General features: G+C 54.1%; 5 protein-coding genes and 1 long non-coding RNA gene across 7 annotated transcripts in view; 1 reads left to right on the top strand and 5 right to left on the bottom strand.

Moving 5' to 3' along the window:
• Positions 1 to 2,050: 2,050 nt before the first annotated feature.
• arid2 (AT rich interactive domain 2 (ARID, RFX-like)) lies at positions 2,051 to 20,651 on the bottom strand. The gene is given in 25 exon segments (XM_057022573.1): positions 2,051 to 3,573; positions 3,811 to 3,902; positions 4,034 to 4,157; positions 4,229 to 4,314; positions 4,402 to 4,540; positions 4,610 to 4,764; positions 5,580 to 6,599; positions 6,601 to 6,696; positions 6,699 to 6,727; positions 6,730 to 6,942; positions 6,945 to 7,916; positions 8,008 to 8,201; positions 8,558 to 8,692; positions 8,775 to 8,856; positions 9,514 to 9,678; positions 9,748 to 9,957; positions 10,023 to 10,119; positions 10,491 to 10,741; positions 10,866 to 10,935; positions 11,044 to 11,111; positions 11,201 to 11,419; positions 14,574 to 14,707; positions 18,921 to 19,018; positions 19,893 to 19,986; positions 20,110 to 20,651. Coding segments are annotated over 25 exon segments (4,947 nt in total). The 5' UTR covers positions 20,202 to 20,651; the 3' UTR covers positions 2,051 to 3,461.
• Positions 20,652 to 20,852: 201 nt separating this feature from the next.
• LOC130519556 (uncharacterized) lies at positions 20,853 to 23,853 on the bottom strand. The gene is made up of 3 exons (XM_057023098.1): positions 23,806 to 23,853; positions 23,074 to 23,625; positions 20,853 to 22,999 (listed from the first exon to the last, which is right to left on the bottom strand). The coding sequence occupies exons 1-3, from the start codon at positions 23,851 to 23,853 to the stop codon at positions 22,868 to 22,870; spliced, it is 732 nt and encodes a 243-aa protein (XP_056879078.1). The 3' UTR covers positions 20,853 to 22,867.
• A 69-nt stretch (positions 23,854 to 23,922) lies between these two features.
• On the top strand, positions 23,923 to 30,432 carry scaf11 (SR-related CTD-associated factor 11). 2 transcript variants are annotated; one of them, XM_057022601.1, is made up of 15 exons: positions 23,923 to 24,107; positions 25,372 to 25,417; positions 25,490 to 25,635; positions 25,722 to 25,799; positions 25,947 to 26,029; positions 26,119 to 26,186; positions 26,261 to 26,298; positions 26,371 to 26,438; positions 26,507 to 26,632; positions 26,716 to 26,798; positions 26,867 to 28,798; positions 28,873 to 29,189; positions 29,264 to 29,437; positions 29,510 to 29,623; positions 29,716 to 30,432. In XM_057022601.1, exons 2-15 carry the CDS (start codon positions 25,399 to 25,401, stop codon positions 29,809 to 29,811), a joined length of 3,342 nt encoding a protein of 1,113 aa, XP_056878581.1. In that variant the 5' UTR covers positions 23,923 to 24,107; positions 25,372 to 25,398; the 3' UTR covers positions 29,812 to 30,432. The 2 variants fall into 2 exon arrangements, with proteins under 2 accessions (XP_056878581.1, XP_056878580.1); XM_057022600.1 differs by having other exon boundaries at positions 29,504 to 29,623.
• A 2,045-nt stretch (positions 30,433 to 32,477) lies between these two features.
• slc38a2 (solute carrier family 38 member 2) lies at positions 32,478 to 38,889 on the bottom strand. The gene is made up of 16 exons (XM_057022020.1): positions 38,609 to 38,889; positions 37,450 to 37,575; positions 37,292 to 37,376; positions 37,099 to 37,214; positions 36,311 to 36,384; positions 36,140 to 36,232; positions 35,979 to 36,054; positions 35,766 to 35,848; positions 35,525 to 35,583; positions 35,290 to 35,445; positions 35,125 to 35,204; positions 34,949 to 35,049; positions 34,446 to 34,570; positions 34,225 to 34,369; positions 34,015 to 34,112; positions 32,478 to 33,943 (listed from the first exon to the last, which is right to left on the bottom strand). The coding sequence occupies exons 2-16, from the start codon at positions 37,572 to 37,574 to the stop codon at positions 33,866 to 33,868; spliced, it is 1,494 nt and encodes a 497-aa protein (XP_056878000.1). The 5' UTR covers position 37,575; positions 38,609 to 38,889; the 3' UTR covers positions 32,478 to 33,865.
• Positions 38,890 to 44,338: 5,449 nt separating this feature from the next.
• LOC130519006 (uncharacterized) lies at positions 44,339 to 48,997 on the bottom strand. Its single transcript, XR_008948196.1, has 4 exons — positions 46,972 to 48,997; positions 46,803 to 46,872; positions 44,570 to 46,406; positions 44,339 to 44,473 (listed from the first exon to the last, which is right to left on the bottom strand). It is a non-coding gene; the product is annotated as an uncharacterized LOC130519006 (long non-coding RNA).
• A 1,559-nt stretch (positions 48,998 to 50,556) lies between these two features.
• The window catches only part of slc38a4 (solute carrier family 38 member 4), a 15,212-nt gene continuing 4,400 nt past the window's right edge, over positions 50,557 to 61,368 (bottom strand). The window contains 16 exon segments of the mRNA XM_057022019.1: positions 50,557 to 52,650; positions 52,722 to 52,819; positions 53,412 to 53,556; positions 56,279 to 56,403; positions 56,528 to 56,628; positions 56,913 to 56,992; positions 57,118 to 57,221; positions 57,224 to 57,362; positions 57,454 to 57,512; positions 57,834 to 57,916; positions 58,015 to 58,096; positions 58,181 to 58,273; positions 58,365 to 58,438; positions 58,796 to 58,911; positions 59,022 to 59,118; positions 59,202 to 59,405. Coding sequence (XP_056877999.1) covers positions 52,546 to 52,650; positions 52,722 to 52,819; positions 53,412 to 53,556; positions 56,279 to 56,403; positions 56,528 to 56,628; positions 56,913 to 56,992; positions 57,118 to 57,221; positions 57,224 to 57,362; positions 57,454 to 57,512; positions 57,834 to 57,916; positions 58,015 to 58,096; positions 58,181 to 58,273; positions 58,365 to 58,438; positions 58,796 to 58,911; positions 59,022 to 59,118; positions 59,202 to 59,326 — 1,626 coding nt within the window. The 5' untranslated portion in view covers positions 59,327 to 59,405 and the 3' untranslated portion in view covers positions 50,557 to 52,545.

Genomic DNA, 61,368 nt, shown 5'->3' with positions numbered 1-61,368 from the left:
CTCCACCCCCCCTCACGCAGCTCATTTCCTGTTGACGTCCACGCCCCTGCGGGGCCCCCGGGGGCCCTGGACGCCGCCTCAGCACCTTTAGCCCCTCTCACCTGGCTGGGGCAACACTACACCCCCTCAGTGAGACGGGAAACGGCGCCTGATGCCTCTTTTACCCCCCCGCAACCAGAGGGACCATTCCTGGGAACAGGGATCCACCCCAGGATCCAGCGGCGAGCGACTGATCCTCTCATCTATTTATTCCCACCTGCTTGATCCCGGCTGAGGTCCCGGTGTCCGTGTGTCCCGCAGGAACACGCACGGCTCAGTTCAGCATTACGCAACAGTGAGCGTAAGCAGCTTGAAGATTCACTTTTATCTGGGCTCGGAGCCTCGGGAGCGGACCGAGCCGGAACCCACGTCCCGTAACTCTCAAAAGCGCAACAGAATTCGACTTTTATCGCGTGTCTGCGGACGCAAAACGAGGTTTTTGCTCTATTCGGGCTCCGCGAGGCGTCCTCGTGGATTTCAGGGTAAAAGCCAGAAAATCTGCGCACTTGATAAAACTTTGGCATTTTCGTCTCGAACCTCGCGGTAAAGCAGAAGAAGCCGTGCGCGCCACTCACCAGGCCCGGCGGCGTGCACAGTCGAGACGAGCCGTCACCGTGGATGTGGACGCAACTTTTCAATGGTCGCGTTTAAGCAGCGGCAGCAGCAGCAGCGCCGTTCGAACCAGCCAATCAGGACGCGCGGTCTTCAGGGGGGCGGGGCCTCGCTTCACCTGAGCCTCATCTTACAGGACGCAAATATAACTTTAAACTGTGGACGGACGGTGTCGTTTTCTGTGCTGTGAAGCGAACGTTTCAACTGATCCGGTTTTTGAAACGGTCGTTGCCACGAATGATTCGATTCAAACCGGAGTATCAGTAAAAAGACGGAGCTCATTGTCCTGGTGTGGCTGCTGGGCCCGGTCGGGCCGGTGGGTGGTGGTGTGCGTGCACCCAGGCTGTTGTGGATGAAACCATGGCAGCATCTTCAGCATTTTTGTCATGAATACTTGAGGAACCAGGCGGCCTGGTCCCGGCCCGCTGAGCCCTCAAAAGTGGCGGAAACCAGATATTCTCTTTTTTACTGCTTCTCTTTCTCATCCTGGTGACGACAAACATTCAGATGTGAGGAGGAGATTTGTTGCTTTTTTCATTCACCGATTATCCAAATGTCTGTGTTTCATAATATTGTTCAGTAAATGACCAGAACTGGACCAGTCCAAATGTGACCCTGCGAATGTCACGTCAGTGTTCTTTAGTTCTTCAATCATCTCGGGAGTCAGACAGAAGCAAATTCAGAGGTTTTACTCGTGGTTGAATAGAGGGGAGAGTGGAGAAGGAACCAGGCGGCCTGGCAGCGGCCGACCCGAGGCAGGGAACCGGCCTTCGATTCAGATCTTTACAAGCTGCATTCTCAGAAAATCACCTAAAAACTTGACGTAAATGCACAATAATACAAACGTAATGAAATCGTTTAGTCTGCACACACAAGTGTAGTGAGAATAATCTGAATGTGCAGTTTGAGGTCAGAGAAAAACAAAAAGCACCTGATTCTTCACCCTTTTACACCAGCGGGGCTACAGCGCCACCCGGTGGCCGGTGCGACGAAACACGGTCGTTTGTTAAAAGTGCCGTTGGAATCGGGTTTTTACAATAATGCGGAGTTTATAAAGGTATTTAATGATAATAATGATGGTGATAATGATGATAAACACCCACTAACTGATGTAATGAAGGGTTTGCTGAATGAAATGCCGATGAACGCCCTTTCAGACCTGCTTAAAAAGACACGTTCTTCCCAGTGGTCGGCCAACTGTCGCCCCCCAGCGGCCGCGGCCGGAACAACACCAACAACAAATATAACGAATTACACAAAATGTGGGAACTTTAAATCCAACACCTATGACATGAGAAAATATGAAAAGACGGAGTTCTGCTGCTGGGTGATGTTAAATATAAAGAAATAAACTGAACAGAATGAATGCGATCGCAGCAAAAAAGGAACAAACACAAAGCCAAATGTTCAGTGTTTTATTTAAAAACTATAAACAGTCACCAAAGTAAATAAAGCCAATCTCTAACAGACTGTTCGGTTTAGGTATAGTCACACATCCTACCGACACTGCAGAAATGAGGATGTTGGGTCGCCCCGGTCAGATGCTAATACGACAGGCAGTCAAATGTTACACAACACACGGAGGACAGTCCCAGGACGTGAGCCGGAATGTGGCATGGTATTAAGAATGAAAAAATAGTACAATAAAACTCCACACTATATTAAGATAGAAAAAAGTAGTGAAGAAAATATCATACCTGCACGTAAAGCAAAGAACACAGGAGAAAACCTGTATAAAAACTCCATGTATTTAAACCAATTTACAAATACAAAAAAACTCTGGTACGCGCGCGGTGCCCGTACATGACAAACGCATACAGTGGATATATGTTACTGGTGTGTGCGCTGTGGGGAGGGTGTGTGGGGGGGGGAGAATACCTTCAATATTTTTTTTCTTCTACAAAATGACACAATTTATATTATTCCATACTCTTTCAGCCAGCAAAATGAGTTCTACAAGGTATTATTATACAAAAAAATGTCACAGTTCCACAAAAAACTGTTTTTCCCCCGTCCCTAAGCTTTACAGCATCAGTACCTTTGCAGAATTATTTACAGGTTTTTAAGTACATTCATCCACTGCTGAGTATAGAATCACATTAGATACAAGTGACAGGGATCATAAAAAAACAAAAACATACTATTTTATTCAATCCTACCAAAGTAATGCTTCTATTACTCCACAGAGCAAGTTCTCCAGTGGCTGCATCGGCATGAAAGAGATCTTCTTTATATATATATATATTCACAACATATTTACAGGATTCTTTTCATTAACTGTAATGGTATCATTTCAATAATAAATAAGTGAAAATATATTGACTCAAGTAAGAAAACCAAGCTACCAAAATTCTAAAGAAAACAAACTAATTTCTCTGCGTCAGTCGCCGGCCGAGTTCTCCCCCGCGGCGTCCGTCTACTAGCCCCGCCCCTTTCCAGCTCACCCAGGTGCGTCGGTGGGCCGCCGCCCGCGTCCGTCGGTGGGACCGAGAGGAACAACAACCGGTCGTGAATGAAATGTGCTCGTGGCGGGGGTTCGTGGGTTGAGGCCCCCGGGGAAGCGGAGAGCTCCCCCTGGTGGCGGCTGGTGGAAGACCCCGTGGCAGTTTCTGTTTGTGAGGGAGGATTTGAACACAAGTCGCAGAGGAGGTGCTGGGGGGGGTTAAGGTGCCCGGCGCGGCTGAGGGACGATCTCCGTTCACGAGCTGGTCGCCTCTGGACCTGTGGACCTGCTACGACTCGCCGGCGGCCTCCTGCTCTCGTGCAGAGCGGGTTGAGGGGGGGGGGCAGCACAGCGTGTCCTTTGGGCATCAAGCCTGGAGCGAGCGCGTCAGTTCGTAAAGGCATTTGGCGAGCGTGGTGGAGACCTCCATGTTGCTGAGGGCGAGGACAGACAGGTGCGATTCGTGCCTCTTGACCAACCTGTGGGCAGACAGCAGCGTTAGAGACAGCCCTGCGGGGGGGCAGAGCGCCTCCCCCCTGCCCCAGGACTGACACCAGCCACCCAGGACTGACACCAGCCCCCCCCAGGACTGACACCAGCCCCCCAGGACTGACACCAGCCACCCAGGACTGACACCAGCCCCCCAGGACTGACACCAGCCCCCCAGGACTGACACCAGCCCCCCAGGACTGACGCCACCCCCCAGCTCTACTCACATGCGTCCACACTCGGAGTGCTTGGCGATGTTCTTCAACGTTAAGGCAGCAGTTAGTCTGATGTGTTTGGTCACCGGTCCCTCCTTCTCGTCCTGGCAGACGATCAAACGACAGGGGGACATGAGGGGGGGACATGAGGGGGGGTCTGAGCGCTGCGCTAACGAGCGGCTGCGCTAACGAGCCTGACGAGCCAGACGGGCCTGACGGCCGTCCCGATACTCACAGTGAAGTCCCTGAAGACCAGGTTCCGGGAGCCCCTGCGCAGGGCCATGAGAGCGGCGCTGGGGTGGTTCACGATAGCTTTGGGTTTCTGCTGTGCTGGGGTGCTGCCGCCCTCCGAGGAGGTTCTGTGGAGACAAGAGGCGCTGGTCAGACCCCCCCACAGGTGAACCACACCCTGAGAGGAGGGGGCACCTACTGGGACGCGGCCTGGCCGGGGCTGTGCGCCGCCTGCTCCTCCAGCTTCAGCGCCGCCAGCAAAGCTTCTCTGGAGCAGTGTTTATCCTAAAGGACAGAGACGTTAGCGTGTTACGTTAGCGTGCTACGTTAGCGTGCTCGGCCCCCCGCGGCCCCCCAGGAGTGAGCCTCTACCTGTAGGTGTGTGATGAAGGACAGCCTCTGCCTGGGGAAGGGTTCGCAGCCCTCCCACAGACAGTGGCCCCCGTAGGCGTCCTTGCCCCCGTGCTGCGTGGCGGCGTGGTAGAACACTTGAGACGGCGTTTCGAACCACCTGAGGAAGAAGCCAGAGCCGGTCAGCACAAGATGGCCGCCGGGCGCCGCGGCGGGCCGCGCCTCCTACCGTTTACACGACTGCCACAGACACTTGAAGTTCTGCCCCGTCTTCCTGGCCGGTTCTGGCGGCGCTGCAGGCGGCTGCTGTGCTGGGAGGTGGGGGCTGTGGTTCCCCGGGGGGGCGTGCTGCGCTACGGGGGGCGGGGACGGGGTCACGGCGGGCTGGAAGGGAGGAAAGCGTGTTCAGTGTCCTGGCCAAACGGATCCACAACTGTCAGCCGGGACAGGAAGGAGGGGGCCCCCACGCCTGGGGACCCCCCCAACATTTGTTGGCTGAGATGTAACCACGACCTGCTGCTGGGCGCGGTTGTTCCCTCAGCACCTTCCTCTGGGAGGGGGGCATCAGTGGGACCACATGGTCTGAACTGGCCTCACCTTCTTACCCTCCGCACTAAACTGGCCACACACACACACACACACACACACACACCACTTACTCACTCACTCACTCACACACACCACTCACACACACACACACTCACTCAGACACTCTCACTCACTCAGACACACACACACACACACCACTCTCACACACACCACTCTCACACACACACACACACCACTTACTCACACACACCACTCTCACACCACTCACACACACACACACACACCACTCACTCACACACACACACACACACACTCTCACACCACTCACTCACTCACTCTCACACACACCACTCACTCAGACACTCTCACTCACTCTCACACACACACACACACACCACTCCCTCTCACACACACTACTCACACACACACCACTCTCACACACACTCACTCACTCACACACACACACACACTCACACCCTCTCACACACACACACCACTTACTCACTCACTCACTCACTCTCACACACACTCACTCTCACACACACACCACTTACACACCACTCCCTCTCACACACACCACTCCCTCTCACACACACCACTCACTCACTCACTCACACACACCCCCCACTCCCTCAGACCCCCCCACTCACCGTGGCGACGGCCCCCGTGGGTGAACAGTTCCTCTGCTGGGTGGCGTTCTCTATTGCTACTTTGGCTACTGTGCTTGGGTCGGTGCCGGCCGGTACCGCCACCATGGTGGCGCTGCTCCCGGCGTTGTTGGGGTCGCTGATGGTGATGATCCGCACGCCGACCTTACTGGGGATGCCCGAGGACGCCGCCGCCCCGCGCTCCTCGCTCTCCGCCGGTCTCTTCAGCCCGCGGCTCTCGAGCATCAGCCCGTTGGTGGGGGGGGCGACGGGGAGGGTGGGGGAGGCGACGGGGAGGGTGGGGGGGAAGGTGGAATTGGGGAGCAACTGCTGTCTCAGCACGGGGGCCAGGTGCCCCGGAACCAAAGGTCCGTTCATTAATTCCGAGGGAGGCCTGTTGCCTCCTGCCTGGGGGCCGTTGGCAAGGCGCTCAGTCTGCTGGGCTTTGGCAGTGTCCGTTTGGAGGGGGGGTTCTGACCCATGACCCTTCTCAGAGGGGCCCAACTCCCCGTTCCCCAAGTACTGTTTGGAAGCGATATGATTTGGAATGTTTCTGTTACAGGGGCCTCCGTTGTCCCCCTTATCAAAGTCACACACCCCGTTGACCAGCGTCTTTTTGGAGTCGGCGGTGTCGTCCAGAGGAGCGCTCAGGTGGGGGGGGGCCTGCTTCCCATTAGCAGGCTGGACCTCTGGAGCCGGGCCGTTCAGCGCCACTTGGCTGTTCCCTGAGTGATATGGAGGTAGATTGGACTCCATGCACTTCTGACCGTTTAGCAGCTTGGCACACGTCCCGACATCACCGTTACTGGTTTTTGCTTTGGGGGCGTTTCCCTCCCCCAGGGAGGAGTTCTCCATCACCTCTATCGTTCGTTCGTGAACATGCAGCCCCGTGGCGTCCTTGGCCTCCTCCTCCTTTTGACAGATGATCTTGTCTCCTCGGAGCGGAGCTGGCAGTGGTGGTGGAGGAGCTGCGGGGGGGTGCTGGGCCATGGTTCCAGTCGAGTACGGGGGAGGGGGGCCCCCCCTGAGTCACAGTGCCCTGACTGACAGCAGCAACAGCAGCTGTGGAGGTGGTGAAGCCGGCGTTGGGCACCACAGCGAACGTCACCTGTGCGGCTGCCGCGGGCCCTGGATGATGGCCGTGGCCCCGCGCTGCTGGTGGAGATGAGCTGGCCGGGCAACAGCTGGACCGTCTGGACCCCCGGGGCCCCCACCGCAGGAAGCTGACCTGGAAGCAGCTGGACGTTGAGCTGCTGAGGCTGCGGAGAAGCGTTCTGTGTGTTGTAACTGGCCTGATAGATGACCTGGGGGCTGGGGGCTATCGTGCTGTTGGGGAGGGGCATCTGCGGGGCGGGGAGGATCAGTTGCCTCCCGGGGTGGAAGGCCCTCGCTTTGGAAGCAGTAACTGTTTGATCAAGCTGGACTCAGTGGAGGTAGGCTGAGGAGGCGTGTGGGGCAGGAGGGGCAGCTGCTGCTGCTGCTGATGCCGCTTCAGGGACAGAGTCTGGCCACCAGCCGCGTTCTGCACCTGGTTACTGGGGGGAGGGGGGCAGGAGGTGGAAGCAGCTCCGGGCTGCCCAGCGAGCTGGATGGTCTGGGCCCCAGACATGGAGGAAGGGTTGGCCAGAACGATCTGGTGAATGGCAGGGGGGTAGGCGGGGCTCTGCTGGGGGCCGGGGTTGACGATGACGACACTCTGTGCCGGGGGCTGCTGAGGCGGCTGCTGGTTGTGGGTGGCGATGGTGGCAGGGACACCCGACTGGGGGGGCGCTGGTTTGGGGGCGATGTTCTGAAAGGTGACGCGCGACACCTGGGAGTTCGATACTGTGGTGACGCTCAAGGCCGGGCCGCTTCCCTGGATGGAGGAAGACGGCGGTGATGGAACAGCAACGCACTGAGGCTGTACCTGGGGGGCGCCACCCTGAGGCCCACAAAGGGGAGGTGACTGAGGCAGAGGCGGGTTTTGGGCGATGGGGGGGCACACACCTTGGACCCTGGCGGTGAGGATGTGGCCCTGGGGTACCTGTTGAAAGACTGTGACTGGCGTCCCCGTTGAGACCATCGTGGAGGGCTGCGGGCTGTGGTTCTGGGTCACCGGTGCCGTCACAGGAATCTGGACCACCGGACCGGCTCGATGCTGCTGCTGCGGCGCTGCGCCTGAGGAACCCGGTGGCAACTGTGGAGACACCTGTTGGGGAAGCGGGTGCGGCAAAACAGTGGAGGGGCCCGTGTGGGACAGTTCCTGTGACGTCAAGACCACCGGAGACGGGGTGCAGGTGGAGCTGGGGACCAGGGCCCGGACCAGGTGGGGGCCGAGGGCGTGATGCCCAGCAGGTAAGCCTGCAGACACACACACGGAGCCTTAGTCGACTCACAAGCCCTGCCAAAGTTAGACACGGTCCACCCTCTTGTGACACAGCACCGGGTTTACCTGGAGGCGGAGCCTGCTGCTCCGAGGCATCAGGCCGCGCTGCTGCATGCTGGGACGGCTGCGGCGTCTGGTGGTAGTACAGCTGGATGGGCAGAGGCATCGACCTTCGCTTCAGACCCACCAGGAAGATTTGAATCTGACCGCTGGACTTGACCTCGTCCTGCCGTCGCATCGTGTGGTTGGGAAAGACGGTCCTGCGAGGGCGGCGAGGCAGAGGCTCCGTTACTGACGCACAGAGACACGTCGAGCAAACGCTACCGAAACAGAGCGAGACTGGAACCTTCATCAGCATCTTGATTTTAATACCAACATTTATTCACCTATATAATAATAATGGGCGTGTTTTGCTTTATTCTTAAGTGTTGCTGAGTTGAGACGAGAGGATCCACACCCATCAAACCCCATCCACACCCCTCCAGCAGGGCACCAGTCCCCATCCACACCCATCCAGCAGGGCACCAGTACCCATCAACACCCATCAACACCCATCCACACCCCTCCAGGGCACCAGTCCCCATCCACACCCCTCCAGCAGGGCACCAGTCCCCACCTCAGACACTTGAGGAAGCCAGTGGAGTTGAGGATGTTGCTGCGTCCCATTTTACTGCACGTGCTCAGGTACTCCGAGTACATCTCCGCCCGCGACACGGAGCCCTCAGAGTTGGTCTCAAAGTGTGCGTTCAGCCTGTTGGGGGAGGAGAGGGGTGACGGGGACGGTCAAACAAACAAACAAACAAACAAACGTGTTTACGGTGGTTACATCCTACCATTGCAGAGTAAACTTCTCCCCGTCAAGTTCCACAATTCCAGCCGGGGGCTGATTGGCCTGGAGTGGGGTCCTTGTGGTTGCTGGAGGAAAAGAGAGCAGGAGAATAAGTGATGCTCTCAACAGGCTCACAGCAGCACCACAACACCTGGGCAGGTAACCCGCTCCAGAGGAGACTGCGGTTCCTGGGCTGCCCACTAGATGGCAGCAAACTGGACGGTCCAGAGCCACAACACAGGAAGGAACATGCACAGGAGCAGCAGGCGTCACGTGACAAGCCACACCCCCACGGTAACGTCACCAACTAAACAGACCAACGTCGTTAACAGACCAATGTCGTTGACAGACCAACGTGGTTTACAGAGATACAGACCAACGTCGTTAACAGAGATACAGACCAACGTCGTTAACAGAGATACGGACCAACGTCGTTAACAGACCAATGTCGTTGACAGATACAGACCAACGTCGTTAACAGAGATACAGACCAACGTCGTTAACAGAGATACAGACCAACGTCGTTAACAGAGATACAGACCAATGTCGTTAACAGAGATACAGACCAACGTAGGTGACAGAGATATAGACCAACGTCGTTAACAGACCAATGTCGTTGACAGACCAACGTGGTTAACAGACCAACGTGGTTAACAGACCAACGTCGTTAACAGAGATACAGACCCACATCGTTATCCCCAGCCTCACTGTAACCCTGTAACGGTGGACAGGAGCAGACCTACCAGATGCCGGGGCTCCTTGCACAGCTGCAGGCACCTGCTCCACCAGCTGTGGTCTCACTTCAGCCGCCTGGTCAGTGTTGGTCTGGTGCTCGATGAGTCTGACTGCTGTCAGAGCGTCAGGCCCAAACGTGTGCAGGTCAACTGACACCAACCGCACCAGCAGGTCTGAGCAGACAGAGGACACGTTCAGCTACACCAACAACAAACAGGAAGCTGGGAGAGGATGGAGTCTACCTATGCTGCGGTCCACACAGGCGATCTTGCTGCAGGGAACCTCCCCGAGCTGGGCCAGGAGGTACAACACCTCCAAACAAGCCATCAGGAGCATGAGGTCGGGCAGGGTGAGGAGCATGGTCACCTCCCTGTAGGAGTCCTGGTCCACATACTCACAGATCAGCACAGCATTGTCATCCACTTTGCTCAGATTCCCCAGGATCTCCATTGCTGCAGGACGCAGATATATTTCATTCGGGCTCGGACGGACTCACACGCACGCTCAGAAAACTCACCTCTCATTTTGAGAAATCTGTCCCTGGACATCAAACATTTGGTGATTGTGTGAAAAATCAGATGAGTCGTCCGAAAGTCGACCGGATCCAGCTGGAGCTGTGAAAGAGAAGGACGTTCATCTCCTGCACGCTGCCCTTCACATACGGGCAAGAATAAACTGATCCCATGTCACAAATATAAAGAGGAAGTGAGCAGCACATCCACGTCCTCTAAGAAGCTGCTTCACGCTGGCGACTCATCACAGCGATAGAAAGGCCTCACACGTTAGCAAACAGCAGAGACAACGGCGCTGCTCCGGTTTGTCATCGTGTGACGCGTCTGTATCTGCTGGACCGGCCCCCACGCTGATGTTCCACAGCTGTTTGGCCTGACCGCTACGATCTGGGACCATGAGGTGGTCCCGGCCCAGACAGAAAGATGCCGACTGTCACTCAAATGCTGCGTGTTAGCAACAGGCCCCCACCAACCTCAGCAGCCACGTTGCCCAGCGTGTCCAGGCCGAGCTGGCGTAGTGAGATGAGGTTACAGTGGGAGCAGAGCAGAAGGAAGCGCAGGCACGTTCGGTTGGCCGCCAGCAGCTTGACGTTGGCCTCCTCGAAGGAGAGGTTTCGCAGGATGATGGCAATCTGCAGCACCCGCTGCGCCTCCATGTCGCCGATACCGTGGGTCCGTGGAGGGTGGAAGAGGCTGTGCCAGCGCTCCTCACATGACGTACCATCTGCAAGGGAAGAGCCGGAAACACGTCAGCGGCACAATCGAGGACAACAACCTCTGTTTTCGATGGTTCCACGCAGAAGCGAGGCTGTGGAACTCCAGAGGGAGCTTCATTTGAGTGCCTTTACCTTGTGCCGCATTGCTCTTGTCCCAGATCAGCTCCCTGACTTCTGAGTCCTCCACCACCTCCTTCCAGAACTGTGCAAGAGCAGCAGTTAGCGTGTACAGTACAGCTCCGGATGCTCTGCTAAATACTTTAGAAGCTATGATGCATGAGAGCAGAAAGGCCAGAAACAGAGGGTTTACCCTGACAAAGTCCCGAGAGCTTCTCTCTTTCCAGTCCGTCCCGAAAACCCTGGAGAAGCTGCCAAGAGCTGCGGAGAGAAAAGGGGAGCATGGGAGTCTGCGCTCAGCACCGCTCTTTAAAGCACGCTGCTTCGACCTGAGGTTGCACAACACTTACAGTCGTCAAACACGCCAGCGTGGGCCAGCAGCAGCGTGACCAGTTTGGGGTCCTTGTCCAGCTGCATGGAGTGTTTGCTCTCGTTGGAAAGCAGAGTGCAAACGTTAACAGCAAAATCCACCTCGTTAGGCAGGCCCGAGAGGAGAGACAGCACCAGTTTGTTGTAGTCATTTGGAGGAACAAAATCCGTAGACAGTCCATAGCTTTGGCGGAGATAGTCTGGGGGGAGAAAAGGCTCTCTGAGTCCCAGCGTGCACACAAGCAAGCCACAATTACACCTTTGACTTTCCCACAGGAAGCTCCAGTCCGATACCTGCACTGGCCGCTTCCAGCCTGCATCGCCAACAATAGCGAATTCATTAGCTGTAACCAGTAATCCACTGTAGCCTGGTAGCCCCCCCCCACACATCACCCGGCATAGAGGACACGTTGGATCGTGGGACGATCAAAGTTCCTCTGGAGCCCACAATAGCACCAAAACGTGATCCTCTCCTCCTTGTCCACCATCAACAAGTCCTGAAAAACCTCATCAGGTTGCGACTCAGATGATCCGTCAGGTGACCTCCTGGACGGAGGCGATTAGCATCATTTAAATCAAAACGGCCGTCGTCGGACACCTCCAACCGGCCGGACTCACTTATTTTCCTCCAACTCAGTTGAAGCACTCAAATGGGCCATTAAGCTATTTGGAAGTCGTCTTTTCTTCAAATGAGTCTGATGAGCTGCAGCTGATCTGCAGAACATGAATGTGCACCAACTTTTAATTGTGTTTGTCTCTGATGGGTTTTCTAATTAAAGCGCTAATCCCCATGTGTCGGGAGGAACCATGACTCCATTTACTGAGCCCCCTGAATGACAGACGATGGTCTGAGTTCCTCCATCCATCACGTCGTGTGCCGAGGTGTCATTTCCAGCCACACGCTGGGGACTTCGAGAGGGTGCAGGTCTTTGCCGTCGCCCCTGGAACCCCATCACACAGGACTCCTGCTGACTGAACCGGATTTCTGTGCTGACAACATTTTTGCAGGCAAACGTGATTGAGCTGCGTTCAGACGCCGCCTGGCTCGGCTCGCGGCGCAGGCGAGGGCAGCGGACCGGCGCTCGCCCCTCGCTTGACCCGCTGACCTTTAGAGATCAACTGCATTAAAAGCTGTCGCAGGCCTGCGAGTTCCAGACTGTCCTCATCTTGTCCATCAAGCTAACATAATCTGCCCCACTGCATTAATGATTCAAGAGAAAAAGCAGCTAATGTGCTAAGGTGGGCAGTGGAGGTTGATCTGGTCATAGACGAGGAAGCAAATCTTTCCGACTCAATAAGGAATCTTAGTCTTACGCAGCGCATCAGGAGAGAATGGATCAGGAAACTCCAAGACAGCACAGGACGCAGCACAGCTTCAGAAATGTGTGTCAAGCAGCTGAGTCGCACGTTAACTACAGGCGCGCTGCCGTCGGAGCTCCCTCCAATACGCCGTCACAGTGAACTCAGCGCCTCCCAGTGACCCTTCCAGCTGTTGCACCAGTTGTGATGCTCATGGAGCTCAGGTTCCTTCACCCCTTCATTAACTTAGACCAGCAGAATCAAATGAAGCCGTTGTTGCCTCACAGAATCAGCACGCTGCTCCTGCTGGTGGCGGCGAGCACCTCTGCACCCGGGTTTGACCGTCAAACATTAGCTATGCTCACGTGTGTTCATGCACGACGTGTTGACATGACGGCGCCCAGCTTCACAATCACACCTAGCACTTAGTCAACCTCCTCATTTTCAGCCCAGAAGTTTCACAATCAAACCACAACCACAGCCCCCCCACCACCATCCCTGCAGGAAGGAGGTCCCTCAAAGGTCAGCACAAACAGCACGTTATTGTCATCTCAAGGTTAGCGTTAGCATGAACCTGAATCCTCGGTAAAGCCATGTGTAAGCACAGGAATCTGCTGAGTCATTGATCCTGAGGGCTGCAGCCTGGAAAACATCAATTCTTTCTCAGAAAAAGAATCACTCATGCAAATCAGTCAAACGACCCGAGGGAACTTATTTCTAAAGTTTAGTAAAGATAAACGAGAGCCTCATCTGATTAGACTCAGACTCACTTGTAATTAGTGTGGTTGCTGAGATCCAAAAGATCCCAGTTAACTACTGTCCCATGAATCCAGAGGATCAACTACGAGTATGGGGAAAGGTTCCTGCTCAACTGAGACGGCGTGCACGTGGAACATGTAAAGAAGCCACAGTAATAATTAACAATGGACAGATATCCAATAAAGTGAGGGTGAAGTGAAGCGGGGCAGACCCTCCGGGTCACATCGTAGGAGCCAGACCAGCGAGACTTTAGCATCTCTCTCCTATATTAGTGTTGACTCCTCACAGCACATCTGATTCCTGATGTATTCCAGCAGAAGGCAGCAACAGATGAATGAGTGATGTGAGGAAGTGTCTGAAAACATTCCAGCCCAAGTGGAGCTGCCAGAACAGCAGATTAATCAACTGGCTTTGAAATGGGACGAGCAGAAGCTTCCAGGTAAGCAGCCCTGACCTGAATATAAGTGCTGCTAAATAAAATACAAGCCTATCAATAAATGAACTACTTAGTGTCTGGAACATACACAAGGCCTCAGGAAGCCCTCACACACTGCTGCTGGGAACCCTCACACACTCTAACACAAGCAGAGCCCACCTGCTGCTGCTAGCATCAGCGCATAGCATCAGCGCATAGCATCAGCGCATAGCGTAGCATCAGCGCTACCACGTGGGACCTCTGGTCTCTACTGGTCTCTACTGGTCTCTGACCCGTCAGGGAAGATTCCAGCCAGCAGCATCACTTTTTCATTTAGCTGATCGGGTTCCACCGCTGATTGACGCAGGTCCAACAAACCCTCCCTGAGCCCCAAACAGAACCTCAAGCATCTGATGAGAGCGTCCCGTCTTCCACGAGTAAACAGCAGAAAGGCCAACCGACGTGTCCCCTGGAGAGGTGTTCGCTCTTCCAGCTGGTGTTTCCACAGAAGCTGCACGTTTGTTGCACCTGCAGCATCAAACATACAGACAGAGCTGCCCCCACATCCTCACCCCCCCCGTCACAAACCTGAAGAAGCCGCGCTATCTTGGCTGTTTCAAGCACTATAGAGAGATTAAGTCCAGTCAGGCATGTCTTTAAACACACCACAGGGGATTTTCCAATGTTTTAGACATGGAGCACAAACAGGTGCAGACAAATTGCAGATTATCACCCATTTGGAAGCATTAAAGGTTGAATGAAACATAAAGCCCCTCGGAGTCCCTTTCTGGGGCAGATTGATCAGCTGCGCTTTAGAGCTGAGGAACCAAATAACCCAGACACAAGCAAGCATCCCTGGAACGTTAGCATGGAGACGCTACCTGATACAACGTGTTGCTGGTAGTTGTACGAGTTGGGAATTGCACCGACTGGAAGAGAGGCTTTGGGGTTCCCGGGCTGCGATTCTTCATCGTCCTCGCCGAAGTGGTGGACTTTCTCATACTTCTCCAAGTATCTGTGGAGAGAAGAAGGGCATCAGACATCAGACACACGTGCCTCTGGCTGCAGCGTCCACGCCGCGGCTACCAGAGAGCGCGGGCGACAACATTTCTGAAACAGTCCCAGGAACCGCTTCAAGATGGGGTCTCAAACGTCCCAAACCCTGACAGAGAGCTGCAGATACGAAACATCCAGGCTGAAGCCAGAGGAGCTCCTGTGGACTCGTTGTAGAGCGACCCGACCGTGCACACGTGGGAACAGTAAGTGTGCGTTTCAGACGAGCCTGGGTGGGTGGAGCCAACAGAGGTGGGCGGAGCAGTTTGGAGTTGATCAACCTGCAGCGCTCCGCGAGCTGCTGCCTGTTTGGGTAGTAACGCACTCATTATTCACTGCACATCTGGATTCTTGCACACACTCCCAGCAGTTGCTCTCATGCTGCCCCCCCCCCCCCCAGTCAGCATTTAGAGAGCAGCAGGATGAAACGAAGGTCACAACGCTGAGATTTGGCGGCGTGAAAGGGGCCCGAGGCAGCAGCGAACGTGTCCGTTCATTAGGGCGCCGCTAATCGTGCTGTTGAGTTTCTGGGGCTTGAGAACCACCTGCAGGGACAGACCTGAGAGCACCACACACGCGTGCAGCAGAAATGTGGTTGAGCTGCTCGTGTGTGTGTGAGCAAGTGTGTGTGAGTCACCAGCGGACCAGCGCCTGGTTCTCAATGAGGCCCGCCTGTTCAGCGTGGCCAAGGTAATCCCCCGTCCGCTGGCTGCCGGGTGACACGCCAGACTATAAATACTCTCCGTCTTCATTTGTACCAAGTGGGGGAGCGTGAGGAGATAAGCCCCCCCCTCCAGATACAGTCTGGATACGAGGAAGAATCGGGGCATCTGCCCTGGTCTGGGCTCCCTCCAGCATTTATCCCAGGAGAAGGATGGATCCTGAGCCCCATTCAGACCCGGGCAGCAGACACTGTTGTTGGACCCCGCTGACATCACTCACTCTCCCTTTTGGTTATGCAAATACCCTCAGCCCGTCTGCGTGAGGTTAGCGCCCCCTGCTGGGTGTGGACGGGGACATGCAAAACATGGCACCTGTGCTGGGATCCACTTCAACAAGTGGCCCGTCCGGCCCAGACTGGAAAGTCTAGGACGCAGCGCAGCACATTGTAGAACGTGCAGAACCCGTACAGAACAATCTATGGAAGGAAAGTAACATTCGCAAAAGACTCAAATATTATTAAAACCTCAGCATTGGCCCGTTTTCACACAGGAAACCAGCTTATTCTGAGACAGTTGTGTGTGTGTGTGGGTAATAAGTGTGTAATAACACCCAGTGTTCCGTCCTCATCACCGACTGCAGGTGCTCAAATTATGCTGCTCTGGTTCCCAGTCGTGGACACACAGATACTGGAGCTTTACCAGCACCGGGGGTGGGATGGTTACAGGGATCAGGACTGGGGGAGCTTCACTGGGGGGTGCCCCGGACCCGTCTGCCCGTGCTGTCAGAGCCGTCCCAAATCAGCCCCACGCAGCCGAGGCTTCGTGCACCAGCCATCGGAGTGCGTCCCAGTCTGGGCCGCAGCAGCACGACCCAATCAGCTCTAATGCAGCCAGGATCAAAGGCCACCAGATCCAGATGTGCAGACGGGCGGGAGCGTCGACAGACACGCAGGCCTGCACGGCCGCCGCGCCGGGCGCGAAGCCCAGCAGCAGAAAACAGCAGCCGAATGTGTCCCCGGCCGCACCAACATTCCTTCTGTGTCTTTAGCAGAGAGAATAGAATCGGTTCAGTTCTGCTACGGCGCCCTGCTGATCCACGTGCGGCTGCCGCCGGGGAAGCCTGAACACGCCGAAGTGTCACAACGCGGCCACAAACGCGCCAGAATACCTTCACGCCACTGTGGGGTCACAGGAATTTCAATTCCTAAAAAATGAGGTCACAATCTAGTGAGGATTACGAAAGAGGTGCCGCTGGTCTCACGCTAGCGGAGGAACGCCGAGAAGCAGGTGAATCTGCACCACGTGGGAAGGAGCACGGCCAGATGTTATCGTTGGAGGACACGTGAAGCATGTCAGAGCGCTTTATCACTGCAGATCAGCCAAGACGGAGCCAAAAACCCAACGATGCCAACACCGCAGCCCCTTAACACAGGCTGCACAACCCCATAATAAGCCAGAGGAAGGCTCCTGGATGTTCCCAGAGCCTCTCGGGGCGTTTTCATCCCTATGGGAATGCAGAGCGGAGGGCAAACAAAGGTTGAAGCAGGGGGTGTCACCTGACTTGGCTCCTGAGCTCAGCGTGCTGCTGTTTAGAAGAAGTCAGATATTTTAGCAACAACAGAGGCTCTTTCAGGACCGACGGGCTCACGTTACTACGCTGACGCGCTAACCGATGTCTCCTTGCACCTGGCGCCAACCAGCAAGTCTGAACCCATTTTGAAAACCTCAGGTCACGAGACGTGGCGGGCTGGAGCCCTAAGCCTTCCCAAGCTTCAGCAGGTGTCTGACTCCAGGAACACAGGTCACCAAAGAGACCAGCCTCAAACTGGGACGTGCACATGAGAAGATGACCACCAGCGTCTGACCTCACACAGCTTTACCCCCCCACCAAGATGCTCTGCTGATCCTTATCAAACTCTACCGGCACTCATAGCCAGAACCCTGGACCTGACCTTTAGCGCTGATCCCTGAACTTTAATTCACAGGCTTCTTCCTTCATCACATCAAATCAGCCTCATCAGCGCCGAGGAGGAAGGAAAAGGGTGTCTGGCCCGCACGGCGGCGCCGCGCCATCAAACGGCCGGAGCTCCTCGAGGAGCCCGTTACTCCCGGGGGGGGGGGGGGGCGAAGGACAGCCGCGCACACATCAGGACCATCCTGGTCGTCCAGCGGGGACCCACAGCCCAACACTCACAGGTTGGATCTCTGGAGGAAAAACTGTGGCCACTCCTCATTAAAACCTTTAAACTTCCAGTAACATTCTGTGCCGGTGGAGCTGATCTTTTGCAAAGGTCACCATCACACAGGAGAGGGAAAGAATCCTGGTAAATGCTCGTCGCCGCTGCCACGTCTGTAAACATCAGTTCTTTCAGCGCCGCTGTAAAAAGCCGCCGCTTCAGAACGGCCAGTGGTTACAGATGGTCGTCCAACTGGATCACCCAGCCCGATTAAGCGTCCTTGAACGAGACCCTGGAAGCGAACCAGCTCCTGGAGCAGGCAGCCGCTGTGTACCTGCTTACAATTACTCCCGGCTGCTGGAGAACACGGCGTGCATTTCTGCTCTAGACAATGATTACATTAGAAGCACATTTTGCAGGGGGGGGGGGCAAGAGGAGGGAAACATTATTATTGGCCTATTGGACTCTGTCTGCCAGGCGAGGATAGACCGTTATCAGCTGCCGTTGAGGCGACATCCACTATAACAGCGCCGCTGATAAACTTTGCAAAATAGCTGTAGTGGCTGTGCTGCCAGAGGGGCGATTACAGGCGCATCGTTACCCCCGGCGACGCGACGGTTCTGGCAGCGCAAGGAGGGGAAGTATGCACCAATCACCTGTGGCGTCTTTTAAATAAGGTGTTAAAGGTAAACTAGTTGGGACACATCTGGAAAAGAAGCAGATAAAGTATGTGGCCATACGCTGGTTAATCTGGTCTGTGGCTCCTCTGGTCGTCGGAGGCATCTATGAGAGAATAGCAGCCATTCCTGGTGTGTAATCGTCCCACAGAGAAACAACACTTATTTAATCATCCAGCGCCGCTGCAGCAACTCGCGGAAACCCGAAAAGAGAGACCTTGGCAACAAAGTTACCAAAAAAGGGGCAAAAATGCAGCTCCCAGCGATGCCGGGTGGCCAGGTCCGTGAGGGGATAGCAGAGCTGGTGCGATGCCCAGCTGATGGGAACGATGGTCGGCTCCGTGGAGCACAGATGCCCCGCGAGGAGCAGCAGAGCCGCTTCTCCCCCCCATCCCTGACAGCTCAGCACCAGAGCTGCTCGGCAGTGCAGGGAACCCCCCTGGAGAGATGCAACCTCCTCCTGTGGTGGAAGCTACCGCAGACAAGTGCTCAAGTTGGCTGGAGACGGTGCCCTCATGGACGGACAGCAGCCCGAACCCTCCCCACCTGTGGCCGAGCCGAGGCACAGACGACCGGCCTGTGCAGGAGCCGCGGCTCGCCGCTTGTAAACAGTCCCACATGCTGCAGGGGCAAGGCGGCCGTGCGCCCAGGCTACTTACCGAAGGTAGTACTGTTTTAAAGCAAATGCAGCGTTGGAGCAATTCCTGGGGAAATTAAACTCTTCTCCGAGTTCCATCCATTGGTTCTTCTCAGAGACCTGCAAAGCGGGAAACAAGTCGGTTACGAGAGAAACAAACGAGTGTCAACAACCCCCAAAAGCGGTTCCACCGCAACCATCTGTTCGGCTCCGGCTTCCCTCACAATCACAATCACTAATCAATAACTTTCTCAAACTCCACCGAATCGGTGAAATTCGGTCCGCGCGTCTCGGGGGAAATTCCGCATGTGCGCGTTGAAATGGATGTTTGTTAGCAGAACATATTTACATTTGACATGCGAGTAAATACAAGCCGCCTGGCTCCTCCGGGAGCCCCGGGTTACTGTTAGCACCGCAGCTAACCAGCTAGCCGCTCTTTTCGCCTTCGGTGTCCTCGTAAACCCGCCGGCTCAACTCCGACAAAGTGTCTTTATCGACGGGGAAACGGCGTCGCTTTCGGCGGCCCCTTCCATTTGGGGCTGTTGGGGCTGGCGTCGACCGTGTTCCCTCCGCGGGCCTGTGAGGCCTACAATCCGTGGAGAGCCATGAAGCCGAAGAAAGATGGCCATGGTGAGAGAACCGAGCTTCCTCCGCGGAGTCACCCGGCGGCAAAAGCCCGGGAGGCGCGCGGCGCCCGGCGCGGTGCCGCCCGCCCGCCGCCGGGCTCCGTCCCGATAATCGATGGCGAACGTGCCCGCTAATTTTGAGCGGCTCCGAGCGCACGGCGGCTCCGAGCGGTCGCACCAACAACACACCAGCCACCACATTGCATAGAGATACACGGTAAACTAGCACAAGGCCAGCAGCGACTCTCCAGCGCTCTCCGGAGGCTCCGCGCTGGTCCCGGGGAACCGAACGGAGCCGCGGAGCGCAGCAGCGGGCAGCACCGACACGGCAGAGCGGAGAAAAGCCACTTTTAGTTGCCGGTGCTCACCTTAGCGAAGCCCCCTAAAGAGACGACTCTGATGTAGAGAGCATTCAGGTCCAGCTCCTTCCCACCCACGAAAGGAATCTTTCTGAACGGCGACCTGTGGGCAAAACACAAGAAATAGCAGCTCGCACCTTTAAATTGGACTTTCGGGCAACTTGCGGCCACATGCAGCGGGGGTATAAAGTTGTATTTGTTGGGAGGAAAGCCGCCCAAATCTCACCCTCTGCTTTGGTGAAATTGCCGCAGCTCGTCCAGGAAAGCCTGTCCCTTCCTCCGCTGGTCTAGTAGATTTTTCCCCGTCGAATTTGCCATTGTTTTTGCGTGCAAAACGGTTAAATGCCACTTGAGTCTCTTCTTAAGACACCAAGGATCCCATAGTCCGCCGGCGCTCAGTCATTCGCGAAGCTGAGTGTTTAAAAAGTTAAAGAAATCGCTGATAGCAAGAAGAGCGGCAGCTCGCTAATAAAGACTGATGCACGGAGAGCAAACCCGAATCAGCCCCGCACCAAGTTCCCACCAACACTCACAAATACGAGCGATTTACCGGCAGCTGAGAAACGCCATGGCGAAAGGTGTAGAATAAATGCTTTTGGTCGCGGTTGCAGTCGTTTGGAGTGGTTTGACAGTGTGTTCCGGACGCAGCGCCGAGGCTATCGCGCACACTGTGGAGCGGCAGAGGGATCCCGTTCTCAGACAAAAAGATGTGAAGGCCGCGGAGCCCGGCCGAGCGCGGCAGCGCCCCCTGCGGCCGAGCGCGGCAGCGCAGCGCGGCGCGCGGCGCGGCGCCCGTTGGAACAATAGACTGTTTTCTTTTTTAGGGACCGTCTGACAACTCGTCTCTGTTTGGAAAACGGGCCAGGAGCTGCTCGGCGAGGTCCCCTGGGGGAGGGGTGATGCTAATTAACACGCTTTTTTTGCCCATCTCCACAGGATACTTGACGTGAAAAAAAATTTTAAAATAACTTTTCAGAGAGTAACGTCGCATTTACTCTACAATATTGATGGATGAGCGCTTACATTTGGAAATGGAGAAGCAAAATAAAATCATCCCTAGCACAAAAATGTCTGAGAAGATACCGTTTGAAACCGTAGTTACAAAACAAAACATTTACACCTAAGTTAAATGGGGTTTGCGACTCGTGGCTACTTTTGAATCCATATTTTGTCAAACGTTAACTATCTAAAACCTGTTGATCTCTGAGTATTTATCTTTCATTTCCTGGGGTCTATGTCTTTGTTCAGAGCTTTGTCCTCCATTAATGTTGCAGTTGATGTCTGCCACGATTATTTAATCACAATAAACAAGTCTGTCCAATGATTTATGTTCTTGTTACTGTGTGGTTGATATTGGATTTACAGTCTATTTTTGTCTATCTAGCCAATAGCTGTCAATACTTTCAAAGCATTATTTGTGTTAACTTTTTTTTTAACAGCTCAGAGGATAACTAAAGTAGCTTTGGTCATAAAAACCGTGGTGTGGCATCCATCATTCATTCAACCAAACTATTCAAAATTCACACTGAATGCAGCATCTGCTGTTTCTCGCCCGTGTTTGGGAATATACCGGATTCCTGCGACTGTCGCCATGTAGATTCCGGGTATTTGGTATCGTGTGCATCCTGCAGATGTTGCAGTTTGTTGTGGAGAAGACCTAAGCTTGCTGGAAAGCGCCCTCACGCCTTCCAATTAGCGCCTGCCATTTGTTGCCGGTGCCTTGCTGGCGGACGTCTCCTTGATGGGGTTACATTCAACCATTACACGCACCCCTTTGCTCAATGAAAAACCTGTCACAAAATGGCGGAGACGTGCGTTAGCAGACCCCATTTTGAAGAATTGACACAAGTTAGTGTGATAGCGCGTGTGTCCGTGGGTATTTTTTCAAAAGTGCTCTTTTCGCAAACAAGCAGGGACACACCCGAATCGGCTGTTTGGACTCCAGTCATGAACCGAATTCTGGGCGAACCAGTGCGGCGCCTGCTAGCGCGTTAGCTTAGCTGTCGTTAGCATAATTACGACGGAGGTGATCTTAATTCCACGTTTACCTCAGCTCATGCAGCTCGATCTGACATCCATCTTAAGTATTTTGTGTGGTGGGTTTTTATTACTAGAGTCGTCAGGGTGGAGAATAAAATCTGATCTTTGGAGTCTTCCTGGTCCGACACACGTTAGCTTGTCACTCAGCCCATTAACAATGCTAATTTTGCTAACTTGGTCACCCTCTAATGTCGCTTGTTTGCCACTTGACTCTTAAATCAGCTGGAATGTCGTAGACAACAACACGCAGGTCTTATAACAGATTAAATAGCATTTGCTTGTAAAACCTGAAAAGCTCGATTAGGCCGCTGGGCTCGGTTAAAGCGACCGTTTAAAGCCTCCACCGGGGGCAATGCTTTCCTCTTCGGGCGTTTTTAGCTCAGCACTTGTCATCGGTCAGAGGAAATATTTGTCATTTGGCTTCATATCGTCGTTGCTCGTGTACATTCTGTGTATTGATAACTGATATGAGGTATTTCTCCGGCAGGAAAGTTCTCATTGGAGATTCGATGGAAGCAACATTTGATGCAAAACAGAAATAAAGCTCTTTCTAATACTGCTGCCACCGTGTTGATGTCACGTTTTTCCAAGTCTTTTTGCGTGAAACTTTGAATGTTCTGAAATAAAGCGTCGCCTGGGAATTCTCTGCAGCAGGAAAACGCTCTATTTTGGGATTATTCTTTCCAGAAACATGGATTTAACCCGCTGAACGCTGAAGCAGTAAATGTAAATGTGCTGTAAATGCACGTGTGATGCCATCACACACAGGTCCTCATCTGATGTGACAGGCTGCCCCCCCATGGCGCAAAATGGGGCCAGTCGGCTGCATCTGCCCCCCAGCGCAGACAAAAGAGCCCGGCAGGAAGCTTTTAACGTCCTTCAGGTCTCCGGAGTCACGTCGAGTCAAAGGGTGGAAAATGGCTCCATCTCCTGGAAGCCAGGCATCACTGGGGTTGCTGGTGCGACTTCAGCTCCTCCCCGAGGGGACAGTTTGATGTGGGGAGGATCCTGAGTGGGAGCAGGAACTGCATCGCTTTCATGTTCTGGCTTTGATCCTCGTGTTGCTCCTCATCTGTCTGTGATGGAATAAAGGATTTTATTAATCCGTCAAACATGCAGAGATGAAGTTTAGAACGATGCACAGCATAACCTGCTGCCAGCGTCCTCCAGAGACGTCCAGCTCCAGAGACGTCCAGCTCCAGAGACGTCCTCCTCCAGAGACGTCCTCCTCCAGAGACGTCCTCCTCCAGAGACGTCCAGCTCCAGAGACGTCCAGCTCCAGAGACGTCCTCCTCCAGAGACGTCCTCCACCAGAGACGTCTTCCTCCAGAGACGTCCAGCTCCAGAGACGTCCAGCTCCAGAGACGTCCAGCTCCAGAGACGTCCTCCTCCAGAGACGTCCAGCTCCAGAGACATCCTCCTCCAGAGACGTCCAGCTCCAGACGTCCTCCTCCAGAGACGTCCAGCTCCAGAGACGTCCTCCTCCAGAGACGTCCAGCTCCAGAGACGTCCTCCTCCAGAGACGTCCAGCTCCAGAGACGTCCACCTCCAGAGAGGACCACGTCCACCTCCAGAGACATCCTCCTCCAGAGACGTCCACCTCCAGAGACGTCCACCTCCAGAGACGTCCTCCACCAGAGACGTCTTCCTCCAGAGACGTCCACCTCCAGAGACGACCACGTCCTCCTCCAGAGACGTCCACCTACAGACAGGACCAGGTCCTCGTACAGAGATGTCCACCTCCAGAGAGGACCACGTCCACCTCCAGAGACTACTACGTCCTCCTCCAGAGACGTCCACCTCCAGAAAGGACCATGTCCTCCAGAGACGTCCACGTCCGCCACCAGGTGTTTGTTCTGTTTTTAACCCATCAGAACTAAACCCTGGTCAGCTGCAGGAGTCCAGCTAAACTCTTCAGACATGCAGTCATGAAGAATCATAAATAACAGAACATGAGTGAATGGGCTGTAATGGGCTGTAACCGTCGGCGGGTCCGCCAGGGGGCGCTGCAGGCGGGACCAGGCTCCGCCAGACGCGGAGACATGTGGCTGAGACTTTCGGAAAGCTAAGCTCTGAATTCTAGCCAAAACAACAACCACCGGATAGTGCGGCTCGGCCTTGTTTTCTAGCTGGAATTTACACTGTAAAAACGGTCCAACAGCTGGGAATCCGTTACACTAACGGGTAAGTACCAGCTGACGCGGTTCGCTTAAACGAGCTATCTAGTAGCGAGCTACAAGCGACGTAAGCAGCTGTTGTTGTCTGTAGCAGCTAGTTAGCTCGGTTGAATCGCTGCGCCGCTAGCTGGTTATGTGGTGACCTTCGCTGGGGCTGTTGTCTCGTTCCAACACCGTTCAGACGCGCTTCTCTCGTCCCACCATGAACAGGCGCTTCGGCGGCGCTCGCAGCAGCTTTGTGGCGGACTTGGAGCGTGTTGTTGTCGTGTTGGCACCGCTTGACCGAGCGGATGCTAATGTTGTGCAGACGGGCCGTGTTGACAAACGCACCGAAAGCTGCACAAGAAAGGGCCGAACACGCACAACAAGTGTGCGGCTGCACGTCAGGACGAGCCGCCGTCAGCTGCATCTTTTACTTTCATTTTTACCTTAAGCAGCATCAAGTTTGTGGAAAGGCTAATTTAGCCTCAAATGTCGTGGTGCCGATGGGGTTCTGTTGAAGTGACGCTTGGAGCCCAAAGTTACCGTTCGGCTCATTTACGGTGTTAATTTAGCAGCATTTGATGGTCTGAAGCAGATTTAGTGAAGAATCCAGGAGGCGCTGGCGGATTTAATCTCTTCCTGTTAACTAGGATCGGTTTTCCTCCCGTTTCGTAGTTAAATATTATTTTCAGGTGTTAAAATCAGGAGCTGAAAGTTGGGAGAAGTTTCAGGGAAACGAACCTTTGACGTGGAGTCAACAACAACTATGACCTCATCGGTAAATAAGCACAACAAGCAGGGTAATAAAGTCAAATCAGTGCAGGGCCCAAATCTGCCCCAAGTAGGGCCCAAATCTGCCCCCAAAGGGAACCAAATCTGCCCCAAGTGGGGTCACATCTGCCCCCAAAGGGAACCAAATCTGCCCCAAGTGGGGTCACATCTGCCCCCAAAGGGAACCAAATCTGCCCCAAGTAGGGCCACATCTGCCCCCAAAGGGAACCAAATCTGCCCCAAATGGGGCCACATCTGCCCCAACATACCTGCTTCCTGTAACTTGTTTTAACTCTTTACAGTTTTATTCTGATGTGTATAAACAGGTAAATGATTCGCGTGCAGATTTCCAGCCGTCATCATCAAAGATGAAAAGAGGATGAAATATTCGACCAAACTTAGATTCTAATCAGACCTGAAGACGTTTGAAGTGTCGCCACGTTTGCTCTCCAGCTCTGGGCTGCAGCTTCTGCTGCTTCCTGCCTCCAACATTTTCCTCCTGTTCTTCTGTCCTGCAGCACCGATCCGGTGGTCCCAGCTTCACCATGACCGGAGCTGGAAGTGGTGAGTCCACACACACACACACACACACACACACACACACAGGCCTCCTGACCAGGATCCCCTCCTGTGCAGGTGGTCCGGGTCCGTCCGATGCCACCGATGGCGAGGAGGCGGAGCGGTGTCCCATATGTCTGGGCGTCCTGCCTGCCGGCGAACTCGCCTCGCCGGACAGCTGCTGTCACGTCTTCTGCCTCGGGTGCCTCCTGAGGTGGGCCGAGGTACGTTGGCATCTTGTGATGATCCTCAGCAGCAGGAGAACGTTGAGGAGCAGCTTTGATGTTGTGGGTCTGCTTGAACGTTGCAGATGTCGGCTTCCTGTCCCGTGGACAGAAGACCTTTCAGGAATGTTTACAGATGGGACGGCAGCCGGAGCTGCGTGCAGGTCTGTGGATCCTAGAGCAGACCCCCCCCAAGGGGCTTATTCCTGATTACAGGATTAAGGCTGCTTCTGTGCAGACAACATGTTTTAGAGGGTTTTGGATGAGAGTCCAGGTCCGGGGAACCCATGTTCTGTGTTCCGCTGTTGAAGGTTCCCGTGAAGAAGCTGCTGAGTCGTCCTGGAGCGTCGAGCTGCTGCTGTAGAAACCTCAAAAAACCCAAAGTCTCTGCAAAGTGAGTATTTGTGCTGGTGGAGAACCCAACATGGTGGAGAGCCCAGGGAGGTGAGTCCAGGGTGATTCGGGTGCTTGTGTTCCCCCCAGGAAACCAGCCAGGAGATCAGGAGCGGCGAGGAACCCCGAGGTCAGAAGGAAAGGACTCGTGAGGAAATGTGTGTTTGCAGCTTTCCACACGTTCGGAAGTATTTTACACCTGCGGCGTCCTGAACTGTCACGTCTGTTCCAGGTAACGAGGAGGAGCCGTGGCCCCTGAGCAGGAAGAAGGTGTGTCAGGTGTCCTCCAGGTGTCTTTGTGTGTGTCCCCCGTCCTCACGCTGTCTCTGCCCTCCTGTCCAGGTGAGGGGCTCGTCCTGCTGCTCCTGCTCTGCCCCCCCGACCCCATCGGCCACGTGGACTCAGGACATGTGAGCGAGAACCTGCTGCCTTGGCTGTTTCCTGCTGTGTCCATGCTGATGGTTTCATCCTTCTGTAGTGCAGAAGCTGCCGGGGTGACGGAGGTGGTCCGGAACCACGCGCCCTCCCGGCGCTGTAAAGCACAGGTCCGGGGTTGTCCCTGGGTTTCTGCTGCTCCTTCCGTCCTAGCGGACGCTGCAGTGAGGTAAGGACGTCACGCCGTGGCCGCAGGAGCGCCGCTCGACCCCGGAGACCCTCTGAAGGTCCCTGTCCTGTTCTGATCCACAGAGAGAATTTTCGCCCCGACGATTGGAACAGCGGCTGGTTTCCATTGGGAGGCTCCTCGTCCCTCTTTGGACCTGGACTTTTTGGTGGGTTTTGGAGCGAAACTTTCACTGGGAGCTTTAATCCTGATCCACGCTCACGTTTCTCCCTCCAGCTTGTCAAGGCGTTGGCTGCGCCATCACGTGTCCCAAAGGAGGCGAGAAGAGAAGCAGCCGAGCCTCCAGCTCCGGCGCCGCCGCCCAGGAGCTGGAGGCGGTCCAGGCCCGGCGGTCCACCCGCCACAGCAGGACACAGGAAGTGGTCTCCGGGTCCGGGTCCGAGCCCTCGCCACAGACCTCGGTCTCATCAGACTCCGACTCGTCTACCGGCAGGGCAGGAAGAGCTCCGCCAGCCAAGAGGAAGAGCAGACAGGTGACCAACCGGAAGGCCGTCGGGAAACGGAAAAGCACCGGAAGGAAAGGTTCTTCTCCGAGTGAGGAGGAGGAGGAGGAGGATGAAGGTGAGGGGAGGGACGAAGAGGAGGAGAAGAGTGATGAGGATTTGCACACGTCAGAACAGGTCGGTTCTGATGCTGATGGAAGCATCACTGAAGATCAGGACCAGCCCGACTCTGCTGACAGGACAGGACGGGGGGAGACGTTGGGGGACGTTGGGGGACAAGATGCTGAAGAGTCTCAGGGACAATCAAGTGAAGTTCCGGAGGAAGCAGGAGAGGAAGAACTCTCTTCTTCCCCAGAGGAGCACGGAACCCCAGAGAGAGAAGACAGGGAAGAACCAGCAGGCCTTAGTTCCTCGGAGGACGGCCCTTTGGGAGAGACCGGCCCGCCTGGGACGTCCCCTCGGTGTGATGAGCAGGACGATGACATGGACCTTTGTGAGGACCTGCAGCAACAGGATCCAGAAGAATCTTCAAAGGAGACCAAGCCTGAGCCCCCGGAGGAGGGTTTGGTTCTGGCAGGGTCAAACCCGTCCCAGAGCTCCAGCGCAGCAGAAGAGCCCTCATCGGTCCAGAGCCCTGAGACGGTCAGCAAGGACGCTCCGTCCCCGGATCTGTCCCAGCTCCCCCACATGGAAGAATCGAGGGAACGTTCCTCGGCTGCTGCAGAACCAGCTCCTTCAGAACCTTCTGCCTCTGAACGCCAAGTCACCAAGGAGGAGGAGCCCAAGGAGCCGGAGGCGGACCGGAGCGAGGACAGAAGGAACGGCAGACAGCGGCGCTCGCGCTTCCATTCGCCCTCCTCCACCTGGTCCCCCAAGAGGGAATCCAAACGAGATTCCTGCAGGCGCTCGCGCTCCAGAGAACGTGGCTCCAGCCCCCCCTCCAGACGCTCCTCCCGCCCTCGGAGCAGAGACCGGGACAAGGACCGAGACGGCGAGAGGGAATATTCCAGGAGGGAAAACAGCCGCGAGAGGAGGAGACGGCGCTCAAGGAGCCGCTCCAGGTCCAGGTCGCGCTCCAGGTCCAGGTCACGGTCCAGAACACGCTCGTACAGGCGGGCGGCGAGCCCAGAAAGGCCCCCGTCCAGGGAGCGCAGGGGGGGGTGGAGGTCTGGGCAGGGAGACGGCTCGAGCGGCGAGGGACGAAGGAACCACGGAGGCGCTGGACGCTCTGAAAATGGCGTTCCTTCGGAAAGTTCGCCGGACCGCCACAGCTGGACGGAGAACCCCGACTGGGTCACGGAGAAGATCCGCAGCGACGCCGACAACCGAAGCCGCGACCTCGGCAGCAGCCCGCGCTGGGAAGACCGCCGCAGCCGGGCCGGGCGCGGCCGGGGGTCGGGGAGGGGCGGCGGCCGTAGCTTCTACAGCCAGCAGGAGGAGGCCGAGGACGGCCGCTGGCAGCACAGGAACAACAGCTCGGCCACGGGCAACGACGCCTACAGCCGCTTCAACGAGCACCGGGGGGGGCGCAGGAAGGACGAGGGCGGAGAGGCCGTGGTCGACCGCTCGGGCTGGTCCTCGGCCTCCAGCTGGGCTGTGAGGAAGACGCTGCCCGCAGACGTGCAGGATTATTACTCCAAGAGGGAGCGAGGAGGTCCTGGCGTCTGGAACAGACAGGAGGAGGAGCCGGCGGCGGCGGCGGCAGGTCAGTCTCCGGGTCACGGGTCAAGTCCCGACCTTTGAACGTCCCTTAATTCTTCCTCCCTGCTTCTCTAACAGATGCTCCTAAAAGTGAGGCTCCGCCCCCGCCGTTGCCAGGCAACGCTCCGGTGCCCGTGATGAGCGTCCTTCCCGCCCAGCTGAACGTCCTCCAGCATCACTATCCGGTGCGCGGGCCTCTGCCAGTCAGTCTGCAGCCTGCGGCGCCGTACGCCCTCCCGCCACAGGTCCCCATGCACCTGCACCCCGCCCTGCCGCTCCTTCAGGTGCCCGCCGTCGGCGCCCAGGGCCTCCCGCCGCCGCCCCCGCCGCCGCCACCCATGCAGCAAGGCAGCCAGACGGCGTCTGCAGCACCGTCTGAGGGCTTCGCTGCTCAGGTACGATCCGCCACCAACGCCGGCGCCGCCCGCGACCCTCCGGTCTGTAACCCCCCCCTTCTCTCTTGGTCTAGATGGCGAGCACCGTGTTAGGGTTTGCAAAGCCCGCCCTCCTCGCCACCCCGACCAAAGCCGGCGCTGCCCCGGTGACCCAGAGCCAGCTGCCCTCCAGCCAGGCGGTGCCGTCCTCCACCACTCAGCCCGGACATCCCAGCAGAGCTCAGGCCGACAGCTCCAGGAAGGAGAAGGTTGGTCCCGCCCCCCCAGAAAGGCGGTGGTGTGAGTGCCCCCCCAACCGTGTGTTTGTGCCGCAGAAGCAGCAGATCCAGGAGAAGGCCGTCAACGAGGTGAAGACCGCCATAAAACCCTTTTACCAAAGGAAGGAAATCACCAAGGACGAATACAAGGAGATCGTCCGCAAAGCCGTGGAGAAGGTGAGCACAAGCCCCGCCCCCTTCGCCGCGCCTGAGAAGCTTCAGAACAACGTTTGGTTGAGACCTGAATTATGAACCCTTCGAATCTCCAGGTGTGTCACAGCAAGAGCGGCGAGGTCAACGCCAGTAAGGTGGCCAACCTGGTGAAGGCCTACGTGGACAAATACAAGCACGCCCGCAAGAAATGAGCCGCCATCAGCCGCCATCAGCCGCCGCCATCAGCCGCTCAAGTGCAATTTGTCTCTTGCTGGAAGGAGGCGTCCCTGGACGAGGACGGAGAGCCGCTTTCTTTTGATATTTCTACCTTTTACTGGAAGAAGCTGTTTTTTTCTATAGAATTTCGTATTTTGTTAGGAACCAGAGCGACTCTATCAGAAATTGTAATGCAAGAGCCCTTTATTACAGCTGGCGTGACTACTGTGACCCGCCCCCGCCCCCCCAGGGGCTCCTGGCTGGTACAAGTTATCCCGATCATATAGCTTATTGATTAAATATTTTCAATGTTCTTTTTTAAATATTAAGAGATTTCAGGTGAACTAAGAGTTTCTCAGCATTGCCTTGATTCCTCTGTGGTCCCCAAACGGGCCCAGATCCAGTCTGATTGTAATTAGAGCCCTGATTGGTTGACCAGAGTGACGACCGACGGGACGGGGGGCGTGCTCGCGTCCACCGCCCCCCCACATTGTTGAAGGTGGTGGACTCAAAGCTGCTTCCTGATGTGCATCATGTGTATCACGTGACCCGAGGACACAAACAGCAAGGTCCTCATAAAGGTGGAGAAAAACACTGCAATTAAAAGTCCAAATCCAGGCGTGAGTGTGTCCCATTTGTCTACCTGTAGGATAATCTGGATTAATGAGACTGGCCGGTGTTTACACCGGAGCTTTTCATGGAAATAAAGAATCCAAATACCGTATCTTCAAAATCAATCAAATCAAATCAATCTTTATTTATATGGCATCTTTTACAATCATAATTGTTTAAAGGTGCTTTCCAGAATCCCTGATGTGTGAATTATACCAGGGGGCACACCTCCTCTGAGTTACTATTGTCTTTTTCAGGGGGGCAACAGAATCAAGCGTGATTCTCAGTGAGGTTGCTGCACCTTCAGCAATAGAGTCAACCTCAGCAGGGCTCAGATTATAATGATTATCCCTGGGGAAACACACGGTGGTCCTGGGATCAGCACAGGGATCACTTCCTTAAACTTAGCTACAGCATTATCTGAGAGACATCTGCTATAGTGAGACTTTGTTCTGAGCATAGAAGAATCCTTAATCATAAATGTAAAAGTGATCAAAGAATGGTCTGACAGGACTGGGTTCTGAGGGAACACTGACACATGTTCTACCTCAACACCATAAGTCAGGACTAGATCTAGGGTGTGGTTGAAGCTATGAGTTGGTTGGTTTATCTGCTGGAGGAAACCAGCTGACTCCAGTAATGAAATGAAGCCATTTCTAAAGCTGTCATTTACAACGTCTATATAGATATTAAAGTCTCCAATGATAATGACTTTGTTCTAAGGACCAAGTCAGATAAGAAATCAGAGAACTCAGACAGGAACTCTGAATGTGGCCCAGCAGGGGGCCGATATACAACTGCAAACAAAACTTTTCACGACCATAAGGCGCACTGTAATAAAAGGCGTCTCAGTTATGGGTGTTATTTCTGTATTTAAAACATACACAAGGCACCGTATTATTAGGCGCATGCTAAAACATACAGTAAAAAATGACAACAGAAGTAAAACAGTGAGTTTCGACACATTTATTGAACAAAATATTCATTCTCCCGCCACAAAACCATCAAAGTTTTCATCTTCTATATCTGAACAAAACAGCTGCACTATTTCGATGTCCAACATCCCGAATTCCTCTTGTTAATCATCTGAATCAGACTCACCGAGCGGTTCATCCATGTTGGTGATGCGGCTGGCGCGGTCATGTTGTCGCGGGTCAGGGTTAGGGTCAGGGGTTAGGGTCAGGGTCAGGGTTAACCCTGGGGTTAGGGTCAGGGTCAGGGTCAGGGTTAACCCTGGGGTTAGGGTCAGGGTCAGGGTCAGGGGTTAGGGTCAGGGTCAGGGTTAGGGTTAACTCTAGGGTTAGGGGTTAGGGTCAGGGGTTAGGGTTAACCCTGGGGTTAGGGTCAGGGTTAGGGGTTAGGGTTAACCCTGGGGTCAGGGTCAGGGGTTAGGGTTAACCCTGGGGTTAGGGTCAGGGTTAGGGTCAGGGTCAGGGTTAGGGTTAACTCTAGGGTTAGGGTCAGGGTCAGGGTCAGGGTTAACCCTGGGGTTAGGGTCAGGGTCAGGGTTAGGGGCGATGGCCACCCTCTCCGGGTAATCCGCGGACAGCCGCTGCGCAACAGTTGTCCGTGCGCGTCTGGAGAGACGCCGCCTCCTCATAAAGCGACACCAAGACCTCCTTGGAAGTGCTCAATGACCATGTCTTCACCTTGCTTTGTTCCCGCGGAAACTCAGCTTCGTCCTCCTCACTTCCGTTCACTTTCTGACCATGGACTCATGGACATTAAAATGCTCGATTGCCCTTTTCCGCCGCATATTCCACGGCCTGCAGTTTAAAGTGAGCCTCATACGCGTCGCTTGACAGGTGCCATTTTAGGGGGTCGTTACGCGGAGGTGTGCCGCTAATCGATGGGCGGAGCCGTAGTACCGTAGTGCACCCACCAAAGGCGCACAGCAGATTTTGGGACTCAGTCCACACACAAGGCGCACCGTCGATTTTTGAGTAAATCTGTTTTAAGTGCGCCTTATAGTCGTGAAAAAACGTCTGGTGTAAATCTGGTGTTCGGCGCTGCGGCCGCCAGGGGGCAGTAATGACGCCAATAATCAACGTTTCAGACTATTATTAAATTTAATTGGACAAAATTTGCAGGATCTACAGTACATAGTGTTTCATTGAAACAAGTGTAACACTGCTCCTGAGGTCAAGAGACGGCCGACAGACTCTCCAACCACGATGTGCGTCGACATTTCGCTGATGGCGCCCGGGGCCGCGTACGCCGGGTCAGGGTCTCCCACATGAACAACAGTTTACAGCATAAACAGTCAGACAACAAGTCATTCAGTCAAAGATGAAGCCTCGCAGCTCCAGGATACCGAAGCTACGGTGACACCACAAATTCAACAACTTGGGTTTTGGTTTGTTTTACAGCTCCAATTAATGTAAAAAAAAAAGAAAAAAATTAAAGCGTATATACAGTTGAGCTCAATAGTTATATATATATATACATATATATGTACATACAGTATTTTATAAATATAGTAAAATAGATTAAATTACATTGATTTGGTGGTCGTTCATAAATAGGTGTTGGACAACAAGATGGTGGTTGAGCTGCTGTCGGAAGCATCAGGTGACAGTTTCACGTGTTGATCGTGGCGGCGGCGGCGGCGCTTCCTGCCCGACGGTCAGTTTTAACGGCGTCCGACTTAGTTTAGTTGGTTTTAGCAAGTTTAACAGGTTTGTTACAAATACAGCACGTGGTCAAAATTCAAAGTTTTGTTCCATCAAGAGAAAAACGCCCCCAAGAGGGCGTGTGTGTGTGCGTGTGCGTGTGTGTGTGTGTGTGCGTGTGCGTGTGTGTGTGTATGTGCGTGCGTGTGCGTGCGCAGGGGCTCAGCATCCTCTGGTCTAGACGCAGTAGTGTCGCCGCTCTCATGCAGCAGCACAATCAGCAGGTCAGTGTGCACAGTCACAGAACTGCACAGCCAGTGTTGCCATAGAAACGGTATAAATACTTGTAGACAGGAAGGAGGGACGCGAGCGTCTCGACACAACACTGAATACTGGTGTTAACGGCTAATGACGCCGGTGCTTCTCCACACACAAATACGTTTTTGGCATCGTCAGAGTAAGAGGCTCTGGTGAGGGGGAGGCTCCAAGCGGCCGTGCACGCGTCGCCCACGTTTCTGTGTTCTTACGCCGTCTCCGATTTGAGGCACCTTTCGAAGCATTTGTTTTCAGCTGTAGCTAACTACCGAAGAACGCTGACAAACGTGAAAAGCTGGAAAACTGAAAACGCAAAGATAAAACGTAACGAGAGGAAATGAAAGCGAGCGCCATCTTTGTGGCCTATAACAGCAAACTGTACACAGTTCGGATACATTCTCTCGGAATGGCATGGTAGGTCGCTCAGGATGTCCAGGCTGAGCATCGAGGGAGTTTTGCCGCTGTGGAATCTGTCGCTATGGCAGCCGTTCCGCGACGCCCCCGGAGGCGTCTATTGGATCCAGTCCAGGATGATGAGGGTCATGCTGCCGCTCATGACCAGGACACCACAGAGCAGAAAGGCGGTAGCCTGGGGGGAGGGGGGAATATGAGTGACCTGTCTGTTGCCTAGCAACCCCTGACCGATGGAAGACGTCTTACCCCGATCTTTTGCACGGACTTCATGGATTCCTTCTTGACCAGTTTGATGTAGAAAGCCGAGGGCAGGATGAAGATGAGCATGGCAGCAGCAGAGGCGCCTGCGGGGGGAGGGAGCGAGTTAAAGCAACGGCAGTGGGAGGAGCCACAGCCAGGCAGTGGGAGGAGCCACAGCCGGCAGCCGCCCCCCTCAGGTACCAGGCAGAGGCTTACCGATGAAGCCGAAGATGTCCCTGATGGTGGGGACAAAGATGACCAGCGCGTTGGTTGCGCCCAGCAAGACCAGGGTGATGACGCAGTGCCGGATCCAGCTGAAGTCCTTGGACGCACACAGGAGCTGGTTTACGGAGGTCCGGATCTACAGACACAAGCAGGCTCATGAGGAACCGCAGCCGGCCGCCGCCATAACCACAACATGCTTCCTCGCCGCTTACGGGGAAAAGCACCACGGGGACGGTGAGGGTGACGGCGGCCAGCACGGCCAGGCGGACGATCAGCAGGACCACGTCGGCCTTGAACACCTTGGAGTAGGTGTGCAGCATCTCGGGCTCCACGTGCGCTGCGGAGGGACGGCACAACGTTAGCGCTCAGTGAACCCGGTTATATTCTGACAACAGAACCATAAAGTGTTGCAACAGCGACGCTATTATCGCCCGTTCCTGGCGTCCAGGAGCGGCCTGGGGGAGCGGTCTCAGGGCGCCACACCTCAACACGCAGGTCTCAACCGCTTCCTACGTGCTTTGGTAATTGCTCTGGTACCAACCCGCCCACATCTGCTCCTGCCCCGGTTGGATAAAACTCTGGGATCGTTTCAGTCCACACAGATGTTGTCCCACAACAAACAGGGCGGCGTCGGCCGCGTCAGCTGGGCTGTTCTAACCTAACCTGTTAGCTAACAACTCTGTTGTTTGTGCACCCGTGGGTTGGTGTCGCTCACCGTTGAAGGTCAGATATCCAAAGAGAGCAGCCAGCAGGTACATGATGAACATGGCCAGGAAGGACACGTTGGCCACGCCCTGCATCTTCTTACGGGAGCGGCTGTTCGAGGGGACGACAAAGACGTCAGAGAAAAGCTTCTTTTTGTTCCGCGGCGGTTCGACGGCGGCCACTCACTCTTTCAGCTCCTCGTACATGGGCAGGATGGAGGGGTGGCACACGAAGGCGAAGGTCAGGATGGGAACGGCGTAGACGGTCTGAGGGACAGAAGCACCGGTCAAGGGGGGGTCCTCAACACAACGCCTGTCTGTCGCCATCTAGTGGCGGGTTTTAGAGCCTCACCTGGGAGTTGAAGACAAAGTATTTTGGCGTGCAGGCGCTCTCGCTGTAGTCCGTGGCGTTCAGCTGGGAATGGTTGGCGTTCAGAACCTTCAAGGTGTCGTTCAAAGCTTCATCCAGAGGCAGAGGACACGGGATCTGGAACTTCTTGATGATCACCTGGATGACAGAGGAGAAAAGGCTGTTTCAGGAGGAGACGCCAGGCGGTCGAAGAGGGGTAACGGCAAGTTCTGCTCACCACAATCAGGAAGAACACCATGCAGAGCAGCGACAGCCCACTTGTGTAACCAAGGTAACCTGTGGAAGGAAACGCAGCTGTGACCGCAACGTTCCACAGAAGCTTGTCTCCCACATCAATAATAAGCCAGAACCACACACTCGTCCTTTTGCTATCTTTGTGAGGACACCTTCCCAATGAGGCTTTTGGAACTTCATACAACACACACTCATACACACAGGTACACACACTCTCTGCTCACCCAGGTTTCTGAGCAGCGACAGGGGGAGGATGATGACAAAGGAGACCAGCAGCACCAGGTAGTCCCCATTAGTATACCACTCTCTGCAACACAAAACATTCCGGAAATCAAACAAATGTTCCGCATATGAAAACGTTGACGTAGCGGTTAGATCTACGCAGGAGAGGCCCAACAGGGCGAGGCCCCCCCGTGCCAGGACCGAGGTCTGCTCACCCGTTGCTGCCCCCCAGGAAGGCCTGGATGACGATGGGCAGCTCGTACTTGACGATGTAGAGGTAGCTGGACATGGCTGCGGGGACAAAGCAGAGTTAACCTGGGAAAACGAGTGCAGAAGCTGCTCAGCAGGTCCTGGTCCAGCTCAGGTCGGGCCTCACCTCCGATGTTCTGCATGGTGATGGAGCAGGAAGCGGCGAGCTTCCCCGGCATCCCGAAGGCTTTATAACCCAGCTGCTCGTACACCAGCGCGCCTGGGAAGATGGAACCGGTTCAACATTCAGGTAAGAGCTTTAAAAGCACCTGAGCAGCTCCTGCTGGCGGCGCCTCACCTCCTTCGTTGGCCGTCTTCAGCAGCAGGTGAACAGAGTAGAGCGAGAAGATGGCCACGGCCACCAGGAGGATCCTGCAGACAGGACAGGGACTTTAGCTGGACGCTCACACATGACGCTAATCCCAGCGCCGCTCAGAGACTTGTGAGGGGGGGGGGGGGGGGGGTAAACACAGGGCTGTGAGTCACCTGTGGGATCAGGCTTCCACAACAAACCTCTTAATTCTGCCTGAGAGGCGTCTGAGGGAAGCTTGTGTAACACGCCCGTAGTAGAGCGACGAGATTAGCCCTGAGCTTTTCACTGACTGTGACGGACACGTCACCGTGGAAACCGTTCCCGAACACAAACCTTGACTTTGAAGCCTTTCAGTAACTTTGAGAATAATTATTCTTCTATATTCTTCTATTATTCTACTATTATGGCTTAAAAGCACCTGCATGTTCAGCAGGTGAAGGAGGAACGGAGAGTTTCCACTTGCCTTCGGATTCATTCACTCGTTATTGCGAAACTGCTTCTAAACTAGGAAGGGCGTCTAGGAAGTAGTGATAACAGGCTCGTGGAGAGATAAGGAGCCTGCTCTCCCTCCCAAGGTCACCTGTTGTTGCTGATTCATGCAGGGTTCTGTTGAGGCAACCTTCTGAAGCTTCGCCTCCTTCCTCGTGCTCTGGGCTCTAAAGTTCTGCTCTCAATAATTAACGGCTCACGGCAGCAGAACTCGTCCTGCAGCCACCAGGACGAACGTGTCCTGACGGAGGACGTTTCTGTGCGTGTCCACCAGAGGAACTCACACAAAGAGGGCGATGCCGGTGTTGGCCATGGCGTAGGACAGGCCCAGGATGCCGCTGCCCATGATGGCGTTGCTCAGGTTGAACACAGACATGCCGAAGGACGTGTTGCCCTCGTGCTGCGGACACAAACATCCGGATGAAGAGCGGGACGTGTCGGAGCCAACACTTGCAGTTTGGAGCAGGGCAGACTTACATATTCCGTCTCGTATTTCTTCTTTCCCAGGTTGAGCTCAGGGAGGAAGTTCTGGTTTTCAGCAGCATCCATGTCGGCATATTGGCTGAGACACAAGGACAAAGTCAGCGTCTCCACCAAGCTTCTTCCACGTGTTTGTGCACCAAAGCCAGTCTCACCTGCACAGCGGGACCTTCTTGGGACAGTCCGGGTAGGGGTATTCCTGGCTGTTGGAGCTGCTGCTGTCGTCCTCCGGAGAGATGTTGAAACGACTCATTTCCGTTTTGGTGGAAGGTTGTTTCATACTAAAAATTCCACAACACAAAAGAGGAGGTTTTCATTCACTTCAGTCATTTTCCTGCAGTCATTTCCCCCCACACACACCTCACACACACACACCAACCAATATTGACTCTCCCGGTCATGTGACTTGGGGAGGGGGGGGGGGGGGTGCGCTTGTAGGGAGGGGGAGGGGGGAGATGACGCACCGGCTGTGGAAAAATACCAGACCGGTTACTGTGTCCACCAGAGACCCTGAGAGGCGAGATTAAAGAGAGAAAGACAGACAGAGAGACAGAGAGACAGACGGACGGACGGACGGACGGACTTGGAGCCGCATCGAGCAGATTTTACGCACATTTCCTCCGGGAATCCTCTCAATTGTGAAATGTTGTCAGGCGGGACATGTTTCACACATCCAGGAATCAGAACTGTGAATTTCAACGATGTAGGATCAAATAAAGTTTATCTTATCTTACCTAACATAAATGTATGACGCTTCCTGTCCCTCATTTTTAGCGCGTATGCGCGCCAACAATTGAAAACGTCGGATGCGCAAAGGCGCGGCCCAAAGTCGCTTCCAGGGCAACAATGGCACGTGTTGTCCTTTTAAGGACAGAACCATAATAGAACCACAGCGCGTTGTGCGGCCGCTCGCCGGCTCAGGTGGATCCGCGGTGCGGCCACAGCTGAAGGATCCACATGGCGATGCGGCGTCACCGCCTCCGCGCGCACTGCAGGACCGCGCCGCTCCTCCTTGGTTATTTATTCTGGGCTGGGCTGACCCGGTGAAGAGGAGCCACCCGGTTATTGTCTCGTCTGACACTAGGATGAAACCTTCACACGCACGATGCGCACATATTCTCCTAATGAGGGTTTTGGTGGCGAGGCAGCCACAAAGGTCGGTGGAGGGTTGCGCGTAAAGGCGACAGAACTAGAAAGACGTCGTCTTCGAGTCTAAATATAGATTGCGGAAGAGACGACACCGATTTAGGGCAGAATATTCGGTGACGCGGACCCGCAAATCCGGTATCATGAGGGAGATGGTGGGTTTCTTACCTGATGGAGATCTAATGTCGGTAAAATCCGTCCAGTAAAACAGGAGAAGCCAACGTCCGGATGGTTTCTTCAGATAAAAAAAAGAGTCCTTTGGTGTCTTTGGGTTTAAATTGATAAATAGGAAACCAAAACGCGTCTAATTATCAGACAGAATCCGAAACCAACGAAAGAAACCAAAAACCCAAAACCTGTGGGAACTGTGGGAGCAGATCTAATATGAGCTTTACGGGAAACGTCAGGAGCGAGCCGCGCAGTGATGGAGCCAATTGTGATGGAGGAGGGGAGCCGCGGCCTTTTATATGCTGAGCTTGTTGCATCAGCCAACAGGAGGCGGAGCAGGGTGGGGGGGGCGCACGGCTCCTGCAGAGCGTGTGTACAAACAGAGGGTCCCTGGAAAAGACTCACAATGACGCCTTAATGCCTCCTCACACTGTCCGGGAATGGAAGGTGGAATTCTTGGGCTGGAACGTGGAGAGAGAATTGTGCGTCTTTGGTGCCGAACAGGATGAGAATCGAGATGATGAGAATCTGCTCTGAAAGCATGAAAGCAGCTTTAAAAGTCACCGCGGATCTTCGGTGATCTGAGGGTTTGGATCTCCTGGTTCTCACCACCGCGGTGAAGACTGTTCACGGACGTCCTGGACGTCTGTCACTCTAGATCAGCCGTAAACTGAGCTTCAAAGGCAGCCCTCCCAGTCTCACACACACACTCACACTCACACACACACACACACACACACACACACAGAGTCATGTGACAGGTCGTCCTGAGCCTCATTCACACACCCTTGGCTTTCTCCCTGCTCACACAGTTCTTTATGTGCTTGGTGTGTATTTAAATATTTATAGAACTATTTAAAATGCGACACTTGTGACGTAAATTCGCGTCTATCGCCCTCTGCTGGTAGGCTGCAGTCAACCGAGAAGCCACGCCCCCTTTGGTCACGCTAGGCGGCGCTAAAATGTCAGCCTTTGTTAAACAAAGAGGACGTTCTCCTCGAGAAGATATCAGGCGACATCTTTAGGCTCTCCCCCGCAGGCGTGGCGGACTGGTACGCAGGTGGAACACAGAGGACGAGTCGAGGCTCCTCAGGGTTTCTAGAAATGAGCACTTTCTTATTGTAACGCTACAATTATATAAAAGTCGTGACAAAGACAGTGAAATGGGGAAAATAAATCAGGTTAGCCTGGTTTGGCACTAGTGAAGGTAGGTCTTCGCTACTGTAGCAAAGCTGCAAACATTCCTGCAGCCTCGGTCACACACGAGACGGCTGCATGGCTCTGACTGGCAGCTTTGTTAGGGGCTTTAGCTCGACCCTGCAGAAGTAAGAAGGATCAGAAAAGTAGAGCGTGGGGGCCAAGGGCTGGAGTACAACACACACACACACACACCACACACACACACAGAGTCATGTGACAGGTCGTCCTGAGCCTCATTCACACACCCTTGGCTTTCTCCCTGCTCACACAGTTCTTTATGTGCTTGGTGTGTATTTAAATATTTATAGAACTATTTAAAATGCGACACTTGTGACGTAAATTCGCGTCTATCGCCCTCTGCTGGTAGGCTGCAGTCAACCGAGAAGCCACGCCCCCTTTGGTCACGCTAGGCGGCGCTAAAATGTCAGCCTTTGTTAAACAAAGAGGACGTTCTCCTCGAGAAGATATCAGGCGACATCTTTAGGCTCTCCCCCGCAGGCGTGGCGGACTGGTACGCAGGTGGAACACAGAGGACGAGTCGAGGCTCCTCAGGGTTTCTAGAAATGAGCACTTTCTTATTGTAACGCTACAATTATATAAAAGTCGTGACAAAGACAGTGAAATGGGGAAAATAAATCAGGTTAGCCTGGTTTGGCACTAGTGAAGGTAGGTCTTCGCTACTGTAGCAAAGCTGCAAACATTCCTGCAGCCTCGGTCACACACGAGACGGCTGCATGGCTCTGACTGGCAGCTTTGTTAGGGGCTTTAGCTCGACCCTGCAGAAGTAAGAAGGATCAGAAAAGTAGAGCGTGGGGGCCAAGGGCTGGAGTACAACACACACACACACACGCGCGCACGCACACGCACACACACACACACACACACACACACACACAGATGGAACCAGGCTGCCACCAGCCAAACTTCCTGCCAATCAAACTGCCACACTTGCAGTAGTTTCAGCTTCAGAATGACACTCTGATGCTAATGCTAACAGTGCCGCCTTTGTCGCATGGCGCACCAATGCTGAGCAGCATTCTGGGATGTTTAAGAAACACCGACACCGAGATTCTACACGATAGCATAACTTTGCTACAACGATAGCGTTGAGCTAACATGTGTGCGTGCAGACAAAGGTGTATTGAGACATTAATTTAACCCACATAGATGTAGCTTTTTCATTTTGGTGCCACTTTAATATTTTACTGCAACAGATGGAAAGTTGGACTTTTTTATTTGATTTGGTGTTGTGAAGTTTCTGGATTCGCCCGTAGTTGTTTCACAGGTGCTGTGAATGAAACTCAACTAAAGTTTGTATCAAAAGGACTTTTGGCACTAAATAAGTGCGGAGATGATGTTGCTAATGTAAATCCATATAAAGAGGTCCGGGCCCATGACGGAGCCTTGGGGAACTCCCCAAAAATGCAAATCCTGCACGTTTGTTGATGACCCACATTGTCAACACAAGAAACGCTGTTAAAAAAGACTGCAGATGTAAATTTAAACCCACACAAACCAGGAACAAAGGTTTGGTCCCCATTTGTGCACCTGCTCTAACGTCTGGACGGGCATTCATGGACAACTGGACCCGCTCACCCTGACAGAGCTAATAACCTCCTTGGCTTCCCTCCACTGTCTTGCGTAAACCCACTGACCAAATGAAAACCTCCCAGGACATCGTATATAACTGTGCCAGTCTCCTGCCAAGCCCCCCTCCTGCGTCCTGACCAGATCGCTATCATAGCTGTCCTCCACCTGCCCGACTCCCTCCAGGGTATAGCTATTAACTTTTCATTTTTCCTGACTTTGGAAGGGGGATTTTCTTCTCCTCGACCTTTCTCAGCCATCCCTGCTGTGAGGCTTCTAGGAACAAGAGGATCTTTATTACAAGACAGACGGACCAGCTCTTCTTCTGTGCTTCAGGAGATCTCATGATAAGCTCTGCTTAATGGGCAAAAACTTCAAGGTCATTGGGTTTTTCTACACGGGTCAGAGGGAAAAACTGCTTGTACTCCATCCGACGAATTAAAGATTTTTCATAATGGACGCTGTGGTGCCGTCAGGACTCCTCGTCCTGCGTCCTTCCACACCTCGTTTCTCCGAAACGTGTTGCTTTTATCACACATTCCGTGTTTTGTAGGTGTGTCTGCACATTGTTGGCGTGAATGTGGCCGCCGTTTGGCGCAGGCGACACAAAGGCTGCCGGTGGCCATCAGACTGAAAACCAAACAAAGTCACCAGAGAAGTGAGTTTTCTTTTGGAAACCTTGTCATGTCGCTCACATCCTGATCGGACGTGAGGCCTGCGACAGGATCGGACTCGCAACGTAAACATTCCTTAGCCAAACAAGCCCTGTTAGCACAGTGGGAAAACCCGCGAGGGTGCGCCGGGCAGCGCTGGAAGCTCAACACAGTTTGAACTGAGCTCCAGCAGCTTTGCATGAAGTGTCACAACCAGTTTCCTTTTTCTGACTGATTCCTGGCCGTCAGGCGGGCCTGTCCTCATCAAATTAGTACCAATGATTAGCTAACTTTTGCATTGTGCAATCAAAAGCCACGAATAAACCCTCAGGATTCTCAAATTCTATGAAGAGAATGAAAACTTTCAGAAATTGCGCAACTCGAAACGAGTTTTAATCCCCGCTCGTTTTAGATACTTCCTTCGCTTCTCTTTCGACACGCTAATCAGAGCTACGTTAGCAGTCCTCGGCATCCCGGCTTCGTTGCTCCGTTTGACTGAGATAAAATCTCTCTCCAGCTTTCTACATGAATTATTTGATTCAGTTTTCACAATGTCTCGATGTGCTGAAGCATCTCTTGATTCTGCAGAATTACATTAGTAATCCGCTTAGTGGTGGGAAAGTGGTTTAGCGCGCACATTCTTTATGACAGGAGCACAAATGGGGGATCACGCTAGCCTTAGGGGCCCCAGAGGGGAGGCCGCTCGTCTCGCTCTACAAAAACTTTCCACCCAGGATGGACCAGGGCCGGTCCTCTGAACCCGCTGACTCTGCTGCGGGTGTGCTATCGTGGAAAAATGAGACGGGATGAAATTGAGACGTTTACAAAACTGGGCCAGAGTTCGTGAACCATTTACACATTTTTCAATGGGCCGTTAAGATTAGGGCGCCGGGAGTTCAGAGCAGCCATACTATACCGTACCGTACTGTACCGCACTGTACCGTACTGTACCATACCGTACTGTGCCGTAGCATATCGTACTGTACCGTACCGTACCATACTGTGCCGTACCATATCGTACTGTACCGTAGCATATCGTACTGTACCGTACCATACTGTGCCGTACCATATCGTACTGTACTGTACCGTACCATACTGTGCCGTACCATATCGTACTGTACCGTAGCATATCGTACTGTACCGTACCATACTGTGCCGTACCATATTGTACTGTACTGTAGCATATCGTACTGTACCGTACCGTACTGTGCCGTAGCATATCGTACTGTACTGTACCGTACCATACCGTACCATATCGTACTGTACCGTACAATATCGTACTGTACCGTACCGTACTGTACCGTACCGTACAATATCGTACTGTACCGTACAATATCGTACTGTACCGTACCGTACCATATCGTACTGTACTGTAGCATATCGTACTGTACCGTACTGTACCGTAGCATACTGTGCCGTAGCATACCGTACCATACCATAGTAAAACACAACTGAGGTAAATTTAGTAATTAAAAATAAGTTATAGCAAAGTAAAGACATCTGTTGATATGGAAACGGAGGAGGTAGTTGGGACTTACAGCCAGAACGACCACGTGTGTTAAGGTAGGAGAGCAGCTGCTCCAGCGTCCTGCCGTCCTTTAATGGAGCGCGATAACCAAGGTAACTAAGTTAGTAGTAGCAGCAGAGTGGACGTCCTCCAGATGCAGTCACAATGGGTTACATAACTCAGTAGGTTGCCTTTGATCAGAAAGCTTTTATCTATGGAAGATCAAAGGTCAAAGTCCCTCCGGAATCTCAGCTCTTTCTTTACTTGTCAACATTCCCCAAATAGACTAGAGAACTATCACAGGTAGGCAGGTAGGCAGACGTAGAGACAGACCCAGAGACAGACCTAGAGACAGACCCAGAGACAGACCTAGAGACAGACCCAGAGACAGACCCAGAGACAGACCCAGAGACAGACCTAGAGACAGACCCAGAGACCTCACAACGATGACAGCTGGCTACACAGTCAAGTTGAAATGGTTGGAATTATCCTGGGACGATTTTGTGGCCTCAGTAATATTTTTTAAAATGACATCTGAGGAATCGACGGTGTGTTTGTATCCCAGACCGACCTAAATATTGTCTTTGTTTCCAGAGCAGTTCTGACCCCATGGGGACGTTGGACCACACGGCTCCAGCTGTGATGTGGTCCAGTAGTAGAACCAGGAGGAGAGCAGCACACACACACTCACACACACACACACACACACACACACACACACACACACACACACACACACACACACACACACACACACACACACTCACACACACACACACACACCACACACACACACACACACTCACACACAAACACTAAACTAGTCAGGACCCCTCAGCAGTTGGGTGTTCCCCTACCTGCTTCTGCCCCGTCAGTAACACTGGGAGAACGCTGCTCTCGGGTCACAGGAAGAAACTCCTGAAATCAGAAGATTTATTGGCAACATTAAAAATGACGTCACGGTGCCATGAGCATTGTGAGGGGTGAGAGTGGAGCTGCTTCAAGGGGCCACACCTCAGGTAGATCTAAACTCTCTCATCAAGGTAAGAGTCCGCTCATGAGGACAGCAACGATGAACCTGGGGGAGCTCATTCTTCAGTGGAGCTTGAGGACAGATGAGGACAAAACTGTGGCTTTTCTTCTTTCTAGAGGGATCAAAAGGAGCAGCTGTTGAATAAACCTGAGTAGATTCTCCTAAACACCGCCGCCTTCTCAGAGTGTAGCTAAAGTTCAGAGCAGAGGAAGCAGTGAGGCTGTGAGCGTTGAGCCGGAGAGGCGATCTAAATGTAGCCTCGTTTCCAGGAAGAGAAGTGCTGCAACAGAGCGAAGCTTCCTGGAACGCAACGTTCACATGCAGGCCAGAGGCCTCGCAGCAAGAAGGGACGGTTACCCCGAGACGCTCCCCCAACTATACCGGCCCAGGGCTGGCTCTCTGTGGTGGCCCTGGTGAGGTGTCCAGGGAGGACCCCTGCTGGGATGGGCTCCAGCCTGGGTGGGTGGGTGGATGGATGGATGATGGATGGATGGATGGATGGATGGATGGATGGATGGATGGATGGATGGATGATGGATGATGGATGGGTGGTGGACCTGGGTCTGTGCTGAAGGCCGGTGCTGACTGCAGTAGGAGGAGGCCTCCATGGGTCAGATCATCCTCAGGAGGGATCTCCCTCTGCTGGGGGGATCTCCATCTGCTGGGGGGATCTCCATCTGCTGGAGGGATCTCCATCTGCTGGAGGGATCTCCATCTGCTGGAGGGATCTGCTGCAGCTATGTGCTTGTCCCTCGACAAGGCGTCTCTCCGAGTGTCTCCAGGAGCCTCAGCTGGACTCAGCTGGTCCCCCGTCGCTCCCACCCACCCTTAGCTAGTTCCCTGCTAACGTTAGCAAGGTGGCGGTTTTGTTGCTGTTTTGACAGCCTTGGGTTGCGTAACCGCTGTGACTAAAACAGGAGTGGAAACACAACATCTGCTGCCGTCCCACAGCCACAGGTGACCTGCTGCACAGCTAACGCCGATTCCGCCACATAAACATTGTGCTATCGTGACACTTCGGGAGCACGTGACCTTGAAGTGGATTCTAAGTAAGTGAAAGGCGCTAATGCGACGGCTGATTTGAGTCCCTGTGAGAAAGTCCCGCCTGGTTCGCAGCTGCCGAGCAGCAGACTTATGTAAGCGGACGCTAGCGTTTGTTCCTGTTAGCTAAACACACTACCAACATCACAATCCAAGCAGTCCTGAGAATGACAGTCATTGTTTGACACAGGTGTGTCCATTGTTCTTCCTCTCTGCGTCCCGTCCAGCGTGTTTGGGGAAGTCTTATCATGCTTTTTCATCATGATGAGTCACTTTGATCCCGTTACTGGAACAAAGGCAGCAACGAAGGAGGAACTCACAATTCAGCATCTGAACTCTTGAGAGTTCTGCTGTTCCACCACCAACAGTCACACAGGTGTATCACCGTCTGCTGCACCATTCGCTAACGTGAGCTGTGTGATTAGCTGCTCCTCTCTCAAAGCCAAACATTCCTGCTTTTATCTCCATTCGTCCTGTTTTGTGCGAACAAATCGCTGTTGCGTAACGTGAAATCTGGGACTGAAGCAAATATTCTGCTGGTACGACCGTCAGGAAATTTAGAGATTAGACGTGAGGTTTCTTCCCTTTGCTGCGTTATTAGCTCAAACCTCAGAGACGCGTCGTCATGAGACTTCCTGCTGTCTTAATGTGCCACAGACTTCAGGTCCCTGAAGAGGCTCGGAGCAGAACCATCAGACGGGTTCTTCTTCACTGGAATGTCGGTTATTCAAGTGAACATGTGACGGCGCCCTAAAGCCTGTGGGGGCTCCTCCAGACCTGCAGGGGAGGTGGGACACAACGAGACCAACGAGACCTCAGAACCAGCTGAGCTTCTCCAGCATGAGAGGACCCCAAATACTGCTGTCATCAGGGGACAGAGGGGACAGAGGTGAGAGAGGGGACAGAGGGGACAGAGATGAGAGAGGGGACAGAGATAAGAGAGGGGACAGAGGGGACAGAGGTGGGAGAGGGGACAGAGGTGGGAGAGGGGACAGAGGGGACAGAGATAGAGAGGGGACAGAGGGGACAGAGATGAGAGAGGGGACAGAGGTGAGAGAGGGGACAGAGGTGAGAGAGGGGATAGAGGTGAGAGAGGGGATAGAGGTGAGAGAGGGGACAGAGGGGACAGAGGTGGGAGAGGGGACAGAGGTGAGAGAGGTGCAACAAGCTCACCTGGTCACCTGAGTGCTTTGCTTCATGTTTGTGAGGACACACCCCTTTTCTGTCACAATGCTGGTGAAATCTACAGATGACACAGCAGATTTTGCATATCCCCTGTGTAGATCACACACACACACACACACACACACCACACACACACACACACACAACACACACACACACACACACACAGGAGGGAAACAAAGCACCTGAGTAGGAACCCAGGTGGCGCCTGAAGGTGCAGCCTGAGGTGGGGAGCGTCTGTATCCTCTGGTGGGGAGGGTCTGTACCCTCTGGTGGGGAGCGTCTGTACCTTCTGGTGGGGAGCGTCTGTACCTTCTGGTGGGGAGGGTCTGTACCTTCTGGTGGGGAGCGTCTGTACCTTCTGGTGGGGAGCGTCTGTACCTTCTGGTGGGGAGGGTCTGTACCTTCTGGTGGGGAGCGTCTGTACCTTCTGGTGGGGAGCGTCTGTATCCTCTGGTGGGGAGCGTCTGTACCTTCTGGTGGGGAGCGTCTGTATCCTCTGGTGGGGAGCGTCTGTACCTTCTGGTGGGGAGCGTCTGTACCTTCTGGTGGGGAGCGTCTGTACCTTCTGGTGGGGAGCGTCTGTACCCTCTGGTGGGGAGGGTCTGTACCTTCTGGTGGGGAGCGTCTGTACTTTCTGGTGGGGAGCGTCTGTATCCTCTGGTGGGGAGCGTCTGTACCCTCTGGTGGGGAGGGTCTGTACCTTCTGGTGGGGAGCGTCTGTACCCTCTGGTGGGGAGCGTCTGTACCTTCTGGTGGGGAGCGTCTGTACCCTCTGGTGGGGAGCGTCTGTACCTTCTGGTGGGGAGCGTCTGTACCTTCTGGTGGGGAGCGTCTGTATCCTCTGGTGGGGAGCGTCTGTACCTTCTGGTGGGGAGCGTCTGTACCCTCTGGTGGGGAGCGTCTGTACCTTCTGTCCATCCCAGATCGTCTGGTGACCTCGTGTGAACTGTAAAATGAGGAGTTCCTCCAGAGGCGCCGAAGCTTCGGCCCCTTTTCAATGAAGTGAAATCCTTGGGAATTTCTTCAATATATCCTTTACATCAAAGCATCTGACTGTCCTCTTTGTTCTCTTGCTGAAACACATTTTGGTGTTTGTTGGGGAGGAATCAGGGTTTCATTGAGTTGTCAGTATAAATAAGGATAATAAAAGGGTAAATATATAAAAGGAGTCCCTGTATGAGCAGCTGGACTGAGCCGCTACAGCTAACAGCTAACAGCTAACAGCTAACAGCTAAGAGCTTCTGGTTTAAAACTATCAAATATATTTGAAACTATCAAATGCTCTAAAATGTTTATTTAAATTACAGGAGACACACGCTGACCCACAGGGAGGACGATTCTGGACACCCTCCTGGAATCCTAATGAGTCCAGATCAGACACTGAGGTGGTTTACCTGTGGACCCAGAGAACCAGGAGGCCTCAGTCCGGTCCACTTCCTCCCGCTAGAATAAGGGCTGTTGTCCCACCCAGTCATCTGAAACTGCAAAGTTGGGGGGGGGGGGGGGGGGGGGTTGCAAACGTAGCACCTTTCTTTGTGGGTGTGATGGGCTCAGAGGGCGAAGCAAAACAAGCAGAGCGGCCAGACCAGGACCCAGGGCCCTGTCACAACTTTACCTGCTGGTGAGAACTCAGCCCTCCGTTTCAGATTACGGAAGCAGAACCAGAGAACCTGCGGGGGTTCTGTTCCAGCGGGGGGGTCGAAGTGTGGCAGCTCAGATCCTGAAGAACCTACGCTGGGAAACATACTTTTAGATATTATTATTATAGCCAGCAAATACAAGAAGGTTGTGGGTTTGACTCCTGGCTGGGGGGTTGATGGCAAGACAAATGTCTCCTGGGTGTTCCCGACATGAGCTGGGCCAAGTGGGGGTCCCTGGGGAACGCCACCGCTGGTTCAGTGGCTTGAAATCTTTCCAGGGTGAATCTAACAGAGCCAAAATCACCCTAAGGTGAAAAGAAACAGAGCTTTCTGTGATCTGCTGGTCGTGACCCCCCCCCCCCCCCCGGTTACTACGGGAGTCAGAAACAAGCCCCCCCCCCCCGTTGGCGCGCCTGGTGATGGCTAGCCACACTGTCCTCTCACACCAAAACGTGGCTTCTGTCAGCTTGTTGCCATCTTTGTGTCTGAAAACACCTCCCAGTAGAACGGGTGGGAGCAGCTCTGCCCCCCCCCCCCCCACCCCCCGGAGCTGCTGCGTACCTGCCGAGAGGCGACCTTAATCCCACGACCTTCAGGCTGCCAAAACAGGCGAGCTTCTCCTCACTAAACTGCCACTTTTTAAGGAGCGTCGGACGGTGTCCACACCTTCGTCCTCCCTCCGTGTCGTTATTCCAGAGCACAACGGGGATTTAAGACAACCTTCAAATGCACAAATTATATGTAAACACAGGAATCACTTAATTACCGTGTATGTTATTTTACCCCCCCATTAGTGTTCTGTTTCAGGGACGGTATAGTAGCTCTTTTGTTGACAGCCCCCCCAGTTTTGTGAGTACAGTAAATCAGGCTAAGCTAAGCTCTTTCGCTATGTGACTGGTTTGACTCCAACCTTTTGCCAACTGGTGCTGCTGAGGCCTTTTTCCCACACAGATAGCTGGTTATTAACGGGGACCGTGTTCCAGGAATCCCCCCCCCCCCCCGTACAGTTAATCCCGAAGAAGTTGTTGAGCCGGTAAAGACAAGCAGGAGACGAGAGGACGAACTGGAGAAACTTCATTTCTCTTCAGTTGAGCGGAACAACTTAGCTGCTGTTTGCGTGAGCGAAGAGCCGATTCGGTGTCGCGCTGCTAATATTTACCCAGAGAAAGTCATGGTCACGTTGCACATGCTGACGTCACAGTCCAGGTTCTGACGCAGTCCTGTCCCAGCTTCAGAGACACAATAAAGAGGACATTAATCAAACGTTGACGAGATTGTTCTAGAAATGAGTTCTGGCCCGACCCCGAGGGCGTCATCATGAGAGGGCGACCCAGCAGCTCATGAAGGTCAAAGCTCTCTGCTGGGTGACCCTGACGGGGACCTGCGTCCCCATCGGCTTTTACCTGAAAGGACACGTGAGGGACAGTTATTCCTGTCCAGGATTGGTGGCTCGAAACGGACCTCCGGCTCCGTCGTGATTTGTTATCAAGTGTATTTCTGTGCGTTATGCATCAACATGACCTGGATGAGTGACGTGCACGTGGTGTTTGTCCACAGGTTGGACAACCTTGTCCAGGTCGTCCTTCAGCTCTTACCTGAAGTGGCAGAATGGACAGATGGACTAGTTGGACCTCAATGGATGTCAAAACAACTAAAATCTTGAGATCCGGACAGATCTGTGCTGTGTCCCTCCCAGTCTGGACCTCCAGCACATCCAGGACCAGCTGGGAAACGGAGCGGACGGATCTGCTCATTGAGGCTCGTGTCAAAGATCCCGACGCCGAGCCAGGTGGATCCTACAGAGATATGGACTCACTACAGACTCACCAGGAGCAGCTTCCATCACGCCGGAGCTAAAACGGGTCTGTAGCTTCACGTTTGTCAGCGGTTCTGAGGGTTCTGGCACCGCTGCAGGTTCCAGGTGGACCCAGATGTAGCTCTGCGGCGGCTGAGCTAAAGACCGCGGGTTACATAAGCGGGCTGACCCGTTTGGAAAGATCACACGCGGCTGCTACATGTCAGCAGTAGATGTCAGCGGCCGCAGGAGCCTCCAGGAGCTCCGCCACCTCCGCGGGTCTCCAAACGCACACAAGGAAGCCTTTCATTCACATTTTTATTGTTTATAACGTCACCGATACAAAACATCCTCTTAGTCTGTAAAAATTACAAATCTGAATTTTCAGCCTGATCGCAGGAAGCTGCGACCAGCGGAACCACGGAGCGCGTGCTGCTCCGCCGAGGCTCATAGGAAGGCAGGAGCTTCTGGGCGAAGCTCTCCGTGACACCGTCAGAAGGAGCTGGGACCTGGTCCGCAGGGTCGCCCCAGGGTCGCCCCAGGGTCGCCCAGGGCCGCCCCAGGGTCACCCCCCCCCCCCCCGGGGGCCGGAGCGCGCACGGCTGCAGTTTACAGCTTGGCTCAAACGTGCAGAAGATGAATGAAGTTCTTCCGTGAAGGAAAAACAAACCTGAGATCATAGAGAGCTAATGACTTGCTTCAGTTCGATCCATCCTGGCAGTGATGAAGGCGATGCCGATGAACTCATCACCAAACGCTCAGAACCAGAACCGTCGGCAGCTGCAGTTCAAGTAACATCAAAGTAAAAACGTTCCCAAACCCTGGGGCAGCTTTGTCTGACAGCACTCGATGAAGAACAAACAGGTCTGATTGTCTGGTGGAGGTGAGAGCTGGCTACCAGGGGAGGCTCCTGCAGGTCAGCTAGGGCGCTATGCTAGCACGGCGAGCATACAGACAAGAGCAACGGTGCTCTTTGACAGGTGTTGCGCCTCACAAGAACCTTCCTGTGTTCCTGAAACCGTTGAAACATTCAACATCAACACTGATCAGCTGAAATGTGGAGCTGGTCAACAGGAGGCAACGGCGGTGGCGACACGTTGCCCCCGAGACCTCCGGGAAAATCCGATCACATACGTTCACGTGAAGACATGAAAAATGGTCCGTAGACACAAAATATACAAGCGCCAAATAAAACAGCTCTACTGTTGAACAGCAGGAGAAAAAAACAGCTAAAACACGTCAGGTACAGCTCAACTAAAACACTGAAGAGCCTGAAGCTCCTGAGAAGCCACTCCGACACATGTACCATAAAATACAGATATATACACAACATATACAAATGTCCAAAACGACCATGTCTGTAGTCCAAAAACATGCAGAAAATAGAGCATTTCATTCGAAATATCGTTTAGTTTCATAAACCCACAAAGGATCTGATGACGTCAGCTTTGGCTGGAGGTGGTGGTGACACGCACGAATGTGGGGGGGGGTCGCTCGTCCTCAGAGGTTCCACCAAAGGCACCGTCAATTTCTGGGAAATTAGGGGGTTTGGCTCATGCAAAAACTGCAAATATCAATACATCCGATGGCGATAATCAAAGTCCACCAATCCGCTGGGTGACGTCTGAGCCGTTTCCGCCACTCGACGCGTTTTTCTGGGATATTTTAGAGGCGGAATGATCGTAAACATCATAAACAATCAAGTTTCATTTGTCCCCATTCAGCTTTAAAAGGAGATGCTTTTAGAAACGGCGCAGCCTAATCAATTATTCCAGCCGATGTAATTAGCACGTGTTGGAAAATACTTCCTAGCGCCTTGTTAGCGCTGCAGGCGCCGCGAGATGGAATCCACGGCACATGTGAGCAGTAAACACGGTTCTGGTCCGTTTCCAACACCAACACTGGCTGACAGAGAAGCGCTGGTGTTAGCATGTAGCAGCCTAGCATAGATTAACCGTTCAGATGACACGTTAATACATGTGTGTGTGTGTGTGTGTGTGTGAGAACGTGTTGTTGAGGGCCTTCTTGAATTATGGAGGACGAGCAGCTCCACCTCCAAATGTTGTTCCTGGACTCGGAGGTTTGCCAGCTCGTCACGGCAGAGTTCAGAACACTGGTTCTGATGGTCGGCAGCTGGTACCAGTGGCGGTTTTAATGATCTCGGGGGATTGTTGCGATCCCGCCGCTGTGGTGGGATTCTCTGGTTTGTGTGGTTTCAGAGGGTGACACTGGATGATTGACTCAGCTGATGAACACTGTCACGTCCAGGTGCCTTCACCTGGACCTGAGCGCTTTAGTGGCCGCCGCTGGAGCCCGGTGGGTTGTGGATCCAGTCCAGGACGATGAGGGACAAGCTGCCGATCATGAACACGACTCCCACGACCAAAAAGACGGCCGCCTGAGGGGAGAGACGCCAGGGATCATTTCAAGGCTAACGGGCTACTTGAGGGGGCTCTTCTGCAGACTCACCCCGATCTTCTGTGGGGAGCGAAGCGGCACCGACTTGACCAGGCGCAGGTAGAAGGCAGCAGGTAGGATGAAGATCAGCATGGTGGCAGCGGACGAGCCTGCGGGTCAAAGCAGCCACGTTTAGGCTCCCCCTTTCAACCCATCGTTGACCTTTGACCCCCCTGGACGACCTCCTGTACTCGCCAGGAGTTGAGTCAGGTCTCCCATCGGTCCTGGACCAGTCCTGGGTCCAGGACAGGAAGTCCTGTGTGGACTCTACAGACAGACGACTACCACGACCTGCACCCGACCACGACTGAATCTCTGTGGTCTCCTGCACAGCACCAACATTTCTGCTTCAGATTCAGGTGGATTTTCTGTGCTGGACGAACATCTACGGAGGGATTTTCCTACATTTGAGAGGTTCTATCGGCCCCAGAAGCTGCTCCAAGGGCACGTAATCCCTTTACGCAGTAAGACCCAACAACAACAGGACTTTATTACATTTTATCTGAAAAAGACGCCTCTAGATGAACATTTAAGGTCATTTTAATGCTTATGCACCCTACAGACAGACTGGACCCTTTATTACAGTGTAATAACTCTAGAGAGGAGATGAGAGGCACATTTTGACTTTAGGCTCATCTGTTGCTGCACCTTTTTTATGTTGGTTCACTCAAACGAGGATCATTAAATGTCACTTTTACTCACCGATGAAGCCGAAGATGTCCCTGATGGTGGGGACGAAGATGACCAGCATGTTGTTGAAGGCCAGGATGGCGGCGGCGATCAGCATGTGACGGGTCCAGCTGAAGTCCCGTCCGCTGAACAGCAGGGTGGTGATGGAGGAGCGGATCTGGGGTGGCAGAGCGACAGCAAACGTCTGAGCTTTGACTGATTCAGAGAGCGAGAAGGTTTGGAGAATCAGGCCCCATAAGAAAAGAGGAGACCGTTTGGTGAGGTCCTGTTGTGCTGACTGTCCCCGATAGTGCTCAAAACAAACACACACACACACACACTAGAGCAGTAGTGTGTGTGTGTGTGTGTGTGTGTGTGTGTGTGTGTGTGTGTGTGTGTGTGTGTGTGAAACAGGAGGCTCCGGCCCAGAAGCCTGGTGCTGCTCAGTATCAGGGGGCCTCCACAGGCGGCCACTGGGTGAAAGGTTGTCAGGATTAGGTGAAACCTCCGGCGCCGCTGTGGCCCACACGGGGCGTGGCTAGGACAGGGGGTGGGGCTTGCTCATTGAGAAGGGCAGAGGATTATGCCCTGCAGTGAAAGAGCGGCGAGCAATTGCATCAGCCGTGGCCAGAAGGGAAGCGCAGGACTCTCGTGACTCCGCCCCAAAGGCCTCCCGCCTCAAACGGACTCCAACCTTGAGCACACTCCAGTTCCTGGCTCGGCCTTCATGGTCGTGGTCACGGTGGCGGTTCAATAAACACCGGTGCCGGGACAGATTCAGAGCCTCTAGAACCCTCCTGTGCTCGCACACACGCCTGTAATCATGACCGAAGACAGGGCGGCGGCAGCTGCGGCGCATTGACCTCTATCTGCACGGTGGGGGCACCGGGACGGCGCCTGCCCCCCCACCGCTGCGCTGCCAAGGAAGTGTCCCAAGTCTGACCTCATTTCTTGTGAGTGATGGAGGCGATAATTCAGCCGGGGCTTCTTCCCACCACCTCTTGCGCAATCAGGCCTGGGGGGGGGGACTCGAGTGTGGTCGCGGTATTTCTCTCCAAGGCGCCGAACCGTTCGGCAGCCCGCCGTTACCTGGCGCGGGGGCGCGGGGTGGGGGGGGGTTCGATCATGTGATATTTGCTGAGGGTCTGTGAAGGAACCGCTGGGCCAGATCAGACCGGGTCTCTGGGTTCTAGTTTGAGCTGCAGGCGGAGGAACACGGCCGAGCCGAACCACCACCAATATTTAAATTCACAGATGTTGAGAGGAAACAGAAGCGGGGGGGAAACCCCGTTAAGGTAACAACACTGAGACACTTTGAGAGCGAAAAAGAGAAGTGAAAGAAAAACAGGATATTGTGAGACGTGAACAACCGTAGAACAAATAACCAGCGTTGTTTTTGTCCTTAAACACCAAGTTACGGAGCTGTCAGAACTCCTGATGATGGCGGCGCTTCAATCGGATCATTCGGGCTCGTTTACAGCTATAAATGAAGTTTAAACTTTATTTCTGTTCAAGTACTCGATAAAATTTCTTGTTTCCTTAAATGCTAAAATTAAAAAGTCTATTCTGCAAAATAATCACAAAGAACTGAGACAAAATGTTTAAGATTTGCCTTTAATGATCATTAAATGTGATTATTTATATGTGATTATTTTAGATTAATGCAAAACGATGTTTTAAAACAGATCTGATTTAGTGGGAAAGAAGAAAAGAAATGAAAGAAAGAAAAGACACAAACACACACCTGTAGTTTGGGCTTTTTTCTCGAAAAGAGCTGCTTCACTAATCTGCTTTGATGCTCAGATCAAAGGAATTCTCCAAGTTTCCATTTGACATTTGAGAATCTTCTGACCTTCAGCCAGAGATTAACGTGAGCTTTGACTGCCGGCGTCCTTGGCTCCCACGGACGAGAGTGTGTGTGTGTGAGTGTGTGTGGGTGTGTGTGTGTGTGTGTGTGTGTGTGTGGGTGTGGGTGTGTGTGCGTGTGTGTGTGTTCCCCTCCTCACCCTGTTCACCCTGACGTTCCGCCATCGTCCCTTTTTCAGTTTTTAGAAACTTTTCCTTTTACCGTTAATTATTAATGATTATAATTGTTTTGAGTGTTTCATCGACGGGACAAGAATGTGTGAAGAATCTTTTTCACTGTTGCTAGGAAACGGTTGGTTACTTTTGTCTGAAATTGCACCGTCTTCTCGCTGTCTAACCGTGAGCAGCCACCCATGAGCGTCGCCCCCATGGCTCCGCCTCCCTGTCTCCGGCTGGCAGGGGGCAGCGCCAGGGGTTTTTCCACTGTCCCTGTAAACTTCCACAGTGGGGGGGGGTTGGGGAAAGGGGGGGTTGGTCTCCCCCAGAAAGACAGGGGGGGGGTTGGGGGAGGGGGGGGATGGTCTCCCCCAGAAAGACAAGGGGGGGGTGGGTCCCCCTGCAGAAACGCAGCAGCAGCATCTTCTAAAAATGTGGTCTGTGGGTTCATATTTGTGTGTTTATGTTTGTGTAGCGATGCAAATGAGTAGACGGTTGCGTATGTGTGCGCGTGCCCGCGTGCGTGTGCACGAACAGTTTAGGAGCGCTTCTCCATGATTATGTTGCGATTTGCTGCCCTCTTGTGGCCGTTCAACGAATCCGCAGCCAGATTGGAAATTTAAAAAACTGATGGCGAAAGCGCGTGCGCGCGTGCGTGTGAGTGAGCGTGGAAGGTGAACAAGAGGCTGACAGCTCCTGGGGAAGGTGGCCATTTTTGTTCTCCTCGTGTCAGACAAGAACTAAAATTAGACTGAACATGTATGGGCTGAAAAGGCCGAGCGTGCGCGTGTGTGAAGGAATGTGAGCGACGGTTCAGCGGCGGCAGCAGAGGGCGTGCGCGCGCTCGCCCCAGAGGGCGTGCACGGGCGGCGACTCACCGGGAACAGCACGATGGGCACGGTGAGCGTGACGGCCGTCAGCACCGCCAGGCGCACCAGCAGCAACATGGTGTCGAACTTGTAAACCTTGGTGAAGGTGTGGAGCAGCTCGGCCTCCACGTTGTCTGTGGAGGAGAAACGGTGAGTGGACACGTCAGCTCAGCACCTGCCGCCGCCGGGACCCCGGCGAGACATCGAGCACGTCCTCCCACGTCCCCCGATGTCCCCCGATGTCTCGCCGTCACTCACCGTAGAAGGTGAGGTAGCCGAAGAGCGCCGACATCATGTACATCAGCAGCATGGTGAGGATGGACAGGTTGGACACGTTCTGCATGCGTCTCCTGGTGCGGCTGTGGACACACAAAACCCAGCGTTGAGACACGTCCACCACGTCCTCAGGTGGACAGAAACAGGCGGCCAAGCGTTGGCCCGGCGACGCCCACAGAGCTGAACTCGGCTCCAAAAGGAGCTCAGCGATCTGAGACGGTAAAACCTCCGATTCAGCATCTCACCGCTGAACAAAACAACCACTCTGAGGGTTTAGGACTTCACGTGGGACACCAGCACCAAAAGCCCGTCTGCATCTCCACGGCAACGGAAGGAAAGCACCGTGGGAGTGTATCTGTGTACGTACTCTTTGAGCTCGCTGTAGATGGGCAGCACCTCCGGGTGGCACACGAAGGCGAAGGCCAGGATGGGGATGGTGTACGCCGTCTGCAGGACACACACACAGGTCGGTGGGTGGGAACCCCCCCAGAAACCAGGCAGCTTTACACACACACACACACACACACACACACACACACACCGGAGGAGGCCTCAGCCTGACGTCACCGTACCTGAGAATTAAAGACGAAGTACTTGGGCGTGCACATTTCCTCCAGGTCGGCGTGGGGCACGGCGCCGGGCTGCTGGGCGCCGGGGCTGAGAGGAGCGCCGGGGACATGTCGGCGCGGGAGAAACCGGCGAGAGCGGAGCTGTTGTGCTGGTACAAGCCCATCATCTCCGACGCGTTAGCGCTGACGTTGGCGTTATGGAAGAAGAAGGGAAGCGGACACGGCAGCTGCGTCTTCTTATAGATCACCTGGAAGGGAGGAGACGGATCACCGCTGATCCCTGGATCCACCTGCTGATCCACCTGTTCTCCTCAAACTATGAGCAAGTCGGGAACTTACCACCCCCAGAAAAAAGACCATGCAGGAGAGGGAGAAGCCGCTGGTGTAGCCCAGGTAGCCTGAGGCAGAAAAGGAGGATTACTGGAGGAGGCAGATGTTGTCTATTCTCAGAGCTGGGTCATCGCTCTCGTATCGATGTGACCCAAATCCAAAATAGATCAGCACCATCTGACACCGCGGAGGCCTTCAGGACGGCCCGCCGACGCCGCCAACATCCACCTCCAGCATTCTGCAATCATCCCGGCGGATTTCTGGCTGCCGACGCGGCGAAATCGGATCGCTGGCTAAGACGTTCTAGAGTGATCGTTAAGTACCGGAGCTGGAAGCGGAGCGGAGGGTGGTTCCGTCAGAAGCATCCGAGCCGTAATCGGAACTCTTACCCAGATTTTTGAGGAGGGACAGAGGCAGGATGACCCCGATGGACACAAATATCACCAGGTAGTTTCCGTTCAGGTACCATTCGCTGCAGGAGAGTTTGGACGGGTCAGAGCCGGCCCTATAATCCGTGTGTGTGTGTGTGAGTGTGTGTGTGTGAGTGTGTGTTCGGGAACGTGCGCTCACCCAGAGTTTTCCTCCAAAGCCAGGAAGGTCCGGATCACTTCAGGAAGCTCATACTTGACGATGAACAGGTAGCTGGACATGGCTGAGAGGACAGGACAGACACGGGCCTGGCGTTAGATGGGCCTGGGTCACATGACTTGGGGTCACATGACTATAATCTGCCTACCGCCGATGTTCTGCATGATTATGGACCCGAAGGCGGCCATCTTCCCGGGCCAGCCGAAGGCTCTCTCCCCCAGTTTTTCATAGATGAGGGACCCTGTTAGGACAGAGGGGAGACAGGTCAGCAAGGACAAGCTGCTGGATTTGCTGGGGGGCGGTTGGAGTCAGGAAGGGGTCCCACCACTCACCTCCTTCCTTGGCCGTCATCAGGAGCAGGTGAACAGAGTAGAGGGACAGGATGGCCACAGCGATGAGCAGGAAGCTGCACAGACACAGGCAGGTTAAGGGTCTGGAGGGGGTTGAAGACTAGTCTGCAGCACTGGAGCGTCCAGCCCGCCGGCCCTGGGCCAGGACCGCCGGCCCTGGGCCAGGACCGCCGCCCTGGGCCAGGACCGCCGCCACCTCCTGGGGTCACAGGGGGACCCAGGTGGACATGGGGGGTTATGGGGACGGCACACCGGCTCCTCGGTCCGGCGGAAGAACACAATCAGCTTCGTGATCTTCAGCCTGTCCTCATTTGAGGCTGTGAGGACTGAAACTACAGCTCGGCTCAACGCGTCCCCGAACATTTCATCATTAGCATGTAGCACTTAGCGACGGCAGGTGGCGGGACTCTTACGTGAAGAGCACGATGCCGGTGTTGGCCATGGCGAAGGACAGGCCCAGGATGCCGCTGCCCATGATGGCGTTGCTCAGGTTGAACACAGACATGCCGAAGGACGTGTGTCCAGGATGCTGCAGGACGCAAGGAGACAAGGCTCAGAGCAGAACCTAAACACATTTCCAGACCGTCTTTAGGTCCAAATGTGCCCGATTTAGAGCTGAACCCGTCTCCCTTCTCTTACATATTCCTCGTGATACTCCTCATACTTCTTCTTCTTCATCATCCCATTGGACAGGAACTTCTGGCTTTCTGCGTCCTCGTTGTCGTCCAGGAACTGACTGAAAGACACAAAACTCCCTCATGTGACTCCGTTGCATCATTGTGCAGAACCTCGACCGCGAGCGGCTCCGCGCCCCCCCACCTGTCCAGGGTGGCCTTCTCGGCGTCCACCGGCTCCGTGTAGCCGTCGTCCAAGCTGTCGGCGCTGTCGTCATCCGTCACCATGGACACTTTACTCAGCTCCATACGATCCACAACTCCTGGCATGTTGGCACAGAGCGGCGAGCGGTAGAGAATGTGGGTTTGCAGAGTTCAGAGGTCACCAGGTGGAACTCAGATCTGTTAACTGCACGAAAAAGAACCGGTCAAGAACTAAAATATACATCCAGATATTTCAGACACGACCATCTGAGCTTAAATGGAGCAAACCCTGCCAGCTCTAGCTAGCTCTAGCCTAGCCCTAGCCAGCCCTAGCTAGCCCTAGCCAGCCCTACCCAGCCCTAGCCAGCCCTAGCTAGCCTAGCCAGCCCTAGCCAGCCCTAGCTAGCCCTAGCCAGCCCTAGCCAGCCCTAGCTAGCCCTAGCCAGCCCTAGCCAGCCCTAGCCAGCCCGAGCCAGCCCTAGCTAGCCCTAGCCAGCCCTAGCTAGCCCTAGCCAGCCCGAGCCAGCCCTAGCTAGCCCATGTCTCTCACTGTAATCAGGAACTCAGCCCAGGTTCCTCCTGCAGCCTCAGTGGCAACACTCACTTCCTCACTGTTTCCTGGAAGCACGTGGACAATGGGAGGAAGTTGCGCAACACTTCATTCCTGCTCGCTGGTCAACAAAAATCTGCCGGGCGACATTAACCTTGAATCCTGGATGGCGTCTTCCTGACGTCAGGAGGGAGTTTTACAGCTGAATATTAACCTGAGAATAATCCCACATATCTGAAGGGGGTCCACTGTGATACTGGTCTCACTATTTCACAAACCAGTCCTCCCACTTCCTGGAACTGGAGGAATGTTTATGATGTTCCCTCAGAGGCTTGGTTGGGCGACGGTGATTGGAAACACACAAAGCCCCGCCCAGGTTGCTCCAGCGTGACCGGCGGCTGGCGTCCGTTGGCGAGCGCCCGTCAGCTCAGACCAACAAACTCTGAAACCAGGTCAGAGATGCAGCGGGTTCATGAGGCCGCCGCCATCAACAGGTCTCCTTGTTCCTGTGTGAGCGGGTTCACCCGGCCCGGCCCGGCCCGGCCCAGTTGGAGAGGCCCGTGAGGAGCTGCAGCATTCACCACCCTGTTACGCAACACAAAGCCTCCATCATTGGAACCATCGACAGCTTTGCCCGACACTCACAAAGGACTCTTTGATTGGACAGAAGGAAAAACGCTCCTCGCTGACAAATGATGCAGGAGACGAAAACCACAGCGCCGCTTACGCAACCGCAGCGCCGCTCACGCAACCACAGTGGCGCTTACGCAACCACAGCGGCGGCGGCGTGAAGAACAAAACCACTAAAATCCAGTTTTTGCTGAAATGAATTTATAAGAACTTGAAGTAGCTCCTGAATTAGCGCTTCAGAGCAACGTCTCCAGACTCCACATGAAGCTGCAGCCCGTGGCATTAGCACGCTAACACGCTAGCTTTGAATCAGCAGAACACGAGCGTGTGCACGTGGCTGATTTGAACAGTCGTAAACCGTCTAAGAACCGGGACCGGAACGTCTCCCGTGTCTCCTCAGACGTTAACGTCAGAAACGGGCCAGAAAACAGGAAAACAACATGGAGGCTAGCGTGGGCGCAGCGCTGGTGGCGCTCGTTAGAGCTGATTTTAAACGATGGCAGATGACGGTGGCCCCAAAGGTTCAGTCCGGAGGGAGCGTTCCCACCGGCCCACCGGACCCCAGCTGATAACAACCCGGCCCGTTGTTCGGCTCAGTCCCACCGACGACCAGCCTGATGTTGGCGGGCGTTTGCGGTTTCTTGCTCGGGCTTGTGGAGACGTTGTTGTCGCTGGATGACGCAGGTGCGACTTCGTGACCACCTCAATCATCCGACAAGTCTTGGTCTGACAGCCGGAACCAGCGAGCCCGAGTCACATGATGCTTTGATCACCACGTGTCTCTTTAAACTTTCTACAAACTAAACAATCACATGATCCAGCATGTAGAAGATCCTCTGGAACAATTTAAACATCATGAGGACTAAACCAGCCCCCCTCCCACCAACCCCCCCCCCTCCCCAGAGCCCCCGCCCAGCCCCCCCCCCCCCAGCAGCCCCACCCAGCAGCCCCCCCCCCCAGAGCCCCCGCCCAGCCCCCCCCCCCCCCC

Source organism: Takifugu flavidus, chromosome 22 (genome assembly GCF_003711565.1).
Source record: "Takifugu flavidus isolate HTHZ2018 chromosome 22, ASM371156v2, whole genome shotgun sequence".
Lineage (NCBI taxonomy): Eukaryota > Metazoa > Chordata > Actinopteri > Tetraodontiformes > Tetraodontidae > Takifugu > Takifugu flavidus.
This window is presented reverse-complemented; position numbering and strand designations above follow the sequence as displayed.

Bases quoted from the DNA above. Each gene is read 5' to 3' on its own strand.
- LOC130519556 (XM_057023098.1), bottom strand. From the start codon at position 23,853: ATGACTGCATGTCTGAAGAGTTTAGCTGGACTCCTGCAGCTGACCAGG. The intron at 23,626-23,805 runs GTTTAGTTCTGA...TCCTGTCTGTAG, and splicing joins GACTCCTGCAGCTGACCAGG to GTGGACGTCTCTGGAGGAGG. The intron at 23,000-23,073 runs GTTATGCTGTGC...ATTCCATCACAG, and splicing joins CTGGAGGACGCTGGCAGCAG to ACAGATGAGGAGCAACACGA.
- scaf11 (XM_057022600.1), top strand. The intron at 26,030-26,118 runs GTGAGTATTTGT...TGTTCCCCCCAG, and splicing joins AAACCCAAAGTCTCTGCAAA to GAAACCAGCCAGGAGATCAG. The intron at 26,633-26,715 runs GTAAGGACGTCA...TCTGATCCACAG, and splicing joins CTAGCGGACGCTGCAGTGAG to AGAGAATTTTCGCCCCGACG.
- slc38a2 (XM_057022020.1), bottom strand. From the start codon at position 37,574: ATGAAACAACCTTCCACCAAAACGGAAATGAGTCGTTTCAACATCTCT. The intron at 35,849-35,978 runs GTGAGCAGACCT...TTTGTGTTGCAG, and splicing joins TTCCTGGGGGGCAGCAACGG to AGAGTGGTATACTAATGGGG. The intron at 34,113-34,224 runs GTAAGCCTCTGC...CTCCCCCCGCAG, and splicing joins GGACATCTTCGGCTTCATCG to GCGCCTCTGCTGCTGCCATG.